Source organism: Herpailurus yagouaroundi, unplaced genomic scaffold, assembly GCF_014898765.1.
Source record: "Herpailurus yagouaroundi ecotype Mexico unplaced genomic scaffold, PumYag 196, whole genome shotgun sequence".
Classification (NCBI taxonomy): domain Eukaryota; kingdom Metazoa; phylum Chordata; class Mammalia; order Carnivora; family Felidae; genus Herpailurus; species Herpailurus yagouaroundi.
In genome coordinates this window covers 13,832,187-13,904,275 of record NW_024412427.1, presented here as the reverse complement: position 1 = coordinate 13,904,275, position 72,089 = coordinate 13,832,187, and the positions used below count along the sequence as shown (strand labels likewise).

At 42.8% G+C, this 72,089-nt stretch overlaps 2 protein-coding genes across 2 annotated transcripts; both read right to left on the bottom strand.

Annotated features, from left to right (window-relative positions):
* Positions 1-41,345: 41,345 nt before the first annotated feature.
* Positions 41,346-51,408, bottom strand: LOC121012349 (beta-defensin 119). The gene is made up of 2 exons (XM_040447419.1): positions 51,143-51,408; positions 41,346-41,601 (listed from the first exon to the last, which is right to left on the bottom strand). Exons 1-2 carry the CDS (start codon positions 51,195-51,197, stop codon positions 41,408-41,410), a joined length of 249 nt encoding a protein of 82 aa, XP_040303353.1. The 5' UTR covers positions 51,198-51,408; the 3' UTR covers positions 41,346-41,407.
* Positions 51,409-59,603: 8,195 nt separating this feature from the next.
* On the bottom strand, positions 59,604-61,801 carry DEFB121 (defensin beta 121). Its single transcript, XM_040446775.1, has 2 exons — positions 61,309-61,801; positions 59,604-60,387 (listed from the first exon to the last, which is right to left on the bottom strand). Exons 1-2 carry the CDS (start codon positions 61,364-61,366, stop codon positions 60,230-60,232), a joined length of 216 nt encoding a protein of 71 aa, XP_040302709.1. The 5' UTR covers positions 61,367-61,801; the 3' UTR covers positions 59,604-60,229.
* Between the last annotated feature and the right edge of the window lie 10,288 nt (positions 61,802-72,089).

Sequence of the window (72,089 nt, the reverse complement as noted above, 5' to 3'; positions counted from 1 at the left end):
ACTGTCACTCCACATAAATGAAACAGTATCTGAAGTTTACAAGAAACACAGCATAAATGTTCTATGCTTAAGTATCAATTATTTAATTGAAGACCTAGGTTTACAGTTCATCTCCTTAAATATTATTATAATTAATAAAAACTGATCTACAAAGAATAAGGAATTTAGGTATTTAACTATTTTATAAAATAATAAATAAACTGAAAGCCTTGGATTAAAAAACAATTTAATGTTTGTGTTTTTATTTCCTGAGGCAAATTCAGAAACAGTATATTTAACCCAGAATTATTTAACCCAAACTTCAAAAGCAAAAATAAAAATGTTTCCCTTGTTTGGGAGAACTAATGAGAACAGAGAACTGTAAAAATCTGTCTCTCAACCAAGTAATGTGAAAAACCTCACAGAAGGTTTCATAATGTCTTTTTATGGTTACTCATTATTAACCTAAAGTCGATTTGCATATCTTTTGTTCTTGATATTAGACTGAGTAGGAACACTCAGATCATTGAACTAACATTAGATTTTCTCTTTTCTCACCCAAAAGCATTATTTATTGGAAGTATTTATATTAGAATACAGGAACACTATTTAAATAATGGTTAAGAACTCTGTGATTTTGCAAGGTCTTTATACATTTTTATTTATATGTATTTTTTAAATTTCATTCCTGAAAGAGCATAATATTCTTTTTGGACCAAAAGAGTTTACAATTTAGTACTTTAATTTTTTTCATTTGCAAAGAACCTTTTCAAGTAAAAAAAAACCCTCATGAGATTAAGTCCTCTGAAGACAGGACAGACTTCTTTAACTTCTCTAACGTATTTGCACGTTACAAGGTTTAATTGATGGTTGAGCCCCTCAAGTGCTTGCCTCTTTCTCCCGGGCTGAAGATTTTTTCTTGAAATTCTGGCAGATTTAAGGCATTAGGAATTTGGGGGTGATTTTTAATTCCCCCCCGGGGCATTAATAAAACCTTTACACCCTTTCCAATAACCTCTGTACATAGCCTCCGCCTCACCTGTTCCATGTAGTGATACCTTTTCAAGGAAACTTTTTTTTCTCAGTCATATCATTCTACAACATTCAAAGATGCGTGGCCTCTGCAACCATACGGTATTTGGTGGCATCACAGAGCGTCGTAAAGACAGACAGAGACTCTGGTATCACAGAACCCTCTTGGATCTTCCACTCCCGGCCTCTCAGTGCACATGATCTCACCCTTAAGAAAAAGTCTCGCACACTACAGAAGAAACTACAAATTCTTGGTCAAGCTGGACTTTTGTGGAGCAACCCTTATTTTTCAAGGAAAAGAAGAAAACTAAGTCTCTCTTCAGAAAACTCACTTACCGAGTGGCTTTGAGCCTCCTGTGAGTCAAAGCTTGCCCACCAGGGGGCAGCAGTTCCCTGATACTGACGACAAGGAATGTTCCAAATTCAGGTTTTTGTTTCTGGGATCACCGGTACTCCAGTCCTTGTTCACAAGCAGTAGAGAAGCATTGTCACAAAATAAGTAAGCCTATTTGCCTGGAAGCAGATAAAATTCTACACTAATCAACACTCAAAATCCATTGCAGGAGGACGGAAACAAGGTTTCCTCCTCTGAGATCATTGCTGATGGCTTCTTAAATAAATCCCATGAATATACCTATATATACCTATATCCCATGAATATACCTATATTCCATGAACATACATGGGGCAAAAGCCATAAGTCCACAATTGGCAACAAATACAACGTCTGTTTTTTTTTAATTTCCCAATGCCTATGCGTTCTTGGGGAAATGGTTGTTTAGAAGTGTTTTTAAGACTCAAGCAGAAATTAATCTTTACCTTTCCTTTGGCAGCTCATCGTCTCAGCTTCGAATTCTCTGCTGGGGTTAGCCAATCTATCACCTGGCATTGTTATTAATTCAAATGATTAAAGTCTCTCAAAATTTTGTTGAAATAAGAAACAGCAAATCATTTTATTTCCTCTATTCATGTGGAAAATAAGGAAATGCCAGTAATCTCTTTCCTCTCTAACAAAGAAAAATCCCGTAGCATCTATGTCATTAATAAAACAGAGTTGTCATTTTAGGGATTATGAAGGAAGCTTTCAAAAATTAATGAGGTCAAAACAGAAGGACACAGGAATCCGCGGGAAGGGTACCCACTGGCCAAAGTTGTGACAATTTGAACATCAGAGAAGGATATAGAGGTTTCATGTACTAATCAACTTGAAATAAGTCCACTAGAACCTGTTTCCACTGATTAAAACTTACAACTCTGGACAAAATGCAAGAAGCAGCTACCTGAGGAAAGAGTTAAAAATAGGCCGATTAGAGATGGGAATTAAAATCTAAGGGATGGGGGCGCCTGGGTGGCGCAGTCGGTTAAGCGTCCGACTTCGGCTCAGGTCACGATCTCGCGGTCCGTGAGTTCGAGCCCCGCGTCAGGCTCTGGGCTGATGGCTCAGAGCCTGGAGCCTGTTTCCGATTCTGTGTCTCCCTCTCTCTCTGCCCCTCCCCCGTTCATGCTCTGTCTCTCTCTGTCCCAAAAAATAAATAAACGTTGAAAAAAAAATAAATAAAATAAAATAAAATCTAAGGGATGACACACAAGGGTGATTTGCTCAAGGATTTTTTCTTCTTTTATCTCTCAGCTTTGACTTAAAGGGAGACTCAGTGCAGAATTGGACAGCAGGTACCAGAAGCAAAATCTTTGGGGGAAGCTAACTTCCTGATCAGAGAAGCAGGAAAAAAATGGGTCCCCTGTGAACCAAAGAATGTGTGTATATGTATAAAAGAGATCTCCATTATATTTGCCCCTCACTATTTTGCCCCCAAGGTGATCTAAGTGGCATATAACTGCGTGCCGGGAGCCGATCCATCCAGCCTTCCTGATGGCACAGCCCAGGTGGTTGGCAGAAGGGCAACGCACAGCGACCCTCTGAATAGGAAGCTACTGATATCCCTCCTGTGACTCATCATGGCCATCCCCAAGGTCCAACTGGCATTGATGACTCAAAATAAACCCATGGGGGCAAACTCGGGGATATCTTCTGGGGATGACCCCCAGTACAAAAAAGAAACCTTATATCCAGACGGTGCCACCCCCGCCTGCCTGTTCCCTACCTAAAGGAAGGATAGCCCCGTATATTTCCCAGCGAAGGAGGCGGACAAATGGGTTCGAAGTCCCCACTCCGGCAACAAAGGAATGTATCCATGGATACAAGTTACTCCAACCCCTAGGCCCACTTGGCCCCCAGGAGGCATTCCAGATGATAATTGGACCTGGTGGGTTAAGGTACAGAATGGTTCATTAGCTCCTAGGTATACATTGTCTCTCTGGGAGCGCATAAGGCGTGCGTTCCCAGGGCCCGCTTGGCTCCCTCCCGGCACCCCAGACCAAAGCGAATACTTTTGTTCCTTGTACCGCAAATGGTTCAAAGGAACAATTAAGAAGTCGTGTCCCTGTAAACGTTCCACTTGAGGTGTTGAGAGCTAGATGACCTTTCATGAAAATAGCAAAGCAAATGCCTTATAAGCTATAAGTAAACGTAGGTACATAATGGAAGTAGTATGAAGAAATTAATCAATAAGCAAAAGGCAGGAGGGAAGGTGACAAAGAAATAACCATGAGGTTCCTTAATGGGTGATTACACAAAGGAACATTTTTAGAATTAGGTAAACCGAGAAACATAGATGACGCACGCTACAAGGAAATTGCTAACAAATATAATGTCGCGTTTGCCACAATAAAGCGGCCAGGGTAACACGCTGCTGTCGTCTGTATCCATTTGTTATTGTCGCCAACGCTGTTCATCCTTCGGGAACCCCTGGACCTGCTGGGGCTGGACTCCAGCAACTGTGCGGTAGTATAGATAGCTAAAACTCCAACAAAAACCTATCTTTCTAGCCAGAAGACTCAAGAAGGACCTCGGGATCCAGATAACATAAAAGGAAGTAGCATAGAGGAGAGTTGGACAAGAGGGTAACCAACTACTATGTATGAATTGGCATAAGTGCTAGGCTTTACCCGCAAGCTGCACGTGCGTGTTAGAGGCCCAACGCAGAATGACACGTGCTTTCGTGTTGACTTACGGTATTAAAAAAAAAACCCAAAAACCCAGTTCCCAGATTAACCCATGAAAGGTGCATGGGCCAGACCTGCATCCTGCAGATGCAAAACAGGACAGCAAAGTCTTTGAAATTGGATCCGAAGCCACTACCCACAGAAAGTAAGGCAGAACGAGCAACCTGAATCTGAAGTTGATTGCTTGTCAAAAACAAAAGAAGATCAACATGCTCCGGGGACTTTTAATAGAACTCAGAATCTCACAGCATAATATTCAGATGCCTAAAATATGATCCAAAATTACCTGTGTCCAAAGAGCTGGGGAAATGTGACCTATTCTCAAGGGAAAGGACAATCAACAGATGGCAATCCTAAATTACCTAGATATTAAAATTCTCAGGTAAATACTTCAAAGCAGATATTATAACCATGCCTCATGAATTAAAGGTAAACAGTTTTGAAATAAATGGAAAGACAAAAGTTCTCGCAGAGAAATGAAACCTGTTTAAAGAAATGGAAAGTTTGGAAATGAAAAACGATGGTGTTGCCAATATTTTGTATTTTAGTGACTGTACTAGGTGTATAGAGGTATCTCGTTATGGTTTTAATTTGCATTTCCCTAATGACTGATGACGCTCAACATCTTTTCACATGCTTATTTGCCACCCTTATAACTTTGGTAAAGTGTCTGAATCTTGTTTATTTTTTATGATTTTTTAATTTTTAGCGTTTATTTATTTTTGGGACAGAGAGAGACAGAGCATGAACGGGGGAGGGGCAGAGAGAGAGGGAGACACAAAACCCGAAGCAGGCTCCAGGCTCTGAGCCATCAGCCCAGAGCCCGACATGGGGCTCGAACTCACGGACCGCGAGATTGTGACCTGAGCCGAAGTCGGAGGCTTAACCAACTGAGCCACACAGGCGCCCCTGATTTTTTAATTTTTAAAGTTTATTTATTTATTTTGAGAGAGAGAGAGCAAGCAGGGGAGGCATAGAGAGAGAGGGAGAGAGAGAATCCCAAGCAGACTCCATGTTGTCAGCCTGATGTGGGGCTCGAACCCATGAACTGTGATATCATGACCTGAGCCGACACCAAGAGTCAGACGCTTAAGAGACTGAGCCACCCAGGCACCCCTGAATCTTGTTTATTTTTTAAATTGAATTTTTCATTGTTGAACTTATGTATTCTGGATACAGGTCCTTTGTCAGATATGTGATTTGCAAATATTTCTTCATCTGTGCTTGTTTTTTTTTATTCTCATAGACTGAGAGATATTGTTTTAGGGTGGTGAAACTATTCTGTATGACACTGTAACAGTGGATGTGACCCATTATCCAAACCTATAAAATTTTTCAGGACATAGTATGTAAATAAGAGTATGCAAACTTTAAAAAATCATTTGGGAAATGCTGTCTTTCTCTGGTTGACTTATTTCACTTAGCATAATACTACAACAAAATATTACTCAGCCATCAAAAAGAAAGAAATCTTGCCATTTGCCACGATGTGGATGGAGCTAGAATGTGTTGTGCTAAGTGAAATAAGTCAATCAGATAAAGAAATCTACCATATGATTTCACTCATATGTGGAATTTAAGAAACAAAACAGATGAACATATGGGAAGCGAGGGGGGAAAAGAAAAGAGAGGGAAACAAACCACAAGAGACTCTTTTTTTTTTTTTTTAATGTTTACTTATTTTTGAGACAGAGACAGAGCATGAACAGGGGAGGGGCAGAGACAGAGGGAGACACAGAATCTGAAGCAGGCTCCAGGCTCTGAGCTCTCAGCACAGAGCCCGATGCGGGGCTCGAACTCATGAACTGTGAGATCGTGACCTGAGGCAAAGTCGGAGGCTCAACCAACTGAGCCACCCAGGTGCCCCTTTATAGATCTTATATACTAACCCTTTATCCAATATGTCATTTGCAAATATCTTTTCCTATTCTGCCAGTTGCCTTTTAGTTTTGTTGATTGTTTCCTTTGCAGTGCAGAAGCTTTTTATCTTGATGAGGTCCCAATAGTTCATTTTTGATTAATTCCCTTGCCTTTGGAGACGTGTTGAGCAAGAAATTTCTGCAGCTGAGCTCAAAGAGGTTGTTGCCTGCTTTCTCCTCTAGGGTTTTGATGGTTTCCTGTCTCACATTTAGGTCTTTCTTCCATTTTGAGTTTATTTTTGTAGAAAGACTCATTTTGACCATCACTCATGGTCTGAGTATCTTTGTGGGAGCCCAAGAATCTAGGAGAGAAATCCCAGAACCCTAGTGGAGCAAAACTATTAGAATGGATACGGTGAAAAGGGTGAGAAGAATGGTTTCAAATTACCTGCATCACCCCTGTCCCAAGACTGCACAGCTCAGTGCCCAAAAGAGATCACTTCAGCCTGCGGTTTCTCCCATGAGGAAAGTGAGAGCATAGTGAGTGCCTGGCTTCTCCCATTGTGCAGGACACTACCCGAGAGGCCCACTTCTTTCTTGCCCCACCCCAAACTCTGAGCATGACTGATTAGTCTGGTGGCAACTAGGAGCAAAAAAATGGGGGCTCTGGGGGCTCACAGCAACTGGGGTGTGAATCCAGCAAAGAGCCATGGATTCTACTAACAACCTAATGGGCTCTACCAAGAGGTCTGCCCATGAAGCTCATGTGACACATTACTTGCACTCCACATACCCCTTCCCTGCTGTAGCCAGCATCACATGTATTCCCCCATAGATGGCATGCACAAGCACACTCAGGTGGCTGACCCAACTCTGCTGGATTGGGTGAAGGCACATAACCCGGAATACTTTAAGGAACTGTACTAGGGGGAATAAATGGGAGGTACCTAGCACTTGGCTTGGCTTTGAGAGATTAAGAGAAGGCACATAGTCCTAAAACTTTTAAGACCTCTAAAAGTTGCAAGATAAAAAGAATTCCTCACTCAAACCTTGCAGGCTAGGAGAGACTGGGATGATATATTCGAAATGTTAGAAGAAAAAACTCTGCCAACCAAGAATGCTCTACCTAGCAAAATAGTCCTTCAGAAATGAAAAAGAGATCAAGACTTTCCCAAACAAACAAAAGCTAAGGCAGTTCATCACCATTAGACCTTTCTTACAAGAAATGCTGAATTTTTCAAACTAGAATGAAAGCTAATTAGTAACATGAAAACATGAAAATATGCAACACACTGATAAAGATAATATTCTTAATTCTTAATCAAATTAAGAATACTCTAATACTGAATATGGTGGTGTGTTGATCACTTAACTCTCATATAAAGTATTAAATTAGCTATAGCTACAGTAATTTGTTAAGGAAGACAAAATATAAAAAAGTATAAATTGTAACATCGAAAACAAAAAATGAGGATGTAGTAAAAGGGTATGGTTTTTGTATCTATCAAAGTTAAGTTGTTTTCAGCTTAAAATAGACTGTTATTTCTATAAGATGTTTTATGTAAGCCTAATGGTAACCATGAAGCAAAAACCTACAGTAGATGCATGAAAGACATAGGGAAGGGAGTCAAAGTATATCACTAAAGAAAATTATCAATCCACAAAGACAGCAAAAGATGAAAAAAGGAACAAGAGAACTACAAAATAGCTAGAAAGTAATAAGATAGCGCTGTTAAGTCCTTATCTATCAATAATTACTTTAAATGTAAATGGGTTAAATTCTCCAAACCAAAGCCATAGAGTGGCTGATTTAACGAAGGTGGTGAAAGATCTCAATCTGAAAATTATAAGACACTGATGAAAGAAATTGAAGAAGACACAAGTAAATCAAAAGATATCCCATGTTATTGGATTAAAATAATTAATATTGTTAAGATGTCCATACTACCTAAAGCCATGTATGGAATCAATGCAATTCCTATCAAAATTTCAATGGCAGTTTTTTCAAAGGTACAAAAGCAATTCTAAAATCCATATGGCACCACAAAAGGCCCCAAACCACCAAACCAATCCCCAGAAAGAAGAATAAGCCTAGAGGCATCACATTTCCTGAATTCAAACTAATAATTAAAATAGTATGATACAGACACATAGACCAATGGAACAGAATTAAGAGCCCAGAAACAAACCCACATATATACAGTCAACTAATAGTTGACAGAGAGCCAGGAATAGTCAGTGGTGAAAACACAGACTCTTCAATAAATTGTGCTGGGAAATTGGACATTCACATCCAAAAGAATGGAACTAGACCCCTGTCTTACACCATTCACAAAAAATAACCTGAAATGGATTAAGACTTAAATGTAAAATCTGAAAACATAAAACTCCTAGAAGAACACAGGGAAAAGCTCTTTGACATTGGTGTTGGCAATGATTTTTTTTGGAATTGACACCAAAGGTACAGGCAATAAAAATAAAAATAAATAAGTGAAACTACATCAAACTAAACAGTTTCTGAACAGCACAGAGGACTTTCTCTTTGCAAAAGCATGAATGTTTCACAGTAAGTATATCATGGTGATAAAGACCAAAAACTCTGATGTCAGATAGACTTGGGTCTGAATCTGGCTCTGACACTTATTACATCAAGGGTAATGGTGGTCATTCACCTGTTTTTGGTGCCTCAAATCTGAACTGACTTATATTTGAGTAATTCCATATCATATGAGGTGAGAGAGAGCACATCTCCCTCCTCAAAGCTGGGAGGGCCACAGTTTTGCACCCCAGCCCCTCTAGCATGAGGACATGTGACCAGTCTCCATGCTTTCTCTGCTTGAGATCCTAATTCCACACAGAAAATCCATTCACACATTACAGCTCTTGTGTCCTCCCAGCAGTTACAGGGTTATGGCCCTATGATTAGCAGGTTCACTGAGGGAGCCACTTCTTCCAAGAGACACGCTGTGCAGACAAAAGCAATTTACTCCTACTCATTTTCTTGGAAGTTCAACTAATAGAAGAATCAGATAAAATTTTTATTGTCTCACATAAGGAAGACTATCAAGGAAATAAAAATGGAGCACAAAAAAGTACCTTCTAGATCTCAAAGCAATATGCTCAGTTTACGACTGTATTAAAGGAAGAGCCTGGAAGGCCCCAGGTGGTACACAAGGGGCCACAGCACCCACATATATTTTTACCATCACGAATTGATTGGGAGGTATAGCAGAAGGCCTGAAGAATTAGCTTGACATAGTGAAGAAAGAAATAAAATAATTAAAGATTGAATAATTGTATTAAAGGAGGTAAACAAAGGATGGTCACAAGACGAACTGAACTGGTGATCTACGTGACAAAATGGAAGAGATATCACACAATGCAAAACAAAATACAACAAAATTAAAATGGTTAGCAGGAGGAACGCTTCTTGTACTTCATGATTTCATGGGAAGGCTTTTGCTACACACTCCAGTAGGGAAAAGTATTTAAAATTTTTTTTTTCAACGTTTATTTATTTTTGAGACAGAGAGAGACAGAGCATGAACAGGGGAGGGGCAGAGACAGAGGGAGACACAGAATCTGAAACAGGCTCCAGGCTCTGAGCGGTCAGCACAGAGCCCGACGCGGGGCTCGAACTCACGGACTATGAGATCATGACCTGAGCCGAAGTCGGACGCTTAACCGACCGAGCCACCCAGGCGCCCCTGCGGACAAGTATTTTAAAGAACACTTCCATGTTACCTACCCAAATAATGAGCTCAAGAATTAAGAGGGAAACATATAGAAGTTATAATTAGAGACATAATAGAAGGAAATTTCTGAAAACTGAAGAAAAATGTTGAGTATTTAGTACTGACCGTATTCACCAAGTTCCACACATTATCCATGAGAGAAAGCACACATCTAGACATAAACTGGTAAAACAAAACAGAAAGAAATACATCTTTTCAGGATAGGAAGGTCATACATGTCAGAAACTTCCATGGAAAAGACAAAAGGAAAAAGAATCAAACCATCTCATCTTCATTTCTGGAATTCTTCTCATCTGCAATTCTGGAAGTTGGAAGTGCAGCACAATTTTTTTTTTTTTTTTAAATAGGCTCCATGCCCCGCATGGAGCCCAATGTGGGGCTTGAAGTCACGGCCCTGAGGTCAAGAAATGAGGTGAGATCAAGAGTCAGACGCTTAGCTGACTGAGCCACCCGTGTGCCCCAGTATAATAATTTTTATAGACTATTAAAATAACTGCAAATGCTAAATCAGATGCACAGCCAGAATATGAAAGTCAAAGTGGAATTCAAGGACCAGACAAAAGTAAATTATTGTGTAAAAGTGAATTTCACAATCTTTACTTATCACCATGACTGTTGAGGAATGTATGCAATTATTTTTTTTCATGTTTATTTATTTTTGAGAGAGAGAGAGAGAGAGAGAGAGACAGAGCACGAGCAGGGGAGGGGCAGCAAGAGAGGGAGACACAGAAACCAGGTAGGCTCCAAGCTCTGAGCTGTCAGCACAGAGCCCGAGGTGGGGCTTGAACCCACGAAGTGTGAGATCATGACCTGAGCTGAAATTGGACGCTTAACTGACTGAGCCACACAGGTGCCCCATGTATGGAATTATTGAATCACTATATTATACACCTGAAACTAACATAACGCTGTACCTGAACTAACTAACTAAATAAATAAGGGTCACCTGTGTGGCTCAGTTGAGTGTCCTACTCTTGATTTTAGCAGAGGTCATGATCCCAGGGTCATAGGATTGAGCCCCATTTTGGGCTCTAAGCTAAGCATGGAGCCCGGTTGAGATTCTCTCTCTGTGTCCCTCTGCTTCCTCCCCTACTTGTGCTCTCTCTCTCTTTCTAAAATATAAATAAATAAATAAATAAATAAATAAATAAATAAATAAATAAATAAATAAATAAATAAACAAACAAATAAATAAATAAAGTAAATTTCACAATCTACAGAGAAGTTGTGACAGTCATAATAAAGACAGATGCCCCATAAAATAAAGCAACAAAATTCATTTGTAGTATAAAATCTAATATAAGAAGAATTTTATTAAGTGCTTCGTTACACTGGAGGGATTTTAATACAGTTATCTGAGTATTTCATAGTTCATGTAAATAGAAATTAAGTAAGAATATTTGAATTTGATTAAGAGTAGAAAAGCTTAATTTAATAGGGGACATTGTCCCAGATCATCCCAAAGACCCTGGTTCATTGGCAGAAAGAAACCATTACAACATTCCCCAAATTAAAGAACAGCAGGCCCCAGTTTTTGACCATAGTCCATTAAAACTAGAAATAAACCATGGCCTCCTCCCAAACGACCAGATGAAATACCCCCACACAAACATTCAGATGGAGAACATCAGATGCTTCCTCTGAAGATTTATTAATACTTCTATGTCCAAGCAGGTATGTGGACATACGGTTATACGACTCATTCCTGCAAGAGCTGATACAAGGCAAAAATAAAACCTAAGAGAGACAAGACTGAGCTGTATCTGTGTGTCAGCTGGGTCTGGAGTCGGCTCTGTGTGTTGAGGTCTTCACAGAAGTCACTGGGCTGTTTCCCAGGTGCCCATCTCGGAAGTATCCTCGCTGTGCTTCCTCTGCCCTGGAAACAAGGCATGTCTGATGATCTCAGAAACGGTTTTAAGAGTCCTCTCCCCAGGGGCGCCTGGGTGGCTTGGTCGGTTAAGCGTCCGACTTCGGCTCAGGTCATGATCTCACCGTCCGTGAATTCGAGCCCCGCGTCGGGCTCTGTGCTGACAGCTCGGAGCCTGGAGCCTGTTTCGGATTCTGTGTCTCCCTCTCTCTCTCTGCCCCTCCTCTGCTCATGCTCTGTCTCTCTCTGTCTCAAAAATAAATAAACGTTAAAAAGAGTCCTCTCCCCAACTCTCCTGCCTGCTAGTGACTCGTCCTCTCTTGACCTCACTTCTCCATCTATAAAATAAGGAAGTCTGACCTGCTTGGTTCCAAAGATCCTGATTATAAGAGTCTCCAGGATGTTACGCATCGTATACAAACGTGTTTATTCGCTCCATTAAACTATTCCTTTCTGAGCCCCTCTTAATTTAAGCCCCTCTCCCTGGAAACATAGTACAAGGAGAGAGAGTTTTCGGTTGGTACCAGTGCAGTGTTATGGAAACAAGGTAGAGGGGAGACACTGTGAGCAGAGCCTTGGCAACGCTCCCATGAGTGGGGTGGGGTGGGGGGCAAGGAAGACTCTAGTGTGTGGGTTTTCCTTTTATATATTGCCGTCATTTGTTTACCTGCTTTTCTGTTCTTCTGCCTCCCCTCAGAACAAGGTTCTGGGCAGTGAATAATCAATTAATTGATCATCGCTCCTTCGTACTTCTTTCTGTTTCATCGCCTATGACCCACCTCCTGAACCCCGCCCCATGGAGGCAAATAAAAACCTGAGTCCAGAGCCCCACTGCAGAATTTTCTGGACTCCTGGATCTGCCACATTCTTCCTAAAGACCATGAAATTCTCGCTCCTGGCCCTTATTGTATTTTTGATCCTGTTCCAGATGCTGCCAGGTAACCAGAACCAAGGAAAAAGGAAGAGAGCTAGGGTGGGGAACTTCCCATGGGAGGTTTGTCATCTTTCTGTCCATCCATTCAGACAAGGTTTTCAGGGGTGTCTGAAATCTGCTTGACCTTATTAGAATGTGCTCCCAGGACAGACCTGATACCCCATACTGGGAATGTGTATCTGGTCAGAATCCCTAGAGCCATGGGCAGGATGTCTTCCAAAAAGTCCTTCTCACACTCGGGTATAATTTCAACATCCCAAATTGCCCTTGGTAGTTTGTATCAATGTCCCAAGGACCCAACTGAGCAGCTGCCTGACTTCAGCTGTCTCTCCAATCCCTACCAGATCATGAGTCCTGAAGCCTTTCTTAGACACTAAGTTCTAATACCTCTCCATAAGAAATCCTTTCATAGTCTGGAATGAATGTATCTGCAGAGCAGTCACGTGGAAAAGAGCATAGTCCTTTCCACTGCTTTCCAACTATAGAAGTCTGATTTTGTTAATGATTTATGATGAGATTTTATAAACAAGTGGCCAGAGCTCTAAAACTACTGTTTATGAAGGCCCGAATAATTTTTAGACAAGGTAAAATTTCCTTCATCTGTCTGATGTTTAAAACCTTTTTTCTATACACGTATAAATGCATATAAGTATGTGTGTTCTTATAGCTCTTTTTTTAACCAAAAAGTAACTATGTGTTTCTCTAAAATGTTTTTATTCAATATATGGTAGACATCTTCCTGGTTGCCACATAAAAATTAGCCTCATTGCTTCTAGAAGTTACATACTGTTCCATCGTGTAGATAGATCATAATTTGTGCATCTAATCCCTATTCAGGGTAAAATGTGATCTTTCCAGATCTTTTTTTAAATCTTGTTTTATTTTTTATTTTTTAAAATTTACATCCAAATTAGTTAGCATATAGTGCCACATTGATTTCAGGAGTAGATTCCTTAGGGCCCCATACCCATTTAGCCCATCCCCCCTCCCATAACCGCTCCCATAACCCTCAGTTTGTTCTCCAGATTTATGAGTCTCTTCTGTTTTGTCCCCCTCCCTGTTTTTATATTATTTTTGTTTCCCTTCCCTTATGTTCATCTGTTTTGTCTCTTGAAGTCCTCATATGAGTGAAGTCATATGATTTTTGCCTTTCTCTGACTGACTAATTTCACTTAGCATAATACCCTCCAGTTCCATCCACGTCGTTGTAAATGGCAAGATTTCATTCTTTTTGATTGCCAAGTAATACTCCATTGTGTGTGTGTGTGTGTGTGTGTGTGTGTGTGTGTGTGTGTGTGTGTATATACACCACATCTTCTTTATCCATTCATCTATCAATGGACATTTGGGCTCTTTCCATACTTTGGCTATTGTGGATAGTGCTGCTATAAACGTGGGGGTGCATGTGTCCCTTCGAAACAGCACACCTGTATCCCGTGGATAAATGCCTAGTAGTGCAATTTCTGGGTTGTAGGGTAGTTCTATTTTTAGTTTTTTGAGGAACCTCCATACTGTTTTCCAGAGTGGCTGCACCAGTTTGCATTCCCAACCAGATCTTTGATAAGACAAACAAAATTGCAGCTGACTTTTTGTGCATATGCTTTTACTTACTGGACAAAAAATTTCTAAATAAGTTCCTAGAGGTAGACTTGCTAGGCAGAGTAAGTTTATGATTTTGTTTTTCATGAGCACTTACTCTTTGGATCAGATATGGCCAAAAGAATCACTCTTCTTTCAGGATAAAAAAGCTTTAGAAGACCCAAGTGAACATTCTTTACATAAACCCAGAAAAATCAGGGTTGTAGCAACTTCTCAACTGTAACACTGGTATGAAAGGAAAATAAATACTTTAGATAGTGAAGGAAAAGAACCATGAACCTAGAAATCTTATATCCATTTACACTGCTATTTAAATATAGAAGTATAACAAAAAATATGCCCAAGCATAGAGGGCCTATGAATGTTTGCCACACAAAGACACATTTTGAAAACACTCTTGGAGGAAGAACTCAAATAAAAAGAGAAATGATCCAAGAGAATGTTGGAAATGATATGAGAAGTATGAATTGTCAATTAGTTTGTAAGTTTTTAGTTGACTTAAAAAAAAAAACTGGACTGGGAGGGTTATAGACAAAGAAAAATATATCCCATAATTCCTGTAAATTTTAGATAATAACATGATTAGGGAGGGGATGGCCAAAGCTCACTGAAGAGGAAGACCAGGAATATGAGAACATTGCTGAGGTGCTTGCCTTGTTAAAAGTAAGTTATAATTATAGATAAGTTTCAATAATCAATAAAGATAGGTTATCATAGACATGGGCTTTATGTTATTGCTAATAGCATAAGAATAAAAATAAAATGAGTATATTTTAACCCATCTGGAAAAAAAACCCCTTATTTACCTAATAAAAAGTAGTAAATAAGAAAAAAAACTACAAGTAGAAAACATAAAATAACATAGCAGATATAAGTCCAAATGTAATTTTAATTACAATAAATGTAAATGAATTAAACTCACTAGATAAAGGCTTAGGCTTTCAAATGAGAAAGAAAGCTCAAGCAACATGTAATCTAAAAGGTGCAGACATGCTTGATATAAAAAGATACAGATTAAAATAATGAAGTGCCATACCAGGAAAATATAAACTAAAAGAAACCTGAAGTAGCAATCTAATTTGTGGCAAAGGAAAATTTAAGGCAAAACATATATTTGACAAAGAGGCAGGTTATATACTCGTAAAAGAAATAATTGGCACTTAAGAACCTTTGGCACTTACAATTTCAGCTTCCAGATTTGAAAACAACAAATGACAGTACTTCAGAGAGGAATAGTTAAGTGAATGGCATTTGGAGATCTTTAACCGAATTTTAAAGTTAATTGAAAACAATACACTGAATATCTGACCAAGGTATTGAATAAACTTAAGCTATGGGATACATATGTTTACATAAGGACATTTTTATGCCCGATGGAGAGTAAGCATTCTTTTGAGAACACAAAAACTTTACAAAATTTACAAAAATATCCCACATATAAGACCACAAAGAAAGCTACATTAAACCAAATAATATCATAAAGATCACATTCTCCAATGTAATCAATGAAATTAGAAATTAATAATAAAATTAAAGCAAATGACTCATTTATTTGGAAACCAAATAACACATTGCTAGAAAAACTTTGACCTATATAAGAAATTATATTTACGAACAACTAAGTCACATGGATATGCCCAGAGTCAAATGAGGGGGCAGATCCCCCCAACCATAAATCATAATGTTATACAGCAAAGGGTGTGGATCCAAAAGAGGGTGAAAATTTGGGGCCTTTTTCACAGTCAGCCTACTACATGATATTAGAAGACAGAGCAGGATTACCTTGGGTGGTGGGGGTGGGATGAGAAGAGGAACACTAATGGATGCAGGAGGACACGAAGGGGCTTTCTAGTGCTGATTTCATAGTAGTTTTATGATGCACATCAGTAATTAGTGCAGTTTCTGGAATATGTTATGCTTGGGTTAAAATTTTGCTTTAAAAACTCAAGCATAATTGTGTTATGTATAGCTTCTAGATTTATGCTTTCTGTAATTTTTATCTAGATTTCCTTCTATGTCTCCTCCTTCTATACTTTTTTTTTCAATATTCGACCTGATTCCTGAATATCTTCTTTCATTTGAAATGATATGTGGTATCACTGAAATGTATAAAGTAGCAAATTTCAGCCATTGTTAGTTAAGCATTGGATCAAGTTCAAAAATGCATTTTTAAAACTGTTTATGACCCTTTGGGGACTTTTAAGATTAATAATACTATATCAAGACATAATGAAATATAGGTGATATTTGCATTTCCCAATTTTTAAATTTTATTTTTCTTAAGTAAAGTATGTGTCATTAGAAAATCTATTTAGATTTACTTAACAATTAACAACCAAATTTTGACAGTTTGGAGATATCTAGTGATAATGCCTCAACAGGTAAAACTTGTCAACTAAGTGTACTCTATCCCATTAAACTTGGAAAATCCTATTACCCATACGTTTTCTGTTACATGACCAATAGGATTTTCACAAACATCTCAAAATTAAAAGGAACTGTATTTTTATCTAACTAGGAATATTCCATCCTCAGGGATCTGTACAATTCTTTGTTGTTGCCCTTCCAGAATTTATTAATGTGTGGACTTCCCTCCAGATATGCTATAGCCTTTGTCTATAGGATGCTGGTTCTCCCAACCACCATCATCAGCATCACCTGGGAACTTGTTAGAAATGCAAATTTTCCCAGTTTTATTGAGATATAATTGACATATGATGTTGTGTAAGTTTAAAGTGTACAATGTGTTGACCTGATACACTTATATATAGCAAAACTGATACCACCACGGAGTTAGCCAACACCTCCATCATGTCACATAATTTCCATTTCTTTTTTGTGGTAAGAACGTTTAAGATCTACTCTCTTAGCAACTTTCAAGTATTTAATACGGTATTGTTAACTATAATCACCATGCTGTATATTAGATCCCTGGAACTTATTTATCTTGTAATTGGAAGTATATACCCTTTGACCAACATCTCATTTCCCCCACCCCCTGGTAAACATCATTCTAATCTCTCTTTCTATGAGTTTGATGCTTTTTTATTCCACCTATAAGTAAGATCATACAGCATTTGTCTTTCTCTGTCTGACTGACTTAGCACAATGCTCTCAAGATCCGTCTATGTTGTAGCAAATGCCAGGATTTCCCTCTTTCTCACGGCTGAATATATTTCTCTCTCTCTCTCTCTCTCTCTCTCTCTCTCTCTCTCTCTCTCTGTGTGTGTGTGTGTGTGTGTGTGTGTGTGTGTGTGTGTGTGTGTGTGATCTTTATCCATTCATCTGTTGATGGGTAGTTCTGTATTTTGGCTATTATTTCTGCATCTTGACTGTTGCGAGTAGCGATGCAATGAACATAGGAGTACAGACATCTCTTTGCAATAGTGGTATCTCCTCTTCAGATATATACCCAGAATTGGAACTGCTGGATCATATGGTAGTTCTGTTTTTAATTTTGGAGGGAAACCCCATACTGTTTTCCACAATGGCAGTACCAATTTATATCCCCACCAACAGTGCACAAGGATTCCCTTTTCTTCACATCTTCTGTAACACTTGTTATCTTTTTTTTTTTTTTTTTTTACAGCATCCATTCTAACAGGTGTGAAGTGATATTTCATTTTGGTTTTAATTTGCATTTTCCTGATAATTAGTGAATTTGAGCAATTTCTCAGATACCTGTTGACCATTTGGTCAGATCCTTTGCCCATTTTTTAATTGAATTGTTGTTTTGTGTTTGTTTATGTTTGTTCGGTTTTTGTTTGGTTTGGTTTTTGGGTTTTTTTGCTACTGAGTTGTATGATTTCCTTATATATTTTGGATATTAACCCCTTACCATATATATGATCTGCAAATATCTTCTCCCACCCCATAGGTTGCCTTTTCATTTTGTTGGTAGTTTCTTATGCTGTGCAGAAAACTTTTCATTTGATGTAGTCCTGTGTGTTGATTTTTGCTTTTGTTGCTTGGGCTTTTGAAATCATATCCAAAAAATCATTGCCAAGACCAATGTCAAGGAGATGTTTCTCTAGGTCTTATTCTAGGATTTTCAGTTGCAGGTCTTTAGTTTTTAATCCATTTTGAGTTCATTTTTGTGAGTGGAATAAGATAAGGGACCAATTTCATTTTCATGCATGTAGACATCCAGTTTTCCCAGCACCATTTTCTAAAGAAACTATCCTGTCTTCGCTGAATGTTCTTGCCTCCCTTGTCAAACATTAGTTGACCGTATAAGCAGGGATTTCTTTCTGGGCTCTCAATTCTGTTCCATTGGTCTGTGTTTCTGTTTTCATGCCAGTATCATATTCTTTTGAATACTACAGCTTTATAATATAGTTTGAAATCAGGAAACCTGATGCTTCCAACTTTGTTATTTCTCAGAATTGCTTTGGCTATTTGGGGTGTGTGTGTGTATGTGTGTGTGTGGTTCCATATGAAACTTAGAATTGCTTTTTCTGTTTCTGTGAAAAATGCCATTGGAATTTTTCTAGAGATTGCATTAAATCTGTAAATGGTTTTGGGTAGTGTGGACATTTTTAACAGTATTGATTCTTCCAATCTCTGAACACAGGGCATCTTTCCATTTATTTGTGTCTTCTTTAATTTCTTTCATCAAAGTCGTATAGTTTTCTAGAAATGCAAAGTTTCAAGCCCCATCTCAGACATACTAAATCAGAAATTCTAGGGGCGCCTGGGTGGCTCAGTTGGTTGGGCATCTGACCTCAGCTCATGTCATGATCTCACAGTCCATGAGTTCGAGCCCCACGTCGGGCTCTGTGCTGACAGCTCAGAGCCTGGAGCCTGCTTCAGATACTGTGTCTCCCTCTCTCTCTGCCCCTCCCCTGCTTGTGCTCTGTCTCTCTTTGTTTCAAAAATAAATAAAAACATTAAAAAAAAAAGAAATTCTGGGGAAGAGGCCTATAGTCTGTGTCTTAACAAGCCCTCTGGGGGGGTTGTGCTCAAGTGTGAGAATCAGTCATAATCTCCTATAGCTGTATTTCTGAGATGTCCAACTAAAACACTGATAACACGGATTTTGTTTCATTGTTGCCTCTTAGAGCAATTATTTTTGTGTCATTTGTGGATCCAGCTCAAGCAGAAATGTCTGTACCTTTGGTATGGACAGTGCAAATAACCCAGCTGAATCAGAAGCTAATGTTACATAATCACATAACTTCTTACCGAATAACTGCAGTTCCTGCTGGCTAGAAAGCTCCTTTGATATTGATGATAAGATACTTAAGAATATGATACGTACCAAACCTTCCTTTGCCTACATAATCCTTCCTAATGAAAACAGGGTTGTTGTGAAGTCACTGTAATAGCTACAACTATAAGCAAGAATACTTTGAGGTAATTGACATCGTTTACTCTTTTCAGTCTGTGGGGGCCAAAAATCTTGCTGGATCATGGAAGGACACTGCAAGAAAGACTGCAAATCTTACATGGTGAAAAAGCCATGTAAAAATGGTGACTATTGCTGCATTCCAAGCAAGACAGATTCTCAACCACACAGACCAACCCAAGCACCTACTAAGAAGTCCCAAATTTTAAGCACTGACTTGGAAGGAAATGTTTGGGAACATGTACCCATAGCCATCATGAGGCAAGCCAAAATTTAGAGGGAAGCAGAAGAAATTTGCTATTTGTCGGGCCAGGGATGGTTAATTCCAGTCTGTCTTCCATGGCTGCATTAAGACCCACATGACCTCCTCTCTGCTGTCATTCATCTGTGTCCTCACAAGGCTGGATTAAGACCTTGAGGTGCCCACAGTACTCACTGAAATGGTGTCCCACCCCCAACAATATGTAATTCTAAAAAAACCCAATAATAGATCAATATAACAGAAGAAAATTTAGAAAACTTCCAGTGTTTCTCATGAAACTTTTCTCAAATAATTTTTTGGAATATCAAGTATTAAACTACTTCATCCGAGAAAAACATTTTTCTGGGGCACCTGGGTGGCTCAGTCAGTTAAGCAACTGACTCTTGATTTCAGCTCAGGTCATGATCTCATGGTTCGTGGGATCGAGCCCCGTGTTGGACTCTGAGCTGACAGCATAGAACCTGCTTGAGATTCTCTCTCCCCCTCTCTCTGCCCCTCCCCCACTCACTCTCTCTCTCGCTCACTCTCTTTCCAAATAAATAAGTAAACTTTAAAAAAATAACAAGAAAAACATTTTTCCATTTGTTTTGCACCTGCTCTGCTAGTGTCCCATGTCAAAGGTACTATTCTCTTCACCTAGCCAAACAGTTTGAGAAGTGTCTGTGGAATTCCTTGTTTTATACTAGCCTTTTGGTTCAAAATAAGTAACTCCATAATTTTTTGACTAATAGCTACCAGAACACTAAGAATTTCTTTATAAAATAGAAGCTACTTCATGGGGTGCCTGGGTGGCTCAGTTGGTTAAGCGTCCGACTTCAGCTTGGGTCATGATCTCACGGTCTGTGAGTTCGAGCCCCACATCAGGCTCTGTGCTGACAGCTCGGAGCCTGGAGCCTGCTTTGGATTCTGTGTCTCCCTCTCTCTCTGCCCCTCCCCTGCTCATGCTCTGTCTCTCTCTGTCTCAAAAATAAATAAAAACATTAAAAAAAAATAAAAATAGAAGCTATCTCAGGTAAATGCATCCCATTTATTACTACTCACCTTTGGTTGTAAATGTCTGTCAGACATAGACCAACGGAATAGAATTGAGAGCCCAGGATTAAACCCCTACATATATGACCAACTGATATTCAACAAGAGAACCTCAGTGGAGAATATCCAATGGAGAAAGGAAAGTGTCTTCATTAAATGGCGCTGGGGAAACTGGATAGCTATATGCAGAAAAAAATGAAACTGGACCCCGAATTTACACCACTCACAAAAGTGAGCTCAAAATGGATTAAAGACTGAAATCAAAGGCGTGAAACTATACAACTCCTAGAAGGAAACTAAAGGGAAACTCTCTTGACAGTGATCTTGGCAATGGTTTTTTGGATGTGATGCCAAAGTCCAAGCAACAAAAGCATAAATCAACAAACAGGACTACAGCAAACTAAAAATCTTCTGTACAGCAAAGTAAAAAGGAAACCTATGGATAGGAGAGAATATTTGCAAATCATTTATCTGTCAAGGGGTTAACATCCAAAATATATAAGGAATGTATACAATTCTGTAGCAAAAACAAACAAACAATCAGATTAAAAATGGGCAAAGGACCTGAATAAAAACATTTCTCCAAAGAAGATATACAAATGGCCACCATGTACATGAAAAGGTGCTCAACATCACCAATTATCAGGGAAATTCAGTTCAAAATCACAATATGATATCATCTCACACTAAAGTGGCTATCACCAAGAAGATTAAGAGTTAACAAGAGTTGGCGAGGATATGAAGAAAAGGGAACCCTCGTGCAGTTAGTAGGAATGTAAATGGGTGAAGCACTATGGAAAACAATATTGAGGTTCCTCGAAAAATCTGAAATAGAACCACCATATGATCCAGCAATTCCAATTCTGGGTATATATTGAAAGGAAATGAAAACAGGCTATCAAAGAGATACATGCATTTCCCTGTTTATTGCAGCATTTTGGACAATAGCCAGCATATGGAAACAATCTAAGTTTAAGTATCCATCAATGGACAAACGGATAAAGAAGAGGTGAAATATATAGATACAGATACAGGTGATATAGATATAATGGAATATTATTCAGCCATGAGAAAGAAGGAAATCCTACCTTTTACAAAACATGGATGGACCTTGAGGACATTATGCTAAGTGAGATAAGTCAGATAAAAAAAGACAAATATTGTTATGATACCACCTACATGTGGAATCTAACGAAAAACCAAACTCATAAAAACAGAAAGCAAAATAGTGGTTTTCCAGGGCTGGGGGTTGGAGGTTTAGGAGAGATGTTGTTTAAGGGCATAAATTTACAACAAGTAGATAAATATTAAGTCCTGGAGATTTAGTGCATAGTACAGTGAATATAAACAATATTGTATTATAGCCATCAAAATTGATGAGACCAGCTCATAGCTATTCCCACCACACACACACACACACACACACACACACACACACACACACACACACATTATGTAAATGTATCAAATCAACATGTTGTACACATTAAATGTATACAATTTATACGTCAAGTTGCTCAATTAAAAATAAAATAAACTCTAAATAAATAAACAAACAAACAAAAAAACCTTCTGTCTGATCTTCTGCTTTAAAAACCTTTAAAAAACCTTTAAGGGGCGCCTGGGTGGCTCAGTCGGTTGAGCGTCCGACTTTGGCTCGGGTCATGATCTCACGGTCCGTGAGTTCGAGCCCCGCATCGGGCTCTGTGCCGACCGCTCAGAGCCTGGAGCCTGTTTCAGATTCTGTGTCTCCCTCTCTCTCTGACCCTCCCCCATTCATGCTCTGTCTCTCTCCATCTCAAAAATAAATAAATGTTAAAAAAAAAATTTTAAAAATAATAATAAAAAACCTTTAAAAAAACCTTCTGCTTTAGAATGGGGCTGGGCCAGAGGAATGCCCTGAGGAATCTCCTGTCTCCTTTGCTTAAGGACTAGACAACAAAGACAACACTGTTGATTTGCAGGCTCCATGGGCTTATTTTCTTGACCCAAGCTCTGATCATATTTGGCAATCCAAAGGCCTATACAGGAGGTAGCTGAACCCTACATGATAATACTTGCTTTTCTGAGGATGTGTGTGTGAGGAGAGGAGTACCCAGAAAAGAACAAGAAAAAAAAAAAAAAAGAAAGAAAGCTCAAATAAATGCTTCAATGCTCCGGCATAAGCACCATGGAGAGGAGAGAGGTCAATATCAGTCCTATTTCATACCTTTTTGTTACCTCCATTAAAAGGTCCATTCCAAAGGACTAATTAGAAGTCCTTAAGGAGGGGTGTTTGGGTGGCTCAGTCGGTTAAGCATCCAACTTTGGTTCAGGTCATGATCTCACGGTTTGTGGGTTCGAGCCCCACATCAGGCTCTGTGCTGACAGCTCAGAGCCAGGACCCTGCTTCAGATTCTATGTCTCCTTCTCTCTCTGCCCCACCCCTGCTCACGCTCTGTCTCTTTCTCACTCTCTCTCTCAAAAATAAATAAGCACTAAAAATTTTTTTAAAAAATAGAAGTCCTCAAGGACTCCATATTGGTTTTGATCTTTGTACAACTCCATCTTCTTGGAGACTCAGCAGCGTGAGAAGCCTTGGGCCCCCCTTCATGGTTCAATTGTGTGATAACCTCACATTCTTATGGGAACTTGGAAGAAAATCTTATCCTGAGTAGGAAGGGCTTATAACAGCAAGTACAGCTAAACCCAGACTATTGGCCACAGTCTTGCAGAAGGTTCCCATCCCAGTATCCGTTATCCAATCAATTTTTGTTACTAAATACTTATGGGCTCCCTGCTGATACCATTCTCTCTAAACTTCACATGTTACCATATCAGGAGCTCTATTTCCCTTCTTGGGAATTTAACAACTAAATTTGAATTCTAAGAATAAATCACTACTCAAACATAGCAGCACTAAAACAAAACAAAACAAAATAAAACAAAATCCCTGTGACATAGATACTAGTTCTGTCACATTTTGACAGATGAGAAAACTGAGGTCAAAAAGGGCCAATGTCACAAATTTATTCAACAAATATTTTCTAAACATCTATTTTATTGAAAGACCCATGGTTGACATTGAAGCTACAAACCTGAACATGACAGGCTTGATACCTGATCTGACGAAGCTTATGGTCTAGCAAAGAAAGTAGAAAATAAACAAGTGGAAATATAAATAATTTGTGATTACTGGTACAAATGAAACAAGGAAGGTACTCTGACTGAATGACAACTTCAACAGAAGGACCTCTCCTATTCAATTCAGAGTAGTCAGAGAAATCCCTTCTGAGAATGTGACATTCAAGCTAAAGCCTGAAGCAAATAGCCATGAAAAAAAAAAGAAAAAGAAAAACCTCTACATGGCTAAAATGAACAAATCAGGAAACTATAGATGCTGGAGAGGATGTGGAGAAATGGGAACCCTCTTGCACTGTTGGTGGGAATGCAAACTGGTGCAGCTGCTCTGGAAAACAGTGTGGAGGTTCCTCAAAAAATTAAAAATAGATCTACCCTATGACCCAGCAATAGCACTGCTAGGAATTTACCCAAGGGATACAGGAGTGCTGATGCAGAGGGGCACTTGTACCCCAATGTTTATAGCAGTGCTTTCAACAATAGCCAAATTATGGAAAGAGCCTAAGTGTCCATCAACTGATGAATGGATAAAGATGTGGTTTATATATACAATGAAATACTACTTGGCAATGAGAAAGAATGAAATCCTGCCATTTGCAGCAACATGGATGCAACTGGAAGGTATTATGCTAAGTGAAGTAAGTCAGTCAGAGAAAGACAGATACCATATGGTTTCACTCACATGTGGATCCTGAGAAACTTAACAGAAGACCATGGGGGAAGGGAAGGGGGAATAAAAATAATTACAAACGGAGAGGGAGGGAGGCAAACCATGAGAGACTCTTAAATACAGAGAACAAACTGAGGGTTGATGGGGGGTGGGGGAGAGGGGAAGGTGGGTGATGGGCATTGAGGAGGGCACCTGTTGGGATGAGCACTGGGTGTTGTATGGAAGCCAATTTGGCAATAAATTATGTTAAAAGATAAAAATATGAAAATATTTCTTCAAAACAAAAGACGAACGAACAAAAACCTCTAGGAACAGCATTCTAAGAAGAGGAAACAGAATATGCGTTAAGTGATATGTAGTCACGAAAGGATAGATTATGCCATCATAGCAAATGAGTCCTAAAATCTCAGTGACCTCACAGCAGTGGTTTATATTTGCTTATGAAAAGTCCAGGGATGGTCTCCTTCTCTGTCTTGTCATTTAGTTACAGCATCTGAAACATGCAGCATCTAAGATTATCACATTATGGGAAGAGATGGCTGGATAATGATGGGAAGTGTCCTGAAAAGCCAAGGCAGGAAGACTCACATCATTTCTCCACTTACTCCCATTGGCTGGAGCCCAGTCACAGGACAGCAACCCAGCTGAAGTGGTTATATCCTCTTAATCTCTTCTTCCTCAAATGTAACACACCTTCAATTCCTTCCCGAGACATACAATTCAAAATCCAACCCCGCGCAAAGCCCGGAGTCCTGAGTGATGCATGGCCCTCACCTCTGGTCCAGATGGGGATCTCCTCAATCTGACAACCCATGAACTGAAAAGACAAGTTATCTGCTCATCCACGTCATAGAAAATGCTGGGCCAGGAGTAAAGTAACTACAGTAAATACTCTCATTTAAAAGAGCCCAGCAGCCATTATTCCATAGCGGTGCTGAAATGCTATTAGGGCCAAATTATGAAGCTCTCACCCTGTGCCTCGGGGAGAGTCCTTGCTGAGGCCCTGATTCTGCTTTCTGAGATGAGCTCCCTTGCCCTTTATTCTCCGTGACCCCTAAATCCACCCCCCCTTGGAGCTTCCTCCTTATGCGTAATTCTTCTTGGCCATATCTGAATTGTGGGAATTTGCTTTTGAAGCCTGCCTCCCTTATGGAAGACTGGAGAACCAAAATTGCATTATCTCACAGTCAACGACTGTTGGGCTAGGGTTCATGGTTTGTTTGGCAATGTGGTACTTTTGAAGACTTAATAGGCTCCTAATCTATTTGCTTCCAGTCGGTTCCATCTGCAACTCACAAACCCAATGTTCCTTCCTGCACTTCTCAAATTATTTTTATGCCTCTTTGTACTGTTCTCTCTCCCTCTTCCTCCCTCCCCCTTCCTCTCTCTCTCTCTCTCTCTTTCTCTACCCCTTTCTCTTTCTCATGAGTAGTAGCTACCTTGAGGCTCTCAGACTGAAATTGGAAGTCCACATCATTTTTTTAAAGTTTATTTATTTATTTTGAGAGAGAGAGACAGAGAGCATGAATGGGGTGTGAGGCAGAGAGAGAGGGAGAGAGGATCTCAAGCAGGCTCCACACTGTCAGCTCAGAGACCAATGCGGGCCTTGAACTCACGAACCGGGAGATCATGACCCAAACCAAAATCCAGAGTCAGACACTTAACCCATGAGCCACCCAGGTGCCCCTGAAGTCCACAACATTACTCTAATCTCTTCTCTCACTTCAACACACCCAAAATATGTTGCTGGAATTTAGTGGCTCAATGCCTTTTAAAGCTCATCTCTTGTTATTTGAGACCTAGTATCAGTCTTGTTTCTAACCCTGTAAGGCCATCAGTTTCTGGACTCTCTGTGTTCGTAGTATCTTTATTTGTGATAGCAAAAACTAGAAACAATCCCAATGTCTCAGTGGTTAAATGGTGGTATTTTCGTGCTGTGGAACACTACTTAGCAATAAAAGGCGTATGTTGTGGGGTGCCCTGGGTTGCTCAGTTGGTTAAGAAACCAAATCTTGATTTCAGCTCAGGTCATGATATCAATCAATCATGAGATTGAGCCCTAGGTTGGGCTCTGTGCAGACAGAGCAGAGCCTACTGGGATTTTTCTCCCTCTCCACGCTTCCCCCCTTGCATGTGGACACACTCTCTCACTCTCTCTCTCAAAAAATTTTTTTTTCTTTTAAAAAGGAGTAAACTGGGGCGCCTGGGTGGCGCAGTCGGTTGAGCGTCCGACTTCAGCCAGGTCACGATCTCGCGGTCCGTGAGTTCGAGCCCCGCGTCACGCTCTGGGCTGATGGCTCAGAGCCTGGAGCCTGCTTCCGATTCTGTGTCTCCCTCTCTCTCTGCCCCTCCCCCGTTCATGCTGTCTCTCTCTGTCCCAAAAATAAATAAATGTTGGGAAAAAAAATAAATAATTAAAAAGGAGTAAACTGTATAACCTTATGGAATCACTATATTGTATATCCAAAACTACTATAACATTGTGCGTCAACTAGACTCAAAAAAAATGGATAAAAAGAACACACACACACACACACACACACACACACACACACACACAAAGGAGTAAACTGTTGAAACATGCTGCAATAGAGATGAATCAAAATAATTACACTGAAGTATAGAAGCCAGATTTTTTTGAAGGAGTACATACTGTGCCGTTACATTTATAGAAAATTCTGGAACAAACTAAAGTATGATCACAAAAACCAGATCAGAGGCTGCCCAGGGATGGAGGAAGAGGGCAGGGAAAGGCAAGGAGGAGGGATTCCAAAGAGGCATGAAGAATCTTTGGGGAGTAGTAGATATGTTCCTTATCTTGATGGTGGTGAAGGTTTCATGAGTAAATATGTGTCAAAATTATCAAATTGTATGCTTTAAATATGTACAACCCATTGTTTGTTAATTATACCTCAAGTCCAATAGACAAGTAAACAATTACTAAATAATAGCCTCCAGGTATATTTATTGATGGATAAGATCTCAACTTATCCCCCCAAAAGAATGGCTGAATGTGGGCCCAGGACCCAGGACTATGATACCATGGGCTGCATCCATGCATCTTCTCCCCTGTAATAGACTCTTCCCTTTTTTAGGAATTACCCTTCTACACTGCCACCACTGTCACCTCAGACATTAGGGCAGACTATGAACTGGGGTGGGGTACATTCAGATGTTCCTTCTTTTCTATAACATGACAAAAAATGGTTTTCTCAAAGCCTTTCATTTGGAAAGAGTCGGGACACGGAGACCCGCCATTTATAAAATTTAAAACAAGTTTTTCTGCTTGGATAGAATCAGAAAAACTATCCTTTTTAAAAAAATTTTTTTCAGTTTATTCTGAGAGAGAATGAGAGAGCATGAGCAGGGGAGGGGCAGAGAGAGAGAGAGAGAGAGAGAGAATCTGAAGCAGGCTCTGCGGTCTCAGCACAGAGCCCAGTGCGGGGCTCAAACCCACTAACCGTGAGATCACGACCTGAACCGAAATCAAGAGTCGGACACTTAACCAACTGAGCCACCCACGCGCTCCAGAAAAGCTATTCTTTATCCTATGTAGAAATTTCTCCTATTCTATCACTTAGCCTTGGCTTGACAAAGTCAGTTACAAAATACCCTCGACCTCTCTGAGCAGCCATTTCCTAGTAACGGTGTTCTTACTGTCAGAACATATTAAACGAAAGTTAATTTGGCAAGAGTCCATCACCATCCTGGGCACTCCACATGGGGTCATCCAAAAAGAGAAAAGTTTCTTCATCCACATGATAGCCCTGTAAATTTCTGCAGACTGTTCTCACAGGTATGGTCCACGATCCCAGAAGAATCATTAACCTAAAGCTTCACAGGGACCTTTAGAGCCAAGTAAACAAGAGAAAGCAAGAGTTGATGGATGCAGTGTAAAAATGCGACCATAAGGAGGCAGGACGAAGCCGACTGCAGAGGTTACATCAGGGTTCTGCACCCCAAAGGCAGATATGAATGCCATGGCCTTCACAGATGACTCCCAGACCTCCAATGGCCTCCAGAGTGTCCTTGTCAAAAGTAACATCCCAACTTGCTGTTGGAACTGCCTTGGGTAGGGAGGCTTTCTGATGACATTGGGTGACATCTTCCTTTGAGTCCTATTACAAATTGTCTCCCCTAAACTCTGCAGCAAGCCAGCTCTGTTTTCTTGGGCAAGTCGCTTCCCCTGGTGGGCACATATGTAAGTGAGAAATGCGGACTATAGATTGTGTTTGTTACCTCTTATTTCCACCCACCTTCCCGGAGAATATGCTTTGTGCCTTGGGAGGTTCAAAAATGAGAGACACAGTCCCTTATTCTCAGGAATCTCGCAGCCTGGCGCAGGAAGACATACAAGGAAACAGTTTGAATGCAGGCTTATGCCAGCGTGGGCAGGACTGTGAACAGAGAAGGCAGGACCCCGAGGAAAGGCCTAGGGAAGCCAGGGAAGTTGCCCTGGTGCACAAGCCCTCCCCCTCCATATCCTCAGTCACTTCCCAAAAGCTTGTGACCTATAAGCCTCTCCACACTCTCCCAGTGCCTGTAACAGATGCCCTATCAGTGCACTAGTCAATAGACTGATGTTCCGTGTGGATTAGCTTTTACACGTTTGTCTGTATCTGGCCAGTTCAGTGCCTCATCCCTCTGCCCCCATCCCACAGAGGTCAATAAAACTCTAGCTCAGATTTGAACTGCACCAAGGGGTCTGGACTCCTGAGTTCACTGCCTCCTAACTTCCCAAGGACCATGAGACCTGGCTTTTGGTCCTTGGACCAAGGAACTGGCTTTTGCTATCCTTGTGTTCCTACCACAAGTGATCCCAGGTAATCAGAACCCAAGGAAGTTGCAAAAATGGAGGTAAGACGGGCTCCAGCCCACAGAATGTCCAACGTGTTATAGTACCCCCCCCAACCTGGGCAGCTCCATGGCCCCCACATTGGGCCCATGTCCCTGGTAGGGTAGAACCTAAGGGTGGGACAAGATGTCCTCAACAGACAGGGGCAACCCAACATCCAGAATTGTCTTTGGTTCTGTATTCCATGTTGTCATCTAAGGACCAGATGAGAGCTTGATGGACATCAGTTCTCTTTTCAGTTGGTGCCAGCTTAAAAATGACTCCAAAACCCTCTTTCCTGTGTTTTCTTAGCCCTAAAAGTCCAGGGATCGCGTTGAATGTGTCCCTTTCTTTTTTCTCATATCCTGGAATTTGGCAAACAGCTCAGAAGATATCTGCAGAGCTGCTGTGTGAAAAATAGAATTGATTTTCCTTCTCCCTTCGATAGTGAAAGTTTAGGCTTTTAGTAATCGCTGCTTCTTAAAGTCCCCTGAAGTCATGACCAGAACTTTGCGATTGCTACTGGAGAGGACTTGAAGTTTCTTCTTCAAAGCATCCCGCTTTCTCCTTCGTTATATCTCTCTCAAGGTACATTTCAATGTATGAGCAGAGTCATATAAAAAGGAATCTAAATACTTCTGCTTTATGAGAAAAAAGCAGTGTGTGCAATGTAGTGATTCCACAATTCTATACATTTCTCAGTGTTCATCATGCTCAGTAGACTCTGAATCCCTTTCATGTGTTTCACCCATCCCCCACCAACCTCCCCATTGGTGACCATCAGTTTGCGCTCTGTAGTTAAGAGTCTGTTTTTTATTTGTCTCTTATTATCTTTGTTCATTTGGTTTTTTTCTCTTATATTCCACATATAAATGAAAACATATGGTATTTGTCTTTCTCTGACTGACTTATTATTAGCATTCTTATACTTGAATAAAAAAATTAATTAAAAATGTTTTAAAAAAAGAAAAAAGTAAACATACTGGATACATGGGTATGCAGCAGCCTTTTGTTCACTTAGTAGTATTTTGGGATTACCTTTCTATATCATCACCGAAAGATCTACCTCATTCTTTGTAAAGTTGTGAAATCTCACTATAAGATAAGCTGTAATTTAGGTACAGCCATTTGGGAATGTCCCACTTTTCTAACAGCTCATCAGTGATCATCCTTGTATAAGTATCTGTACGTATTTGGGCAAGGATTTATATAGGATAGATTCCTGGAAGTCAAATGGCCAGGTTAAAGGTCAGTGTAAAGTATTTTATTCCATGAATTCCTCCCTCATATGCCTCTTAGGACACGGCCTGTTAAAGTTTCTGGCGATCAGGGTTTGAGTAATTCTCCAGTTGGAGTTCCAGGCACAATCGGGACAATTCCATGTGGTCCACATGGAACCAACTGGGTCAGCTTTGAGTTCTGGTGGGAAGGGGGGGGTGAGACTAGGAAAGAGACAGATGTGAAAAACTGATAAAAGCAATGCATGAATCATGGGAACTCAGAGCATGAGGGGAGTGAAGGAAATATTGCATGTTCTGGAGTTTCAAGGCTGAGGGTTCTGGTAAGGAGGTACAAATTTGGAGCCAGCCCCTTACACGGAATAGTTGAGATGATGAAGGAAGCATAAAGTCTTTGTGTTTTTTCTTGGCCAACCCTTATGTTTAAGGAACGTGAGTAAAACCCAGTGACATTTATAAGAACAAGGAGGGGTGCCTGGGTGGTTCAGTCAGTTAAGCGTCTGACTCTTGGTTTCAGCTCAAGTCATGATCTCACGGTTTCATGAGTTCGAGCCCTGCATCAGGCTCTGTGCTGACAGGATAGAGCCTGCTTGAGATTCTCAGTCACCCTCTCTCTCTCTCTGCCCCTCCCCCACTCGAGCTGTCTCTATCTTTCTCAACAATAAACTTAAGATATTTTATAAGAACAAGGAAATCTCCATACCTCCCAGCAGCAGCTCACCAGGGCCACCATATTACCGTCATCCTGCCAACACCCAATACCAATTTTTACCAGTCTCACGGGTTAGTAATAGTGCACTGTTGTTTTAATTAGCATTTCTCTTATCCTATGATTAAAATATAAGAACGGCTTCCTTTCAGTTAGCTGCAAGACCCTCGTGATCTCAACCTCCAATTATATTTCTCCAATTACTCTTCACCTAACTTATCCTGTAGACAGGGTCACCACCTTATGGTTTTTCCAAAACTTCAGGATAGATGCTGCCCCTGGGCCTTTGTACCTGCTGCTTCCTCTGCCTGGTATACTTTTCTCACAGTTAGTCTCAGAGCTCCCTCTTTCACGTTCTTCTCAGTGAGATCTTTTGCTATCTCTTCCAATCACACACTCCTATCCACTCTTCCCTGCTTTCTTACTCTTCATAATGCTTATGATCTGTATTCAACTGTATCTAAAATAAAGAATATATCACATTCTTCTCTTATTCGCTGTCTTACTTACTGTCTCCTGAAAAACTGACATCTCCTTGAGAGCAGGACATTTAGTTTATTCTGTTAGTGGATGTATCCTGCTGTATCTTGAACAGTGCCTGTATGTAATCAACACTTAACAAACATTTGTTGACTAAATGAACAAGTGACTCTTTCCATGTCTGTTAATTGCCTGTTCATAGCATTTGCCCATTATTTCTTCTGGGCAGGTGACGCTTTCTTGTTGATGTGAAGTTCTTTGTCTTTGATATTATTCCCTAGTCACTGGCTTTAGTCACTGGGTATATTATCCCCCAATCTATCACATACCTATGCATGACCTTTGCCCATGATACGTCATTCATTGAACAAAAATACTTAATTCTGATCTAATAAAATCCAACCTGTTTGGGGTTTTTTGTGTGTGTGTTTTTGTGTTTTTTGTTGTTGTTTTTGTCTTATGGGCTCTGCTTGGTGATTTTGTTAAAAAAACTTTTCCCTCTTAAAAGCAAAACTGAACTACTGGGACCTTATGAGGGATAAAAAGCTTCTGCACAGCAAAGGAAACAACCAACAAAACTAAAAGGCAACCAACGGAATGGGAAAAGATATTTGCAAATGACATATCGGACAAAGGGCTAGTATCCAAAATCTATAAAGAGCTCACCAAACTCCACACCCGAAAAACAAATAACCCAGTGAAGAAATGGGCAGAAAACATGAATAGACACTTCTCTAAAGAAGACATCCGGATGGCCAACAGGCACATGAAAAGATGCTCAACATCGCTCCTCATCAGGGAAATACAAATCAAAACCACACTCAGATATCACCTCACACCAGTCAGAGTGGCCAAAATGAACAAATCAGGAGACTATAGATGCTGGAGAGGATGTGGAGAAACGGGAACCCTCTTGCACTGTTGGTGGGAATGCAAACTGGTGCAGCTGCTCTGGAAAACAGAGGTTCCTCAAAAAATTAAAAATAGACCTACCCTATGACCCAGCAATAGCACTGCTAGGAATTTACCCAAGGGATACAGGAGTACTGATGCATAGGGGCACTTGTACCCCAATGTTTATAGCAGCACTCTCAACAATAGCCAAATTATGGAAAGAGCCTAAATGTCCACCAACTGATGAATGGATAAAGAAATTGTGGTTCATTGGGGCGCCTGGGTGGCGCAGTCGGTTAAGCGTCCGACTTCAACCAGGTCACGATCTCACGGTCCGTGAGTTCGAGCCCCGCGTCGGGCTCTGGGCTGATGGCTCAGAGCCTGGAGCCTGTTTCCGATTCTGTGTCTCCCTCTCTCTCTGCCCCTCGCCCTTTCATGCTCTGTCTCTCTCTGTCCCCAAAATAAATAAACGTTGAAAAAAAAATTAAAAAAAGAAATTGTGGTTCATATACACAATGGAGTACTACGTGGCAATGAGAAAGAATGAAATCTGGCCCTTTGTAGCAACGTGGATGGAACTGGAGAGTGTTATGCTAAGTGAAATAAGCCATACAGAGAAAGACAGATACCATATGGTTTCACTCTTATGTGGATCCTGAGAAACTTAACAGAAACCCATGGGGGAGGGGAAGGAAAAAAAAAAGAGGTTAGAGTGGGAGAGAGCCAAAGCCTAAGAGACTCTTAAAAACTGAGAACAAACTGAGGGTTGATGGGGGGTGGGAGGGAGGAGAGGGTGGGTGATGGGTATTGAGGAGGGCACCTTTTGGGATGAGCACTGGGTGTTGTATGGAAACCAATTTGACAATAAACTTCATATATTGAAAAAAATAAAAAATTAAAAAAATAAATAAAATAAAAAGTTTTCCCTCATTCTTCTGTCTCAAAGGGAATCTTTGACATTATTTTCTAACAACTTTTTTACTATGTCTTTCACATTCACAAGATGAAATGTATAAATCCATTTTTATTTTTCTCACGGAATGAGCCAGTTTTCCCAGCACTGTATGCTGGGAAATGGAAAAATCAATTTCTCCATTGAGTCATAGTGTCATTGTTACTGCATATTAAGTTCCCCATTTAAGCATGGATCTATTTCAGCTGCCTATTCTGTTCTAGTGATGTATTTATTCTTGTGATATTACTATATTTTTTATAATACCATAGCTTTATATTCTGTGAGTGTCTAGAAGGGCAAGCTTTTGTCTTGCTTTTTATTTTTTTAAGAAATCTTACCTCTTGGTGGCCTTTATTCTTCACTATAAACTTTAAACTAGTATAATCAAGTCTTCCAAAAATACCACTGAGATTTTAATTAGAAGTGCATTAAATTTATGGATTAATTTAGAGGAAAGTGAATCTTTACAATAATTAAGTCATTCCATTTAAAATCACATCTGCTATTTGAGTTTTAAAATATATCCCATTGAGGTTTTGGATATTCTTCATTTAAAACAAGATACTTCAGGGGCACCTGGGTGGCACAGTTGGCTAAGTATCCAACTCTTGATCTCAGCTCAGGTCATGATCTCACAGTGTGAGTTCGAGCCCTTCACTGGGCTCTGTGCTGATAGCTCAGAGCCTGCTTGGGATTCTGTCTCTCCTTCTCTCTGCCCCTCCCCTGCATTTGCTCTCTCTCTCTCTCTCTCTCTCTCTCTCTCTCTCTCAAAATAAACAAACTAAACAAACAAGAAAAAAAAACCCAAGATACCTCATAGCCATGCTGTATATTTTATTATACATTCTAGTTAGTTATTGTTAGTGTAGACAAGTACTATTGATTCTTGTAAATTGATATACCCATTAATTACAAAGTTTGTTGATTCTTTTTTTTTATGTGATAATCATGCCTGTTGGAATAAATGACAATTTTATCCCTTTCCTTCCAATACTTATGCTTTTGTTGTGATTTGGCTTTTGCTTGTTGCTATTGTTGTTGTTGTTTTTCCTGTAAGCCCTGACCACGTCTACCACTATTATTTTAAACAATAGCAATAAGGGGCGCCTGGGTGGCTCAGTCGGTTAAGCGTCCGACTTCGGCTCAGGTCATGATCTCACGGTCCGTGAGTTCAGGCCCCGCATCGGGCTCTGTGCTGACAGCTCAGAGCCTGGAGCCTGTTTTGGATTCTGTGTCTCCCTCTCTCTCTGACCCTCCCCCATTCATGCTCTGTCTCTCTCTGTCTCAAAAATAAATAAACGTTAAAAAAAATTTAAAAAAAATAAACAATAGCAATAATAGTATGTCTGTTTTCCTGACCTCAACAAGAATGAATTTCTCCATTAGATAATGTTAGCTCTAGATTTTGATACATAACCTTCACCAAATCAAAGAAATCCTCTCTATTCCTGCTTTGCTGAGAGTTTTCATTATAAGTAAGCATTGAACTCTATCAAAGCATTTTTCTGCATCAAATGAGAGTAATTCTATTACTTATCTATTTAATTCTATAAAGGTAGGAAGTTTCATTGATAGATTGATAGATTTTCTAGGTTGGATGATACTTTGCAGTTGGAATTAAACCCTACTTGCTTATGATGTATTTTAATAGACAATTGAATTCAGTTGGCTAATACTGTAATTAGGATATTTTTGAGTTTATATTTATAAACAAAATTGACCTATAATTCTTTTTCCCTCCTATTTTCTGGAACATTAAAAAAAATTTTTTTAATGTTTATTTATTTTTGACAGAGCGAGAGAGAGACAGAGCACAAGTAGAGGAGGGGCAGAGAGAAAGGGAGACACAGAATCCGAAGCAGGCTCCAGGCTCCGAGCTGTCGGCACAGAGCCCGACGCGGGGCTCGAACTCACAGACTGCAAGATCATGACCCGAGCTGGAGTCAGACGCTCAACCGACTGAGCCACTCAGGTGCCCCTGGAACATTTTATATAAGATAATACTTCGATTGATCTTCCACGAAATTAGAAGAACTCACCTTTAAAATCAGGAGGGCTGTGTGATTCACAAGAGCCAAAAGGTGGAAGCAACTCAAATGTCCACTGACAGATGAATGGACAAACAAAATGTGGTGTGCACATGAAATGGAATATTACTGAGCCTTAAAAAAGAAGCAGAGGCACCCAGATGGCCCGGTCAGTTGAGGGTTCTGACTCCTGATTTTGGCTCAGGTCATGATCTCACAATTTGTGAGATCAAGCCCTGCGTCAGGCTCCATGCTGACACCGTGGAGTGTGCTTGGGATTCTCTCTCCCTCCCTCTTTGCCTCTCTCTCTGCCTCTCCCTGTCTTGTGCTCTCTCTCTCTCTCCCAAAATATAGAAATAAACTTAAAAAAATAAAAAATAAAAAAGTGAAATTCTGACACATGCTACAATATGGGTGAACATTAAAGTCATAATGCTGAGCTAGCCAGCGACAAGGACAAATACTGTGAGTCCACTTGTATGAGGTTACCAGAGTAGTCAGATGGAGACAAAGAGAAAGTAGCCTGGTGGCTGTGAGGGGGATGGGGAGGTCACTTTGAATGGGTACAGAGTTTCTTTTCTTTTTTTTTTTTTTTTAACATTTATTTTTTTTTGAGACAGAGAGAGACAGAGCATGAACGGGGGAGGGTCAGAGAGAGAGGGAGCCACAGAATCCGAAGCAGCCTCCAGGCTCTGAGCTGTCAGTACAGTACAGAGCCCGATGCGGGGCTTGAACCCATGAACTGTGAGATCATGACCTGAGCTGAAGTTGGATGCTTAACCGACTGAGCCGCCCAGGTGCCCCCAGAGTCTACATTTTAACAAGATCTCTACATAATTTCTATGCACATTACAAAGTCGAAGAAGCACTTCCCTAATACCTGAGCGAACAAAGCATCTCACATAGGAATACCTACACTATTCTAAGTATGCGGTAATGTTCTGTTCCTTAATGAGAATACAGGCACATGAGTATTCACTTTATTGTTACCGGTATATTTTATATATTCATTTGAATATATATTTTAAGTGATTAACCACATGGGCCACAACCAATGCAAGAAACTCAATCAACAGTGATAACCAGACGAACTTTCTTCACGTGGATAGCGTCAAACAGGCCCACGGATACATAATATATAGTTCCTTGTGACTAGCAAGTTTCTGTTCGTTTATGGCAAGGTATTCACCTCACTTTCAGAAAAGTTAAAAAATGGCAGGAAAGAGGTTGGGAAAAGAGACTTTTAGAAACATGGTATTTACCAGGCCTGAGCTGGAAGTCTTAAAGCCAGAATCTAATTATGACCCATGATGTTGTTATGGGATTGCCAATATACAGTCATGTTTGTAAAACTGAGCACATCAGTAAGCTAAAATCAATAGTCTCTCCTTTCATTATTTAGCCTATAGTGGTGGGGAAAAATGCTGGCACAAATGGGACACTGCGGGAAACCTGCAAAGTTGACAAAGTGATAATAAAAACAGTCTGCTACGTTCCAGGCCAGAAAGTCCCTATCACTTCTACCGCAACCATATAGAATTTTCAATCAGATATCACTGATATAATTGTAGCAGGTTCCACTACACCCTGCTTTGAAAGAAGCACCAAGAATAAAGAAGGTGAAAAGTCTGACTTGGAACTGAAAATTCAGATCTTTTTCTGAGAGGTTCATCAAAGCTCATGACTTCCTCTTGGCTGTCACTCACCCTGTCCTCAGAGGAATGGACTAAGTCATATGGATAAAGCACTGAAAATACCACAGTGATCACCCCACCTCCACCCTCCATCAATGTGTAATTCTAGATAAAAACAGCTGTGTAAAGAAGTCTGAAATTTTTCAGTACTTCCAATAATAAAGTCCTCAGTGCTTTTCTCAAAATTTCAAATTCTTAGGTTTTAACCCGTTTCTAGTGACCCTTATTTGCTGGCGACCTATGCACAGCTTTAACCGCTTAGTTAAGTGTCCCAAAGCTCATCTTTCCACAGTCCTGTCCTCTCAACAAGTGATTTGGTATACCGGAGGCAGCCCTTGTGTTCATCCTGTCTCTTGGTGGCAGCAAAAATTGTCACAATCAAGATTCCAAATCCTTGGATTTATAAGAGTAGCTCCTAAGATACTAAAGCCTTGCTTTACAACGGCGGACGTCTCAGGTGAAAGCATCCATTTTACCACTCACTAACTTTGACCCTAAAGCCCTGTATCATCACTCACTGTAGGAAATTGGCTGGCCCACGTATAAACTATAAGGACCCTTTTTTGCCCCAATTGCTTCAAGGTTGGAATAGGAGCTGTTGAAAGGCTGGCTTCATAAACCCATTTCCTCGACCAAGCCTCGATCACACATGGACATCCAAGGGTAGGGATGGCCTCCTAACTGCGGGTAAAAAGATGGGTCATTTTGTCCACTTGGTTACTGAGAGCTTTATTTATCTCCCTCTGATGGCATAAAAATAGCCATGCACCCCATCTCATTTCAGAGAGGCCAACCCACACAACCACCTCCCACCTCATTTTCCCCCAGACTTCTAATCTTGCTCTTTCTAAGACCCTGACCAGCCCACCAGTCAACCCGTTACCACTGGCCACGAATTACTTTAGATCCATACCTTAGACCATCCCTCCTTCTACAGGAAGGATTTCTCTTGCTCACTGTGGAATTTCGGGCACTTCTAAATCGGGCTGTTTTGCAGCACTTCTGGCTGGTGATAGCACATCATGTAAGCCACTCACAAACTTGGCTGACCTTTTTCCTCCTTGTTAGCTAAACACTGGAATTCTCTGTGGCACCGTTAGTGTGCGATGTAGGAGAGGCAGTAAAACACAGCCACCTGCTGAGCCACCTGCTCCTACAGTTTATTTATGCCTTCCAGATCTACTGAGTCTCCACTTAGAATATTCCGTTTCCACCCAGCATTAAAATGCCCCTCCACAGGGTCAGGTAATACCCCCATGACGATGGAAAATTCAAATGGCACGAATTTATTTTTTTTCAAATTATCCTTAAAATTATTATTACTAGTAATTCTGATATTTGGAGTCCGTGAAGTCCTGAATCTCTGGTCTGTGGTTTCTCCTGGCCTTAATTCATGGTGCCTTATTTCCTGGTGCTTTTGTGATTTGGGGCTCTGATTTATGCATTTTCCTTGGCGCTTAATCTGAGTAAATTCGTTGAGTCATGACTTAAAGGTCTACTCCTTCATTTGTTTCTGTCACACATCTTTGTCACTACTACTTTGGGGCAACTTTAACTGAATCATCAGTTAAAGCTGATTTTTTTTTTCAGACCATCCATATGCCATGAATTCTGGTTAAGAAACTATGTGATATGTGAGAGCCAGCTTGAGGTTGTAAATTCCCACTAGAGATTTTTTTTTTCTGTGTACTGAGTATCAACGTTCAAGACCAGACAATTTTCCTCAAAAAAGGCTTGCTAAAGGAGAAGGAAAGTTGTATCTTTTTGTTTTGGGCTTTTTTTGTTTTTTGTTGTTTAAAAGAACGGCTATTCTTTTTTGTTTTGTCTATTTATTTTTGAGAGAGCACGAGTGGGGGTGGGCACAGAGAGAGAAAGGGACAGAGGATCCAAAGCGGTCTCCAAGCTGAGAGCAGCAAGCTCGATGTACAGCTCAAACATGAAATGTGAGATCATGACCTGAGCCAAAGTCGGACGCTCAACCAACTGAGCCACCCAGGCACCCCGTTGTATCTGTTTTATCCTTACACAGCATGTGTAACACTTTCAGGACTGAGACTTATGTAGGAGTCTTCTCCTGGACTCCCATTTTTTCAGACCCTGGGCGCTGTCTCCTCTCCCTGGCCTACGCCTGACCCTGGCCAAAGCCATGGAAATCAAGTTCAAGTTCACCTGATGCAGCAAATGCTTTCAAGACAGAAGCCAGTTTCAGTTACTGCCTTCAGAAAAGCAGAAAAGGTCAAGGATGCATAAAAAGTTCTTTTGTATACTTTAAATAAAGTATTTTAGATATTCTCAATGGGAGGGCTCATCCAGGTTCTTAGACCATTACTCTGACAGAAACAGAGGTCCAGAACCACCAATTTTGTCCAGATCATAAGGTTTGTTGTTATGAGAGGCTGGGCAGAAACATAGAAGGAAGAAGAGAAGAGAAGAGAATTGTCAAAAGAGGAGATTAACACTCAGTGTCTGAAGCCAAAATGCTGAAATTATTGTTTTCTTAAATAAAAGAGAGCTGTGCTGGCCATGCATGGCTCTCTTAAGCAGAACAAAGTGCTGAACTTCTATAGCATTTGCGGGGAGTGTCCTGGGGGAGTCGTGTTGGTTACAGATGTGGAGATGGGTTGATGACCACCTAGAAGTGTAGACCTTGAAGCGAACCCAGCGCTGGCTGTCTGACTTTCAAAGCATAACGCTGTCACTGATGATTTGGCTTTCCAAGGTGTCTTCACGGATGCAAGTTGTCCCTGATAGACGAGAAAGGTTAAAAACCTTTCAAGGTATTTACTTGTTAACACGGCTGGAGAACTGTCAGCCTTCTCCTAGGAATGTGGACAGTATTGATTCTCACAAAAGGAGAGAGAACCAGAGGGATGCAAGGTGACAAATGCCAGCGGAGGAACCCCGAGAGGCAATGGGGGAGGAGCAGCCCAGAGGTTAGGAGGGAAACAAAGAAAGAGTGAAGTCACAGCAGCCAACCCAGTTTCCAGGGAGAGGATGAATTGTGGTTGGAAACGCTACCGCTACCGAGAGGCAGAGTGAGATACAAGTTGAGCAACATCCAGGGACCTTTCAGAAAGGAAGTGCGCCAGTGAGCTTGGCCCGAGCCAGTTCAATGGTACCATAAACCCAAAAGCAAACTGTAACAAGTTGAGACAGAGACTAGAGAAAGATCCCTGGTAAATGTAGCTACTCTCCTTTTGACAACATTTGGAAGTAAAGGTGGAGAAAGAAAGGAGATATGAGTGGAGGTAAGACAGAAAAAGTAAAATTAGAATTTTACCTCAAAAAGCTCGTGTTGGTTGTCATTGGGGGCACACGCCTCCTAGACTTTCAGGGATTAAAAGTGCTGAAGTGGGGCGCCTGGGTGGCTCAGCCGGTTGACTGTCTGACTCTTAATTTTGGCTCAGGTCATGATCTCACGGTTCGGGGGATTGAGCCCCGTGGTGGCGTTGGCGGCCTCTTTGCTGGGTGTGGAGCCTGCTTAAGATTCTCTCTCTGCCTCTCTGCCCCTCCCCCACTTGCTCGCGCTCTCTAAAAAATAAAAAGTCCCTGACACTCATCAAAAAGAACAACAGCATGTGATATTCAAATTCCTTCCTCAATAATCACCAAACAGACCTCCAGCCTCACGACTTGAAGCCTTGGCAGAAACAACTTATTCACACTACAGCAGCTGGTTAGGAAATTCTTCCATAAATGAAGGCATGCTTGTCTACAAGACGCCCACCCACTGCCCTGTGCATCCATCCCACTAACTCTGATCCCCCTCTGAGCCCTCCATGGCACAGTTGAAGTCCTGGCTCTGCCCAAACGCTTCAACTCTCCCTCAGTGGTCTCAGGACCTTCTCTCCCCATCGTCCGTGGTTTTTCTAGATTCTTCTTGTCACTCCAGTTTTCTCTCCCACAGAGCTGGGTCCACAATGGGACAGATACCTCATCATGCAAAACCCAATCTCTCGCCGTGATTTCCAATGGACAAAAGACAGACAAGGGTAGCAGGTGCATGAATTTTAATAAGGGGTCTTGATAGCAGCTTGAAGATGTTGATCACCAGCACTCAAGGTATTTTTGGCCAGCGATTCTGTTGACTCCAGTCATTTTTCGTCTCTCTGCCAGAAATGCTTATCCTCATGTAGGACTGGAGGCAGCATGACTGATAATTTAAGCAGTAGAGGTAGGGTTGTTCAGACTTTCTGCAAGAGGGTCTACAGATTCCCATGTTTCCCATGCATCGAAGAGTGTGATGTCTGCCTGGCCAAAAAAAAAAAAAAAAAAAAAATACAGATAGTTAATTTCCATTTAATAGTGGCAATACTAACATAGATCTGAGGAGTCAAGGAGCACAGTCAAAACCTAAAGGGCTGAAATAATTATGTGCGGGGTGCCTGGGTGGCTCAGTCGGTTGCGTGTCCAACTTCGGCTCAGGTCATGATCTCACCGTTTGTGGGTTCGAGCTCCTCATCGGGCTCTTTGCTAACGGCTCAGAGACCAAAGCCTGCTTCGGATTCTGTGTCTCATTCTCTCTCTGCTCCTCCCCCACCTGTGCTCTGTCTCTCTCTGTCTCTCAGAAATAAATAAATGTAAAAAAAAATTTTTTTTAAATACTTATGTGCCACCACTGCCCACCTATTAGAATGACCAAAATCTGGAACACTGACACCAAATGCTGGGAAGAATGTAGAGCAACAGAAACTCTCCTATGCTGCTGATGGGAATGCGAAACGATACGGCCACTTTGGAAGACAGTTTGTCAGTTTCTTATGAAACGAAACATACACTTACCACACAATCCAGTGGTTGTGCTTCTTAGTATTTACCAGAACTTGAAAACTTATGTCTACACAGAAATCTGCACATGAACTGCTTCACACAGGCAGTTTGAAAATCAAGCCCAGAGAAACAAAAGCTTCAGGAGGATAATGGAATTCCAGTGCATCTATAGGGTAGCGGAGCTGATGTCTTCCTGCAGAGAGAGAGAGCTGATATCTTCCTGTAGAGAGAGAGCTGATGTCTCCCTGTAGAGAGAGAGAGAGCTGATGTCTTCCGGTAGAGAGAGATATCTTCCTGTAGAGAGAGAGCTGATGTCTCCCTGTATAGATAGCTGATGTCTTCCTGTAGAGAGAGAGCTGATGTCTCCCTGTTGAGAAAGAGCTGATGTCTTCTGGTAGAGAGAGAGCTGATGTCTTCCCGTATAGAGCCACTGTGATGCTTACAGTTGGTGGAACAGCCGATGCTATATATCAGCTAGCTGTGGCTCCATTTCCCAAGAAGCAGCATTGACTTCCGTGTATCATCTCAGCAGGCAGCTGGTTCAATTTCATTCAGATCTCTATGGACCAGTAATCAATAAATAACTAGGTTCTTCTTTGAGGATCAATATTTATTGACTTATACTAACTACCACCAATAAACCAGTCTTCATGAAAAAAAAATCTGCACATGATGTTTTTAGTTTTATTTATAACTACCCCAAATTAGAAACAACCAAGATTCCCTTCAGTAGGTGAATGGACGAATAAACTGTGGTCCGTCCAGACAAGAGATTATTATTCAGTGATAAAAAGAAATGAGCTATTAAGTCAGGAACAGACACAGAGGACTCTTAAATGCACATCAGTGAGTGAAAGAAGCCAATCTGAGAAGGCTCCATAGTGTATGATTTTCAACTGTATGACATTTTGGAAAAGGCAAAATAACGGGGGTAATAAAAAGATCAGTGGTTACCAGAGGTTGGGGTAGGAGACAGATGAAGAGGCAAAGCACAGAGGATTTGGAGGATTTACAGTGAAGTTACTCCATATGATCCTGGAATGATCTATTCATGTCATTATACATTTGTCCAAACCCACAGTACAGTACCAAGGGTGAACCCTAAGGTAAAATATGGACTTTGGGTGGGGCGCCTGGGTGGCTCAGTCAATTGAGCATCTGACTTCGGCTCAGGTCATGATCTCCAAGTTCATGGGTTTGAGCCCCATGACAGGCTCTGTGCTGACAGCTCGGAGCCTGGAGCCTGCTTCGGATTCTGCGTCTCCCTCTCTCTCTGTCCCTCCCCTGCTCATGCTCTGTCTGTCTCTGTCTCAAAAATAAATGACCATTAAAAAAAAATTTTTTTTTAATATGGACTTTGGGTGATAATGATGTGCCAATAGAGTTTATCAATTGTAACGAATGTACCACTCTGTGAGGGACGTTGATAATAGGGAAGGCTGTGCATGAGTGAGGGTAGAGGATATGTGGGAAATCTCTGTACCTTCTTCTCAAATTTCCTATGAACCTAAAACCGGTCTAAAAGCATAAAGTCTTTTTTTTTTTTAAAGAATCCCTTAAGGGGTGCCTGGGTAGCTCAGTCTGTTAAGCATCCGACTTCAGCTCAGGTCATCATCTCATGGCTCGTGAGCTCAAGCCCCGCGTCGGGCTCTGTGCTGACAGCTCAGAGCCCGGAGCCCACTTCGGATTCTGGGTCTTCCTCTCTCTCTGCCCCTCCCCTGCTTGCACTCTATCTCTTTCTCTCTCAAAAATAAATAAACGTAGGGGCGCCTGGGTGGCGCAGTCGGTTAAGCGTCCGACTTCAGCCAGGTCACGATCTCGCGGTCCGTGAGTTCGAGCCCCGCGTCAGGCTCTGGGCTGATGGCTCAGAGCCTGGAGCCTGTTTCCGATTCTGTGTCTCCCTCTCTCTCTGCCCCTCCCCCGTTCATGCTCTGTCTCTCTCTGTCCCAAAAATAAATAAACGTTGAAAAAAAAATTAAAAAAAAATAAATAAATGTAAAAAAATTTTTTTAAAGAATCCCTTAAAGGCAAATAAAGCTGTTATGGACATTCATCTACAAGTTTTTGAAACTAAATTTTCATGTCTTTAGATTAAATGCCCAGGGGTGCATTTGCTGGGTAACACAGTTAGTGTATATTTTGTTTTTTAAAAGGAAACTGGAAAACTGTTTTCCAGAGTTGCCCTACCACTTAACCTTCTCAGTGGCAATGTGTAAAAGGTCCATGTTCTCTGCATCCTTGCCAGTGTTTGGTAATGTCACTGCTTTTAACTTCGGCAGTTCTAATAATTATGTAGTGGAATACCATATCATCTTTTTTTTTTTAACTTGTTTTATTTTTTATTTTTTTAAATTTACATCCAAATTAGTTAGACAATTATTTCAGAAGTAGATTTCTGGTGCCCCTTACCCATTTAGCCCATCCCCCCACCCCACAACCCCTCCCATAACCCTCAGTTTGTTCTCCAGATTTATGAGTCTCTTCTGTTTTGTCCCCCTCCCGGTTTTTATATTATTTTTGTTTCCCTTCCCTCATGTTCATCTGTGTTGTCTCTTAAAGTCCTCAGATGAGTGAAGTCACATGATTTTTGTCTTTCTCTGGCTGACTGATTTCACTTAGCATAATACCCTCCAGTTCCATCCTATGTAGTTGCAAATGGCAAGATTTCATTCTTTTTGATGGCCGAGTAATACTCCATTGTATATATATATATCACATCTTCTTTATCCATTCATTCATCGATGGACATCTGGGCTCTTTCCATACTTTGGCTGTTGTTGATAGTGCTGCTATAAACATGGGGGTGCATGTGTCCCTTCGAAACAGGACACCTGTATCCCGTGGATAAATGCCTAGTAGTGCAATTGCTGGGTGGTAGAGTAGTTCTATTTTTAGTTTTTTGAGGAACCTCCATACTGTTTTCCAGAGTGGCTGCACCAGCTTGCATTCCCATATCGTATCATCTTAATATGCATATCCCTGATGGCTAACGATGTTGAACATCTTTCCGTGTGCCTATTTGACATCTGTATGCCCTCTTTGATGAATTGTCTGTCTCCTAATTCGATGGCTTGGTTTTTACTGTTGAGTTTTGAGAGTTGTTTCTGTATTCTAGGTACAGGTCCTTTGTCAGATACGTGGCTTGAAAATATTTCTGCAATTTGCCTTTCAGTATATCCTATTCACAGGCCCTCTTGCAGAGTGAACGTTTTGAATTTTGATGAAGTCCAACTTGCTAATTTTTTTTTCCTTTGTGGATTGTGCTTTTCATATCTCAGAACTTTTCACCTAGCCCTAGGCCTGAAAGATTATTCCTATGTTTTCTGCCAGAAGTTTTATACTTTTACGTCTTTTGTTTATTTTTAATTGCTTTTTAACTTTTTTAAATGTTTATTCATTTTTGGGAGACAGAGACAGAGCGCGAGTTGGGGAGGAGCAGAGAGAGAAGGAGACACAGAATCTGAAGCAAGGTCCAGGCTCTGAGCTGTCAGCACAGAGCCTGATGTGGGGCTCGAACCCACAAACCGTGAGATTATGACCTGAGCCGAAGTCAGACACTTAACCAACTGAGCCACCCAGGCGCCTCTACATCTTATGTTTAAATCTATGAGCCATTTTGAGTTAAATTTCGTATAAGATGTGAGGTTTAGATTGAGGTTCTTTCCCCGCTCCCCCCATCTCTTTCTCTCTTTTCTTTCTTTTCTTACAGATGTCTCACTAATCCAGCACCATTTGTTGAAAAAGCTATCTTTCTCCCATTGAATTGCTTTTGCACATTTGTGAAAAATCAGTTGGCTGTACGCATGTGGACCTATTCCCGGTTTGCTATTCTGTTCCATTGGTCCATATGTCTGTCTCTCCACCAAAATCACACAGTCTTGATTACCTTAGCCATGGAAGTCTTGATATCTGGTAGCATGCTTCCTCTGACTTTATTCTTTTTGTTCAAACTTGTTTTAGCTGTTCTCATTCCTTTGTGGGTCTTTCTCCATTGACAAGATGTAGACAAAATAATCTTGTCTCTATCTACCAAAAATGCTGCTGGGATTTTGATAGAAATTGTGTCAAGAGTGCCTACCAGTTTGAGGAGAATTGGCATATTTGCTTGTTGAATCTTACACTCTATAAACATGGTATGTCTCTTCATTTATTTAGATCTTCTTTCTTTTATCGACATTCTGTAGTTCTCAGCATACACTTGCTACACATGTTTTATTAGGTATACACCTAAGCATTTTATACTTTTTGGAGTGATTGTGAATGGTACTGTATTTTTAATTTCAGTGTTCACATATTCAATGATAGTATATAGAAATGCAATTAATGTTTTATGTTTATCTTGTATCCTAGGACCTTACTGAACTGAATGATTAGTTCTAGATTTTTTTTTTTTTTTGTAGATCCCTTGGGATTTTCTACAGAAGCCATTATGATATCTGCAAATACAGACAGTTTTTATTTTTTTCCTTTCTAACTTGTATGCCTTTATTTATTTTTCTTGCCTTAATGCATTGGCTACAGCTACTCAGATTTTAAAAGAAATGACCTTTTTTAAAGATTAAGAGAAATTGATCCATACAACTTGGATAGATCTCAAGAGCATAATGCTTTCTTAAAAAGAAAAAAGCCAATCTCAAAAGATGACATATGATCCCATTTATAGAACACTTTCTAAATGATAAAAATTAGGGAGATAAGCAGATTAGTGGTTGCCAAAGGTTAAGGTTAGTGACAGACGGTGGAGGCAGGGAAGAGTTCGTGCCACTCTGAAAGAGTAGCAGGAGAAGGATCTCTATGCTGATAGCATGGGTCTGTATCTTGATAACAGTGGTAGTTACACAACGCTGTGCTTGCAAGAAAATGCCATAGAAGTATGCGCACACATTGCAACAATACCAGTCTCCTGGTTTGTGTATTGTATTATGGTACATAAAATATAATCTTTGGTAGGAAACTGTATGAAAGGTCCGTAGGACCTCTCTTTGTACTATCTCTGCAACCTCCTATGAACCAATAAGTATTTCAAAACAAAAAGTTCAAATAAGTTCAAATAAAAAGTTGATGAGGGTGGGGAGAAAAGGGAACCCTTGTGCACTTGTTGGTGGGAATATAATTGGTGCAGCCACAATGGAAAACAAGATTTTCCTCAAAACGTTACAAATAGAACTATCCTATGATCCAGCAATCCCACTTCTGGGTATATATCCAAAGGAAATGCAAACGGGATCTCAAAAAGGTATCTGCATTCCCATGTTTACTGCAGCAAAGAGAATCTGGAGGCAGAGAAGCCAGTGAGGAAGTATTTTGGATGGTCTCACCCAGGGCCCAGGCAGCTCTGGTGGGCAGCCTAAGAGTCTCCCCAGATCACACAGGCGTCGAGCATGTGGACACACAGATTACGCAGCCCCTGCCTCTGCAGCGAGCTTGGAGATGGGCTGTGCACCAGAGCACGATCCAGATTCCAGACACAACCCTAATGTGTGTGGGTCCTGAGGCAGGAATGCAAATGGAAGCTCATCTATCATATGTCTGCATATTTAACAGTTATGAATAAAGCTAACAAGTGAGATAAATAAAATCTATCCTGTGGCCCTTTGTGAAATAGCCCTTCATGGGGCGTCTGGGTGGCTCAGTCGGTCAAAGTGTCTGACTTTGGCTCAGGTCATGATCTCGCGGTTTGTGGGCTTGAGCCCTGCGTCAGGCTCTGTGCTGACAGCTCAGAGCCTGGAGCCTGCTTCGGATTCTGTGTCTCCCTCTCTCTCTCTGCCCCTCCCCCCCCCAAGATAAACATTTTAAAAATTAAAAAAAAAAGGGGCGCCTGGGTGGCGCAGTCGGTTAAGCGTCCGACTTCAGCTCAGGTCACGATCTTGCAGTCCGTAAGTTCGAGCCCCGTGTCGGGCTCTGGGCTGATGGCTCAGAGCCTGGAGCCTGCTTCCGATTCTGTGTCTCCCTCTCTCTCTGCCCCTCCCCTGTTCACACTCTGTCTCTCTCTGTCTCAAAAATAAATAAACGTTAAAAAAAATTTTTTTTTAATTAAAAAAAAAAAAAAAAGATCTTTTAAATAGCCCTTCATAATGACCTGAAAGGGCAGATTTGAATTTGTGATTCTTGGATTCTTCAGAGTTCTGTGCAGGAAAATGGCGGCCTGAGGGGCGCTGGCTCAGTCCACAGCCCAGCTCTCTCCTCTCTCCCATCCCCAACTCTGCCCCACACTGTGAGGACTCTTTCATGCAAGACATGGACAGTGCAGCCTGAACATCCCCGCTGGCCCACTGCCCCTGCAAACAGGAGTGTTTGCAGTCCTGCCTAAGTTGCACACACAGTGGGCCCTACCTTCCAGGGGTGGAGCTGGGGAAAGCCCATGTGGTCCTTGGAAACAGCACGGGGGGTTCTTTGGGAGGGAATTCCACGCCCCAGGTGCTCAAAGCATGGTCTTGGAAGGAGAGGAGGACAAGTTCTCTAAATGGATATATCCCACTTGCCCCCATCAACTCTCAACCCCATAGGGAGGGACTAAATCAGAAGACACCCAGAGTAGGACCAGGATCAGAGGAAGAGGTGTCTCTCTTCCCAGAGTCTAAGAGCAGAAACATTGAACTGAGAGCAAATTATCTCCAAGGGTCAGGATGAACTTATTCTGTCTTCATGTCATGAACCACGCTTTACAGAACATTCCTGGTCTCTGACCTCACTACAGGGAACACAGTTCAGGGGTGAACAACTGTATTGGATACATGGGGCCCAGAGAATAGGATTTGAGACCACAAGGCCGGGAAGACACCCAAGTCCTCTAGGTACCCGATCAGAATTCTTGAATGTTCCCCATGGGTTGGTCTTCTCCCAGCCTAAATTAAATGAGGCAGGTTCCTGTCTCCCTCAGAGTCTAACACAGCTGGAAGGCACACAGCACATATTCCTTAAATGCTTAAAGAAATCAATGAGCAATAATAGTAATAGCTAACATTAATTAGGGCTTACGATATACTGGGCACTGTGAGCTACATTATTTCACTTCCTTCTTCCCACAATCCTGAGCTTTGAGATTGTCTATGGTTCCAACTTCGCAGGTGGGGAAGCTGAAGCCTGGAAGGGGATATGAACAGAGTCTGACAGCGGTAAGTGGCAAGGCTGAGGGGACTGAATAACTGAATCCATGACAGAACAGACCAACTGGATAGTGAACAAACTCATTTATAAATGGGTAAAATCATGTGCTTTATCTGTTTTTAGCACTTGGAAACCCTCTGATCCTTGGCGCTGTGGGATCTCCAGGATCAAAAGGCATCTCAGCCAATTTCCCTAGAAACCCAAGGATTTGGGCTCTAATCAGCCCATGTCAACCCCCAGCCTTTCACCCCCAGGATGGACCAACTCTCCCGCCCAAGGGTTCTCCCTCTCTCAGGACCTGCTGTGCCTTTAAGTCTCTTGGCTTCCCAGATGTACTTCTCAGTCCACTCCCGACCCAGTAGCCTTTCCTGCAGCTGGTAGATGAGGAACCATCACCCCACTGCTGCGTCCAAGCCCCGGTGATGTCCCTCTGCTACCTCTTAACCCCCATCCTGCCATCCCTCCACCCTCAATCCATTTGGAGCATCATTCCTCATGATTGACGCCCACAAGAAACAGATTTGTGACTTTTAATGGAATGTGGGAGCTAAGGAACCTGAAACAAAGCCATTTCTATCCACGATATCCATTTATATTCCCTCTTTTGCCAGGTTTGGCTTTATGTTCTACTTGCTTGGACATCGGAGGAACGGTCCAGGGCTGTATTCTTTCAACTGTCATTGGTTGGACTGTTAAGTAACGACTAAGGACACAGCACCATTTACGATTTGAGCAACGAATGAGACTGTCTTCATCACTTTTGCACCCCAACCGGCAATGTCCATTCATCCAACACTCTGCTGTTGGGCCCAGGAACAACCATTAAGCAGATGTTAGTATCCCTCAAGTGGCAAGACAAGAGGAGGAACAGGACAGGGGAGAAGGGGAGACCGTTGAGGAAGTAACACTGGACACAGTCCCAGGAAAGGAGAGAAGCGATCTTGAGAGGGGAGGGAACCAAGACAATTGTTTCAACCTTGGGTGATCCAAGGCTTTCAGACATCCCACCCTCTGTCTTCCTATCCCCCAACCTGCTACTCCTAACTTTGGGATCACTTGCTGCCAATGAAGATCCTTCCTTAATGGAGCTTGGGAATGATGAGAAAGGAAATAAACAACTATAAGATTAGGAGATGGAGGGGATTCATCCACACTTCAACAGACTCAGCTCTTTATCAACAGCCTGGCCCTAACTTCAGCTCAACTAGCCCTGGGTCCAGCCACAATTCAGTCTCCAGTCCTCCTTGACCATATTCACCCAATTCAAATTCAAAACCCCGTCCAATTTTAAGTAGGATGCTGAGCCCTACCCAACTCAATGCCCCTCGAGCCTGAACTCCAAGCCAAACCCAAATTTAATCAAGTCACCAACCTCAGTTCTGAGCAGCAGTCATCAGACACCCTGCACTATTCATTACCAACTCCCAGCTTCCGCCCAAGCCCCAGTCTACCCCCAGCACCACCTCCACTCAACCCCAAATCCCATCTCCTCCCCAGCCCTCTCCAAACCATCAGGGAAGCCCAATACCTCACCTCCAGCTCATCCTAATCTTCCCCCTACCACTCCAACCCCAAGTCTTTCTCCCCATCACAACTCATCATCAGCTTCTAATCTAATGTCCTAAAGCCCCCAACAAGTCCCCAGTCTGCACCCAACCCATCACCCCTAAGCTGTCTCCCAGGTCCCACCAGAATACTACCCTGCCCTTAAGTGTCAGATGCTCCAAATAGCTACCATCCCACCACCTTGGCAAAAAAAAGAATCAGGGAAAAATGTGGATGTGAGCTGATCATGGGGAAACCTCCCAAAGCCGCATCAAATGAGGAAAAGCTTTGTGCTGCCCGCAGTGAAGAGGAGAGGAAAGTGAAAAGTTCATGACCACGATCCCAGACACTTGAGAGGGACCCAAGTTACCTGAGACCACCGGTTCCATGGCCAGAAAGATGAGAAGAAACAGAAGTAACTTCATGGCTGGCAGGTCACAGGAGAAGGAGGTGGCTGTGCTGCAGGGGATAGAAATAGTGTTCTGTGCAGCAGGGATGAGCCTCGCTTTTATTGGCAGGGTTGTGGGCAATGAATTATAGCAGGAGAGGATTTATATGAGATCAGCCAGGCCAAAGGACAGTGTGTAGCAGATTTCGTGGCAAAGCACAAGATGAGAATGTGGGAAACTGGCCAGCACCCGTGCCAATAGTGGGAGGAGACGGGCAAATTAGAGCCTCTTAAGCCTTTCAAGACCAAAAGAACTAATTAATGAATGTATAAATATACATCAAGAAATTCCTAATTAAAAAAAGTACTTATTCTCAGCTTTCTAACAAAAGGATACATAGGCGTATCTTTCCGAGCCTTGACCTCGCCAATCTGGTTCCCAGTTCAGGGCTTTAGCTTTGTTATTTGTTCTCCCTTGAGACCTTCCATGGCTGGCTCCTGTTTATCATTCAGTCTCATTTGGAAGGTCACCTCCTGGACAGGCCTTTCCTAGTCACCCTAGATATCAGCACTCCCACCTACAGTGGCTCTGGATCGTCAGCCCTTGATGCACCACCTGCATGGATGTATCCGTTCTTTTCTTTTTTTTTAATTTTTTTTTTAAATTTTTTTTCAACGTTTTTATTTATTTTTGGGACAGCGAGAGACAGAGCATGAACAGGGGAGGGGCAGAGAGAGAGGGAGACACAGAGAGAGAGGGAGACACAGAATCGGAAACAGGTTCCAGGCTCCGAGCCATCAGCCCAGAGCCTGACGCGGGGCTCGAACTCACGGACCGCGAGATCGTGACCTGGCTGAAGTCAGACGCTTAACCGACTGCGCCACCCAGGCGCCCCTGTATCCGTTCTTTTCAATTCTGTTTTACATGCTTCATCTTTGTCTCTTCCATTCGAATGTCAGAAATTTGCCTTGTAACCCCACTGCCCGTAACCTCCCCTGGATTAGAGTATTAATTCAACTGTTTTAACAGGTATTCTCCCCGAACAAGGATTCCAAAAGACAGACATTGACTTCTTTCTCATGGAAAAGTCTGGGCAAGGAGTTGAGTGTAGCAGCTTCCTGATTCAGCAGAGAGCAAGGGTCCCCCTGGCTTGATGTTCTGCCATCCTCCACAGGCAGCTTCATTTGATGACCTGAGAGGGCTGCTCCAGTCCCCGCCGTCAAGGCCCCACTGCAGCCATCCGGGGGAGGAGAAAGAAGGAAATGAACTGTGTACTTTTGCCTTTAAGGGACACGACTCAGCATCTGCACACACGGCTTCCACTCCAGTACATTGGCCAGAGCTTACTCACAGGGCCACACCTACCTGCAGGGTAGAATGGAAATATTTTCTTTATTCTGGGCAACCGTGGCTAGCTAACATTCAGGGGTAGTCTTACTAAGAAGAAGGGAAGGACAGATATTGGGGGAGGAGCTAGCAACCTCTGACATACCCAACACATCGCAGGAACTTCATAAATACCTGTGGTCCGAATAAATAACATACCTTGACCTATAAGAAGTGATCTAATGGGGAAGCAACCCAAGTCCTTCCAGGGTGTAGAGAAAGTGCGTGGACTGTATCCCTTCAGCCCAGCATCTCAGGAAGCTGAATAAGGACTGGACCTCGGGCAGAACTTCAGAAACTATGACAGGAGAAGAAGACCGAAGAGAATTCTAGGATCCAAGAATACCAGGATTGGAGAACAGGTTTTGATTTCGCACAGATTTGAAATTGAGGATTGGCCCTGACATTCGGTACCTGTTGGCCTTGAGCAAGGTAAATTTCCTGAGTATCCTATGATCAAATACAAATCGTAACTACACCTGGTTGAATTAAGTGGGATAACTTGCATAAATTGCTTAACCAAGTACCTGACACCTCATAGGTGCTGAATAATCATTAACTATTATTATGTCAGTTTTCATTATCATTATTTTTGCATCCTCATATTTATTATATTTCTTTTCCTCCGAAGTGGAAATCATAAGCCTCTAACTCACATCGGACAAAATTGAGACTTGGTCAGGTGAAGGGAACTGCTCAGGCGCTTCCTGGATGGAAAGAAGGATGGACAACGGAAAGCCAATTTCCGCAGAGGAAGGTAGGAGAAAAGTCAGTAGACAGTCGCGGTTGTGAACGTCTGAGACAGAAGGGGAGACCCGGATGGAAACAGACAGGCACCACATCATCACGTGGGGGCCTTCATTGATTTTTTTAATGTGTATTTATTTTTGAGAGAGAGAAAGAGAGAGAGAGAGAGAGAGAGAGAGAGAGAGAGAGAGAAAGTGGGGGGGAGGGGCAGAGAGAGAAGGAGACACAGAATCCGAAGCAGGCTCCAGGCTCTGAGCTGTCAGCACAGAGCCCGACGCGGGGCTCAGACTCACGTGAGAGCATGACCTGAGCTGATGTCAAGAGTTGGATGCTTAACCGACTGAGCCTCCCAGGCACCCCCATGCGGGGCCTTCGATGTCATGCTCAGGGCTTGGGAATCCAGCCTGCGCACAACAGGGGATAGTTAGATCTTTTAGAGAGGACTGTGGGGGCATGGTCAGATTTTTATTTTTTTTTTTCCTCGAAGAATCACTCCAGCAGCCCATATTGAAGATAATTGCCAGGGTAGAGTCAAGCAAGCAAAGACTAGCAAGGAGGCTGTTTCTCCCTCCGGGGAGAAATTACAAGGCCTCATTGTAGCCGGAAAAGCATAAACACAAAGGGTGTAAAAGGAGAGAACATCCAGCAAGTGCAGAGGAGACCCAGGCGTTCCTCCTGGTCCGGGGCTGGGAACTGGGCAGCCTGCGTGTCCTTGAGAATGTTATTCAGCCGCTACAGGACTCAGCACGGGGGACGAGACGGCCTCGCAGGATGTTGACAAGCCTGTATCCTGAAGTTAATCTCCTGACTGTAGTACCTCGGAAAAAGGAATTAACTCTGAACCTGTGTCCTTGGCTATGCGATGCGGGTAACAACGGTGCTTGCTCTGTAGGTTGTTAACGAGGACCAAATGAGTGAATAGGCACAAAGCATTTGGTGAATACACGTAAGACCCCTGACACTTACCCACCACAATAGAAGTATCTGCTGTCATTATTGTAACAGACCACAAGGTCCACCCTGGAGATTCCAGGCCCCTTCTTATTACAGTTCTTTGCGATATTTCATAAGCCCCTTTATGAAGCCTCCTAGACAGATTGGCAAGAAGCACTGGGACCGTTCAGAGAAACAGCCTTGACTGAGATAAGGAGAAATGGAAAGAGATAGGTTCATTGCTACAGCACATCTATACTTGGGCATCTGAGTTTATCTTTGCACTGCATTTTGTTTATATGTACTTGTGCATATGTGTAAATTTGTGCATAGCTGTGCATGCTCAGATTTTGTGTATTTTGTGTATAATTTGCGTGCCTGAGTTCTTTGTGTGTGTTCTGTGCATGTGAGTACTTGAATGTTCTATGTGTGAGAAGGTTTATAGTCGGATGCTGTTTGTGCACAGATGTGTAATTGGTGGGTGGGTGGGTGTTTGTGTATTTTTGAGTACGTGCGTGCATGTGGATTTGTTCTCAGATCATCAAGTGCCAGGACCTAGAGTTCTGTCAGTTAAGCTCCATTTTCCCCTTGAACCCCTACATTCTCTGACCCCAGAACGTGACTGTTGTATGGTGATCTTCTCTGTTAAGGTGGGAAACCAGGCCGAGGCTAAGGGAAGTGGGAAGCAAGGGGCAGGGGCTGTAAGTGCAGCCAGCAAGCAGAAGCCACTGTGGGAGAAGAGGCCAAGAGACAGGGGAAGAGGCAGGCCTTGGTCAGAGAGCCAACTTGGCCCCTGGGAACTGTGTGGTAGCTTCCAGAACCCGCCCCGAAGAGAACAGACTGTAGCCTGGGCCTTTGTAATGCCTCCCACACGGTACAGGCTGGCCTGACCAGTTCTCTAAGACCTGTACCACCCACCCTCTGAAATCTGCAAAGTTGCATTTCTCAGCTCCTGAGAGGCCACCCAGTCCCCGCAGCCACAGTGGGGCAGGGGGTGGGAAGTGCTAGGGACCAAGTTCCCAGAGGGTCCCACATAGCCTAGGTACTTTTACTTTAGCTCAGCTGGTCCTCCCTCGAACCTGTGAGGTTAATAATACAAGAAGGTAGAAAAAATGAGAGCCAATAAAATCACAGCCTTTTACAGGCTTCTTTGACTTCCATGGATTCACGTCTTCTCCTCACTTTCCCAGTGAGGTAGGAAGAGCATCCAGCTGAGGGCCTCTGGCTTGAGAAAGGCAATATGAGGCCAAGTTTGTATGAAAGTGTGGTGAGGCTCCCATAGAGGAACTGGGTGCTAGAGAAACCCCTACACTGGTATATCCCCCAACTGTGTCCTGCTTCAAGCCGTGTTCCATGAAACAGGTGCTAGTGAGCGTGTTTCTTCTAAAATTCTTTAATACGTTCATAGTCACATACCAGTTCTGAATACTCCACGACACTCAAACCTCAGGAAATGCTTTATTTCTGTATACGTATGTTATTTTATTTTTTTAATGTTATTTTTGAGAGAGAGAGAGAGAGAGAGAGAGAGAGAGAGAGAGAGAGAGAACACGCACAAGCAGGGGAGGGGCAGAGAGAGAGGGAGACACAGAATCCGAAGCAGGCTCCAGGCTCCAGGCTCTGAGCACAGAGCCCGATGCGGAGCTCAAACTCACAAACTGTGAGATCATGACCGGAGCCAAAGCCAGACACTTAACCGATTGAGCCACCCAGGTGCCCCATCTGTGTATGCATTTTAAATTTTTTTTTCAACGTTTATTTATTTTTGGGACAGGGAGAGACAGAGCATGAACGGGGGAGGGTCAGAGAGAGAGGGAGACAGAGAATCGGAAACAGGCTCCAGGCTCTGAGCCATCAGCCCAGAGCCTGACGCGGGGCTCGAACTCACGGACCGCAAGATTGTGACCTGGCTGAAGTCAGACGCTTAACCGACTGCGCCACCCAGGCACCCCTGTGTATACATTTTAAATTCAGCTCCAAGATACCACTTGCGAAGCTGGTGAGATGTCCAATGGCAGTTGTCGTTGGGGTTTCCTGCCTTCCTCCACTTGATCCTACTAGGACCCCATGATTTTGGTAAATGAGGAGGAACTTGATCCTTACTCGATGATGATGATCTTCATTTCTCTTCCTTCTCATGCTCAAGGTATTGCTGATGAATTCTGCTAACCGTTCATTGAACGGCCCTGGGCACTGGAGAACTGTTCCTCACCGGGGCTGTCATACCCAACATGGAGGCAAAGGCTGCTGGTCCCAGGACCACAGCCATGGTGGCTGTCTCCACAGTGATGACCTCCATGCTGGCAATCCTGTCCAAACACTTATCACCTCAGGGTGTTTTATCAAACACCTTGGAGCCGAACCCCCATCTTTTCTCCTGGTTGTGTGGAGATTCAACACCTCCAAATGGCAGGCAACTCCTCTCCTAAACTTGAAGCTAAACTCTTCATCCCATTCCTCCTGAGACCATCCAATCTAGCCGCCCTCCTTGTGCCTGGGCCTCTCTAATAAAGATGGGGGGAGTGGAGAGCAATCTTCAGGGCAGCCCCTGAATCTCTCTCTCTCTCTCTCTCTCTCTCTCTCTCTCACACACACACACACACACACATGCACACACATACTTTCTTCAGTTCCCCAGTAGCAAAAGAAGGCCAAGATTTAGAACACAAAATCCTGGCCCCCCTTCCAATAACTAGGCAGAAAAAAAATGATCTTTTCACTCTCTATGCTGATGCCTGGTCAAGTAAAATGGAGGAAAAAAAAATTATCAGGCAATTGCTACATTGAATTCTTAATATATCACCCTGCCACAATGTCTGTTCCAAAAATATTAAGTACATTTGTATAACTGATCTCATTAATATGTAATGATTTTGCTTTTAAGGCAAAGCATGACGTCCACAACGCCTCCAGACATTCAGAGAAGACACCGCCTGACTCACGCAAGTGTATATTTCAGTTTGCTCGGCCATAATGGAAGCATCCACCAATGACCATCACAGTGATGGGTGATGTAACTGTAGCCACCCCTGCTAAGTGTCTCATCTTATAATCTCAATATGTATCTCTAGTAATATTCCGTGGTTATTGAGTATCAAACATTGATACTATTCCAATGTGAAGCTATGCCCTAAAGAGGAAATGCTCGTGTACCATTCCCGCTATTTTAAGCCAAACAGAGATCTCATTAAGTCAAAACTCTTCAACTAATATTGCTTGAATACTCGATTTGTGCTAGATTCTGCTCTGAGATACAGAAAATAAATCAGCCGCGGTCTTCATGGGGGTGACAGTCTATTATGAACACACACTCTGAGCAAATATAAGTACAGGTGTGGTGGGTGGGTAGTGCAGAGAAGTGCAGGATCCAGGTGGCAAGGCCAGGACTAGGGGGAGGTGAGGGAGGTGCCCAGGAGGCACTCATATGACCCTGAGACTGAGGGCCCCTGACGGGTTGCACCTTAGGCACCTCCCCCTCCTCCCCCTAGTTGTGGCCCTGGCAGGTCTGAAGCCACTGTAGGAGAAGTCCAGGCAAGGCTCCAGATGTCCAGTGCCAGGATGGCTATGCTGCTGGTAGGATCCTGGAAGATTGTTTCTGCTGCCCACTCTCCCTTGGTCCTACCAAGCCCAGTTCAATTGTCGGGACTTCCAATCAGTTCTATGAGCTACATAGCATCCTGACAAGAAATGTCCTTTCTGCTTAAGTCGGTCTCTGATGAACTCAAGCCATTACATCCAATGACAAATTTAAGGTGCGTCATCATCAAATATGTTGAGGAACGTTGCTGTATTCCATAAAGAACCCTTGTGACATTGGGCACCAGGATGTGGGACAATCGGACATGGCAGAGAGATGAAAAGATCAGTGGCAAAACTCAAGGCAGGAGGTCTGGGTTGGGAGAAAGAGGGAGGAGGCCAAGGAGGGACTGAGCCGAGGGGGTAGCCCTGAAAACAGATTGAACACTAATCGACTATTCAATCAATATTAGTTGAACAATTTTGACTTAATGAGATATATGCTTGACTTACAGGGCCCCTCCCCCTCCAAAGACTCAAGGGGTGATGATGGCAGACCTGTCATGAGAAGTGAACAGGAAGGCATCCTGTCTTTTTTTTTTTTTTAATTCAAGTTAGTTAACATACAGTGTAATCTTGGCCTCAGGAGTAGAACCCAGTGATTCATCTCTTACATATGACACCCAGTGCTCATTCCCAAGAGTGGGAGAGCATCCCAAGTCTTCCTGGGAATCGAATGTGTGCTGGATTCTGTCCTGGGTGCTTCCTACCTGTGATTTCATTTCATCTAATGACACCCCTGTGCCTTGGGTGGGATGGATCCTCACTTTAGAGAGGAGAAAATAAAACAGAGAGGCTTAAATGGCCTGCCCAGCGTCATGCAGCAGATATGTGACTCAAGGACTTGAACCCAGATCTTCTGATCCTGAATCCAGTGTTCAAAACTGTTTGACACGTCTGGTGATACTTAGACACTGAGGCTGGAGGTTTTCATGAAAAAAAAGGTGTGCTGGGGATGACTGAGTCAAGCCATAGGCTGAGGCCAATTTTAGTGTATGAAGGGACTGGATGGTAAGTAGGTGATGCTGAACAGAGCTTCCCAAGTCAGAATAAAGAATCAAATCCTTTTTGATTAATCAGATAAGTAGCAAGGGCTGGGAACACTTGAGATCGTGACCCAAATCATGGGGCTGGTAATGGGAAAATCCCCACTGTCTCAGTTCGGGATCAGTCTTAGAAAAAGACTAGCGAACAGTTCAAGATCATGTGGCCCCCACTGGGAGGAAAGGAAAAAGATGAAGTGGGAACCCACGTGGGGCCTGATACCTGCTCTCTGCAGGTGGAAGAAAACTATAAGACACAATCCAGGACTCCCTAACGGGGTAGAACTGGGGGTGTTATCAGGGGAGAGCAGTCACAGCCTTTTGGGCTGAAAGTAGAGAAAACGAAGCAGCGGGCTAAGAATGGGTTCTCATGTTCATCACAGATTCTTGCTTGCCTCCTCGACTTACCCTGAAACACCCCGAGATTCGGCCCCCCAAACCTGCCGTAGCCTGTATCTCGACTCTAAAGCTACACTGTCCAGCACGATAACCACTACCCACATTTAGCTATATAGATTAGATTAGATTGGATTCAATATTCAGTCCCCCTGTTACACTAGCCACATTTTTTTTTCATGTCCTCATCGAGCTTACTGATTGTGGGGGGTGGGGGAGGGAGGATATAAATAACAAATCACGTAATATGTACTTGTGGAATGATTTAAAAATCAAATGCTCTATGTTTGCATTACTGTCCCCCTGCCCCCCCCCCTCCCCCCCCCCCACATTGACTTTATACGTACCCACATACCTTTAGAAAACATAGCATTGGTTGATGTTTTGGTTTCTATTTCAGGGGACGTCTTTCTTTTTTTCACCCCACAATATGTCTTGCAGCGTTAGGTAGATTGACATCCTCTTTTTTAAGTGAGACGTAGTGGTCATCGGTATGCATACTTCATTTCCGGGCTAATGGGCATTTAGAATGTTCTGGGGTTTTCCTTTTGCATTACAAACAAGGATGCAACAGGCATCTCCACCCACTCACTCGCCACATCTCAAATGGCCAATAGCCACACGTGGCTAGTAAGCTACCATATTGGACACCGCGGAGCTGGGATGTTTCCATCATTATAGAAAATTCTCCTGGCAGTGCTGACTCTAGAAAACAGGAGTCAAATGGGTAGAATGAACACTCCTTATGTACATCATCTGGGCTGAACTGGGGGCCAGCAGGCTAGGAGCTAGGTGCCAAACAGACTAACCTACTGGTCTTCCCTGTTCTGTCTCACCTGCACGCACACCTCTCTTTGTTCTTGATTTGTAAGTTCAGTGAGGCGGAGCTACCAGGCACAAATGGGACAGTCGAGAATGATTTCGTAGAGCCGTGGGCTCCGATGAGGTTGGGCTCAAAGTCGGGCGAGATGGGCCAGACTGCAGAAGTTACTCCAGGCTTCCGGTTGGCGGCAAGGATCTAGTTTTGACAGGTACATGCTTGGGGTTGACACAACACTTAGTCTCATCATTGCATAAGAGGTAGAATACTTCACTGTCTTTACACGTTCTTCTGCACCTTCCCAACTTTTTCCAGCAGTGCCTGGCTGGAATTAAAAAGGAGGGAGAGGACGGGGTCAGTCCTGAAATAAAGCAGAGGGCTGGGGAAGGGGGAAGGCACCCCGGCAGAGAAGACAGTAGTAAGGAAATCAGGAGATGTGCGGGGAGGAGTATTGGCCATTCTCCTTTCTTCTCCCATTTGTGTCGTCAGTCACAACCCCGAAGTCCTCCCCAGGAGGCAGCTTCCTCTCCCTGGCCAGCTCCTTTGGGGGAGGCAGGAGCCTTCCCCCCCCCCCCCACTAGGTTTTGTCTCCCTCATAATACAATGTAACCAGGTACCCAATATCAGTTACTTTTTCCCTTTGCCCTCAGTCCCCTCTCTGACCCTATCAATGAAACGGGACAGGAGTCTGAAATACACCCATCTGGACATCTGCAAGTTTTCTAGGGCATCTGCAAAACTCCCAAGAATGTAGCACTCCCTCCTCCACAACATCCTGGGCCTTTTTGTGCGTCTTAACCAGCCTAGATAATTAGCTGCTCTGGGGGACCCACAGCCTAGAGTGGCCCAGATAAATTAAAATTGCCTGAGAACGGTATCAGAATCCTCAATCAGAAATTCAGGAACCGTTTTCATGGAGGCAACAATAGCTCGAAATCCAAATCCCCCCCGATGTTCTTAGAAAAGTGCCCATTTCCTCCATATTCCACGCCTGCATCTCTCTCCTCCGTGTACCCTCTGCCCAGATCATCATGTTCCACTTCTCCAAAGCACACCAGGGAAGATCAGAGTAGTCAAGTAATAGCACTGGAAAGATCAGCTGGTACAAGGGAACTCAAATTTTCCCCTGGCTACAGAGATCGTCCAGAGGCCTCCAAGGAGGCTGCCATTGTCCTAGTCCAGGCTGTTAGAGCCCCCAGAATTCGCTGAACATGACCCACTCCCGCTTGGGAGAGATCCTATTTACCTTGGGTAACCTGGGGCAGGAGCAGGCTAACAGTCAAAACCAGGAGAATACGCTTCATGAACGCTGAGGGCTCAGGGGGAGATTAGGAGGCTTAGAGGCTTCTGGGCTGGCAAGACTCGCAGAGGTCTGCATTCTGGGCAGTCCAGACCGGTATTTATTGCCCCGAGAAGCATGGCAGAGCCATGATCAGTGAACCAGAAAGGGAACAGTCCCTTAGGATTAGACAAGCAGACAAGTCATCAACCACACTGGTTGAATGGCCGCCGGATACCCCACCCTTGTCTAAACCTCCAGGGGAGGCTGGGACAGGGGGAAGAGACGTTAACAAAGAGAAGACACAGCCTTACCTTCGAGGACGTTTGCAATGTAACTGGGGAGCCAAGAAGGGGAAAAAATGCTTTCGCTAGTCATTCAGTTCTGGTAAAAGAAAAGAAAGGGCAGTGAGACCGAAAAGGAGTGATACTTCTGTGTCCCTTGGGTTCTCTCCAGCAATAAGAACATCTTAGGATGTCTCATACGTTGGGGATTCATTTTGATGGTAAAGGAAGGGCATGGGGCGCCTGGGTGGCTCAGTCAGTTAAGCGTCCGACTTTGGCTCAGGTCATGACCTCTCGATTCGTGAGTTCAAGCCCTGAGTCGGCCTCTGCGCTGACAGCTCGGAGCCTGGAGCCTGCTTCAGATTCTCTCTCTCTCTCTCTCTCTCTCTCTCTCTCTCTCTCTCTTTCTCCTGGCCATCACTACTGGAAACTAAAATGTCAGACTTTGTGGAGTGGGATGAGGAGGAAGGCCACAGCCCCGACTTTTAACAGCGTGTGTTTGAGAACAAGTGGCATCCTCCTAGGTGGCAAAGGAAAGGCCACTTTCTCCCATTGCGGTGTTTCCTATAATCTATGGTAGACTGCATTACCGACCCCAATTTTACACCCCTATCTGAATCCATTTCGAAGGTCTCATCCCGGGAGGAATGCACTTCCCTGTCCCTTCACTTTTGTCTGGGCTGTGAGACTTGCTTTTTATTAGCCAGTGGCACATGGCCAGGAGTGACAGCGTGCCAGTTTTGAGCCCACACTTTAAGAGGCGATGACCGTTTTTACTGCCCTTTAGCACCTCAGCCATCACCGTGAGAAACACGCGCCCCAGTGGTCCAAAGACAATGAGACATCACGGAGCAAAGCCACCCCGGCTTGCCCACGGAGCTGCAGTGAGAAATTAAGCTGTGCCTGCTACTCCAACCCCAAGCAGAGCAACCCAGCCAAAGTCCAGCTTCCCCACTGACTCGTGAGCCATGATCAAGAATGCCGTGTTAAGACCCTGAGTTTGGGAGTGGGAGGAGACATAGTAATGGCTTAGACATACATAAAGCCAGCAGACAGATCAGAAAACAGCCAAATCAAATGCTTTTTAGCACAGTAATGGAAAGATCTATCATTTCAAAATGGGCAGACACAAGGGCACATTAACAGGAGGCATGTCTCCTTTCTGATACAGAATAAGACCGTTGTCTCCAAGAAAAACGAATGCTCTAGACAAGGGGCCATCAGACCTTTTTTGTAAAGGCCCAGATAGTAAATATTTCCGGGTTCTCAGGCCATGCAGTCTCTGTTGCAACTACTCAACTCTGCCTTTGTAGCACAACAAGCGACCACAGTGTGTAAACAAATGGGTGTGGCTGTGTTCCAAGCAAGCTTTATTTACAGGCACTGAAATGTGAATTTCATATAATTTTCCCACGTCACTAAATATTATCTTTTTTATTTTTTTTTTTCAACTGTTCAAAAACGTAAAACCCAATCTTAGCTCACGGGTCATACAAAATCAGGCAGCAGGCTGGATCCAGACTGGCAAATGTTAGAAAGCTAAATAACGCCAAATAATGACAGGGAAATGAGAATAGAGGAATATTCACGTACTGCTGGTGGGGTGTGGATCAGAGGCTGAATGACTATGAATCTCAAAGGTTCAGGGCCCCTCACTAGCTTGGACCCTTGTGAGTGCTGAGAATTCTAGAATGTTCTAGCTAAGGAGGGGAAACAAGGTTGCAATTAGGAAACATCAATAAATAGGCATTTCAGGCTGATTATCTTAAAAGATCCCAGTAATCTATTGTAATTTTGTAGCTCATTCTAAATACAGAGTCAGGGGCGCCTGGGTGTTGCAGTCAATTAAGTGTCCGACTCCGGCTCAGGTCACGATCTTGCAGTCTGTGCGTTCAAGTCCTGCGTGGGGCTCTGTGCTGACAACTCAGAGCCTGGAGCCTGCTTTGGATTCTGTGTCTCCCTCTCTCTCTGCCCCTCCCCTACTTGCGCTCTCTCTCTTTCTCAAAAGTAAATAAACATTTAAAAAACTTTAAACCCATATTCACTTTGGGACCTGGTTTTGAATTTGTAATTTTGTGTTCTCTGTAAACAGAATCCCAAAATTCTCAAAAGCTGACTCCTACTCTTGAGATGGAAACAGTCATTCTGGGGAGGAATCTAATGACACTTAGTCCAATTAAGTGTAAGCATTTGTTGTGACCCAGAAATTCCAATCCCGGGTACATGTTCCAAAGAAATCCTCCTTTTCCAAAAGGAATATGCGTGGGGATATCATATGCTGGAGAGTTTGGTGTGCACAAATAAATATGGATGAGTGTTGAAAACCAGTGCTCACTATAACTGTATCACCACTTTGGAAAACAGTTTGATGGGGTTTTTGTTTTGTTTTGTTTTGTTTTTAGTTTGATGGTTTCTTAAAAATTTAGACACACACTTACCATACAATCCGGTGATTTCATGCCTACATATTTATCCAAGATAAAGAAAGGGCTATGTCTACACCAAATAGTGCGCAACACATTTTCATAGCGGTTTTATTTATTCACGAGTAGAAACAACCTAAAAATCCATCAAGTAGCAAAGAAATAAATGGCGGTATGTCCATATAATAGAACACTACTCAGAAGTAAAGAATTAATGGATACTACACACAGTACACAGGACTCTAAAAAGTGAGTGAAAGAAGCCAGATAAAAAGAGACTATACTGAATAAATCTATTTGTATGAAACTCTAGAAAAGATTAATCTACAGTGACCAAAAAAAAAAAAAAAAAACCCACCACCACCACCACCAACAGCAAAAAAGTATCAGTAGTTGCCTAGGGCTGTTGGGAGGGGGTGGGCATTGACTGAGATGGGACAATAGGGAACTTTCCGGATGATGAAAATGTTCTATACACAGATGTCAAAACTCATCAAAATGTATACACTTAAAATGGGCCCATTTTATACATAAATTATGCTTAAAATTGCAGTAAAGTTGACTTCTCTAAAAACTAGTGCTAATTTTAAAAAGCAACAGAACGAAATATATGACCTAAAACCACTATGTAAAATAAAAATACATACACTTTTTTTAATCTTTTTTTTTAAATTTTTAATCTTTATTTATTTTTGAGAGACAGAGTGTGAGCAGGGGAGGGACAGAGAGAGAGGTAGACGCAGAATCCGAAGCAGGCTCCAGGCTCCAAGCGGTCAGCACAGAACCCAATGCAAGGCTTGTACTCACAAACCATGAGATCATGACCTGAGCTGAAGTCGGACACTTAATCAACTGAGCCACCCAGGTGCCCCCAAAATACATACGCTTTAAAAAGGTACATATTCACACATGGAAAGAGTTGCTTGTGCAGGACACGGATAGGAATTGATTGTAGGGATAGAAATCAATACATCAGTAAAAGCATCAGCCATAACACCAACGCTGAGAGGAGCCTGGGTGGCTCAGTCGGTTAAGTGTCCAACTCTTGATTTCGGCTCAGGTCATGATCCCAGGATTGTGGGATGGACCCCCATGTGGGGCTCTACACTGAGCATGGGGCCTGCTTAAGATTCTCTCTCTCCCTGCCCCACCCCTCTCCCCCACTTGTTCTCTCTCACTGTCTTTAGAATTAAAAAAAAAAAAATCAACAATGCCAAATTTGCTGTGAATAATTAACTGGATCCTTGAAACAGAGCTAAAAGAAATAAAAAAAAGGGGGCTATTTGATAAGAGGCTTTCTTCTAAGGATCACTAGTGAGGAAATCAGCCCTCTGGACTGGAACTCATTTCCTTTCCTTCCAGAAAAGGTAGCTAAGGCCCAGGGCAAAACAAAAGGCACAACTCCCTCCATTCTTGAGGAGAGAGGTTGTTTCTAGAGTCTTGAAAGACTGGAGAGAAAGTAGAGAGCAACTCGTGGGAGCCCCATTCTTGCAGAAACCTGAGTTTAGAAGGAACTTCATTTGTACATCAAAAGAACTTTTAAAAGACACAGAGTTTCTCCTACACTAAACTGTTTCGAGATCTACCTCTCCTGCAGTAAAGAACTTTATCATAATATACAAAATGGAGTATTACTTGGCCATCAAAAAGAATGAAATTGGGGCACCTGGGGGGCTCAGCTGGTTAAGCGTCTGACTTCGGCTCAGGTCATGATCTCATGGTTCGTGGGTTTGAGCCCCTCATCAGGCTCTGTGCTGACAGCTCAGAGCCTGGAGCCTGCTTTGGATGCTGTGTCCCCCCCTCTCTCTCTCCCCCACTCATGCTCTATCTCTCTGTCTCTCTCTCTCTCTCAAAAATAAACAAACATTAAAAAAAAATTTTTTTTTAAAGAATGAAATCTTGCCATTTGCAACAACATGGATGGAACTAGAGTGTATTATGCTAAGCAAAATTAGTCAGAGAAAGACGAATATCATATGTCTTCTTCACTCATATGAGGAATTTAAGATACAAAACATGAACATAAGGGAAGGGAAGCAAGAGTAATATGAAAAACAGGGAGGGGGACAGAACATAAGAGACTCTTAAATATAGAGAACAAACTGAGGGTGGGGGGGGATGGGCTAAATGGGCAAGGGGCATTAAGACACTTGTTGGGATGAGCCCTGGGTGTTATATACATAGGGGATGAATCACTAGATTCAATTCCTGAAATCATTCTTGCCCTGTATGCTAACTAACTTGGATGTAAATTAAGAACTTCACCATAACCCTGCATGTTTGTTCTCGTGGATGCCGATTCGCAGAATAAGTGGCCTAAAAAGGAATGACCGGAACCCATTATACGAATTATTTAGCAGAATCAGCACTGGTTTTCAGCAGTAGAGGAGACCCTCATAAAAGGCTGCGTCCCCTCTACATTTTTGCTTCATTGCAGTCTCTGGGGGTGGGGACATTGGAGGGAGGTGAGGAAAGAGGATGAAGCTACTGGCCACAGGAGGCTTGGAGACCTTCTGGCTTTCTTTCTATTACATTCCAGCTCTCTGGCTCCTGGTGCCATGTGTAATTAGCAATGGCAGTGGATATGCTGGTGTTTCTTCTTCAAGTTACTTGAAAGGATGTAGGGCCAGTGTGGGGGAATTAAAAAAAAAAAAAGCTTTGGAACCAAACAAATCCAGGTTTAAATCCTCACTTTACCATTTATCATCCACGTGACTTTTAAGTTTTTATTTAAATTCCAGTTAACATACAGTGTCATATCAGGTTCAGGTATATGATATAGTGATTCAACACGTCCATGCAACACACGGTGCTCATCATGTAAGTGTACTCTTAATCCCCATCACCTATTTTACCCATCCCCTCCCCATCTCCCCTCTGGTAACCATCAATTTGTTCTCTAGAGTTAAGAGTCTGTCTCTTGGTTTGTCTCTCTCTCTCTCTCGCTTTTTTCTCCTTTGCTCATTTGTTTTGTCTCTTAAATTCCACCTATGCATGAAATCTCATGGTATTTATCATTCTCGGACTGATTTATTTCACTTAGCGTTGTACTCTTCCAGCTCCGTCCATGTGGTTGGAAATGGCAAGATTTTGTTCTTTTTGATGGCTGAGTAATAGTCTGTTGTTTATAGACACCACCAGCCATGTGGCTTTGAACAAGCCTATTCATGGCTTTGAACCTCAGTTCGTCATTTCTCATATGGAGACACCACCGCGGACCTCAGAGGTTAGCTGGGAAGATTAAATAAGGTACTACTTGTGAAGCACATAGAGCAATGTCTGGCACACAGGAAAGCCCTGGTGACTGGTAGCTGTTGTTATTTACCGTGAATTCTCACCTACCTTGACTTCTTGGAGCATTTGACTCATGACCTCTTTCCTCCCTGAAGCTCTCCTGGCTCCCCTCTGTCATTAACCTAGTCAGTATTCAGCAAGGATTGTCAGTGATTCAGAGACCTCTCTGCCCACTGTGGTTTTTCAAATCAAAGTCGTAAGTTTCAAAACTTTGGGTCTCAGTCTAAGATGCAAAGTGTTTACCCAGAATCCAGGCTCAAGGCCAGATCTCGCTTCTGCGTCTGGAGTGCTACAATGTATCTCTGTTCGAGCTATGATGAAAGACGTATCAGAGCACGTTGCCAAGTTTATCCCTGTTTCTAGCTCTCTTGGGCCCCTCGGGATGACTTCTTAGTGTTGCCCAAACCTTTCCAGAAGTTGCTCTTTCTCTCAAGGCGTCATATCATTTTGTCTTCCCAGGCACCAACCACTGCTGTCTCCGTGTCAGGTCGTGTTTTCATCCCTCCTAGAATGTCTTTCTCTAACTGCCCCCCTCCCCGTCCCCCTACGCAGGCCATTTTAAGGTTCCTATGGACCAAAGTCTAAGGTCCTCTGGACATAGTGGCAGAGGAACTAAGAGGGTTCTGGTCCCTAAAATGCTTACAGCTTCTTCAGGAAAATGGAAAGCAAGCATTTTTAAACGAACTGCCAAAGACGCTTAAGAAATGTTTGCTAAATAAATCAAACCTTGATGAAGCAGCTGCTATGAACAGCCCAACTCTGTTGGGCACCAGAAATACAAAACAGTATAGGATAGTGGCCCCTAATAACCAACTGTATTAGGATAAACTAGATTACGATGTAGTAACAACAACAACAACAACATCAAAAGACTCTTGGGGGCTTGTGAGAACAAAGGTTTACTTTTCGCTCACGCTGCACGTTCTTTGCGGGTTGGTCGGAGACACTGCTCTGTCTTCTCACTTGGGAACCCAAACCGATTGGTAGCCACTCAACCGCTGCTGATCACCATGGCAGAGGAAAAAGAGAGCCCTAGTGGGTCTTAGAACTGCCTTTTACGTGCCCTGACCTTGGAAATAATGTGTATGACCTAACTCACTGGCTACAACAGCGACACGGCCCCGGCCAACCACAAGAGGGCCAAGAAATGCACTCCTACCGCATGCCTAGAATGCCGAGAGCCGAGCCGGAAGTATTTGAATAGCGTCAACAGCCACACGTATCATCACCGTGGCCAGGCAGGACGGCCTCACGAATAAAAACAATACAAAGTACTCTGTGCTGAATCAAAATAGAAAAACATATTCGGGTGGAACAGCACAAAAAAAGGGACAATTAACAAAGGCCAGGGAGGTCAGCAAAGTTTCACGGAGGGCCTTGTCAGAGCCTTGAAGGGAGGCAGGTTCCAGAGAAATGGCAGAGGGGAGGGAGTGAGGGGGTATTCCAGGTAAGGGAGCAGTGTGGACAGAGCGATGGTGGCTGCCAAAGCTCGTGAGCCATTTGGAAATAAGGAAAATACTGTATGGCTATAGCTGAGAGTTCATGCACCATATAATGTTGCAGGATTGGCTAGCCATGAGACCTTTAAATTCTTGAATGCAAATATAAGAAACTTAGACTTGGCTCTGGGGGTCAAAATCAGAAAATCGAGGGAGACTAAGAAGGTAGGGATCTGGTCCTTCCCTTCTCTCTTCCCATTTTAACATGAGCATCTTTCTGTTGATCTGTTTGATATATTGGCTTCCATTTAAGGGTTTGTTTCTTAAGTTTTCTGCTGGGGCACCTGGATGGCTCAGTCAGTTAAGCGTCCAACTCTTGATTTTAGTTGAGGTCATGATCTCATAGCTCCTGAGATCAAACCCCGCGTCGGGCTCTGCACTCACAGTGCGGAGCCTGCTTGGGATTCTGTCTCTCTCCCTCTCTCTCTCTGCATCTCCCCTGCTCACGTTCTCTATCTATCAAAATAAATAAATCAACTTTTGAAAAATATGTTCTGCTGCTTTAAAAAGAAGCTTGAAAATCCCTGGTGTCAACAATATGGAGCCTTTTTCTTTTTTAGTTTTTGAGCATAGATTCTTAGAATTCAGAACTAAGAGGCTGTCTCATGTCTTATGTTATCGGAAGCAAAAGCTCACTCTAACCAATCCTCCCCCTTTCTTTTAAAACACTTTCAGTGATGGAAAAATTAGTACATGTCAAGATAGCACATTCCATGCTTGGACTCCTGTCATTTTAGGAGGCTATTTCGTTGTTGTTGTTGTTGTTGTTGTTGTTGTTGTTGTTTAGGAGGCTATTTCTATTGAACCAGAATTTGCCCTCCTGTAACCTTTACCCAGCATCCTGATTTCTGCCCTCCAAAAGCTACCGCGAATGAGTCCAAAACAAAACAAAAAAACACTCAGGACCGTGTCTTTGAATTTTGACAACGTACAAGCCAGCCTTGAGAGAACCAGAGCTTCCACGACAGCAGATACAAGAAAATAACAATCCTGCTGGGGATGCCGAGAAAGTGAGATCAGCCCCTGTTTGTGAAGACTTAACTTCAGAGGGAGAGAGAGCCAGGTACACAGGCCAAAAGCACTTACAATAATAGCTACCACTTATGGTGTCCTTCCTCGTGCCAGAAACTATTCTGAGTGGTTTAGACAGATTAGTTTACCTCATCTTCCCTGCAACCCTGCAAGATAGGGATGACTATGCTCCTCCTTTTCCTGATGAGGAACGGAAGCAGAGGCAAGACTGGGGTCTCTGCAGCGAAGGCTGCTGTGCACAGGGGTCTCTGGGGTTCACGGCCGGGCTGGGCAGGGGAGGCTCTCTGCCGGGACTGGCTCAGCAGCACTGAGCAGCATGTTTGGCACATGTTTGTAGGCCAGGATGATACTATTTTGATGACCAAAGATCGCTTTGCAATATAGTTTGAAATCATGAAGTGTGACGCTTCCAGCTTTGTTCTTTCTCAGGATTGCTCTGGATATTCAGGATCTTTTGTGGTTCCGTGCAAATTTTAGGACTTTTTTTTTTTTTCTGTTCCTATAAAAAAAAAAAATGTCGTTGGAATCTTGATAGGGATTGCACAGAATCCAAGGTGGCTTTGGATAGTATAGACACAGTTACGATACTAAGTCTTCTGATCCATGAACGCAAGAATACCTTTCCACTTCTTTGTATTTTCTTCGATTTCTTGTATCAAAGTCTTGTAATTTTCATATACAGATCTTTCACCTTCTTGGTTAAATTTCTTCTGAAGTATCTTATTGCTTTTGATGCTATTGTAAATGGGATTGGGTTGTGGTTTTTTTTAGTGTTTTTATTTATATTTTTGAGAGAGAGAGAGAGAGAGACGGAGCGTGAGCAGGGGAGGGGCGGAGAGAGAGGGAGACACAGAATCCAAAGCAGGCCCCAGGCTCTGAGCTGTCAGCACAGAGCCCGACACGGGGCTCGAGCCCACGAACCGTGGGATCATGACCTGAGCCAAAGTCAGACGTTTAACCAACTGAGCCCCCCCAGGCGCCCCTAAATGGGATTGTCTTTCTTTCTTTCCTTTTCAGGTAATTCATTGTGAGTGTACAGAAACACAACTGATTTTCGTCTGTTGGTTTTGTGTCCTACAACCTTGCTAAATTTGTTGATTAGTCCTAAGCTTTTTGGTGGAGCCTTTAAGGACGTGTTTATATACACAATCCTGTCATCTGCAGAGGAAACTTCATTTCTTCCTTTCCAGTTTGGATACGTTTCATTTCTTTTTCTTGCCAGATTGCTCTGGTGAAGACTTGTAGGACTATATTAAATGTAAGTAGCAAGAGCAGGCACCTTTGTCTTGTTGCTGACCTTAGAGGAAGAGCCTGCAACCTTCCACAGCTGAGTATGACCCTCTCTGAGGTCAGGAGGTAGGGATGCTGTGGCCGGCTGGACTCTGTAGTCGAGTGGGGCTGCTGTCTGTGGTCCCTGGTCAAGAGGAACCACTACAAGGGCTCTGCTGTCCCTCTGGTTGGATGAGATCTCAGGCTGCGTTTCCTGACAGGGTGATGCCACTGAGTGTTCTCCACACTTGGGCCCAGCTACAGGCTGGGGGTTGGGGTGGGGGGCTCCATAATTAGCCCCACTGGGATCTCAGGCTGTCTCCTGGGGCCACATGGTGCCGCTGGCTGGATTCCGTGTTCAGGCCGGGCTGCAGCAGGCTGCCAGGGTCTCCAGCCAGGCTCCTGGTCAGCAGGACCGAAGGCTATACTCAGCAGTTGGCGAGGGCTGCAAATTTGCTTCCCGGCCGGAGCAGGCCATAGAGTGTGCATCATTGGCCAGGGAGCTGGCAACTGAGCTCCCTAGCCGTTTGGAATCACTGGCTCTGCAGAGGGACAGAAATGCTGGCTGAGATCTCTGCTTGGGTCTGCTGCAAGCAGGAATGCAGTCCGAGAGCGGGTACTGGCTGCTGTAAGCCCTGCTCCCTTCTCCATCTCTATCTGATCCCCAGTACTCAAGCCGTACAGATTCCTCCCAAAGATCCCCATGAAACAAGACCTAGTGAGCCTCTCTGGAAGCAGCCTACAAGGCCCAGCTGGATGCCCAGCTTAGGTTCGCTTTCTCCCCCTGGAGAAACCATAGACCCCGGGTATCCCTCTTGTTGCAACACTGTGCTGGCCTTGGGCGGGGGGTGGGGGGCAGGGTACCATCAGAGTGTATGTTTTTTCTCCTTTTCTGAGGTCCCGGGGTGCTTCAATCTTACCCCCAAGTTCTCAGATTTCCACAGTGC

Excerpts from the sequence above, each read along its gene's own strand:
- DEFB121 (XM_040446775.1), bottom strand. The coding sequence starts at position 61,366 with ATGAAGCGTATTCTCCTGGTTTTGACTGTTAGCCTGCTCCTGCCCCAG. Across the intron at positions 60,388-61,308 it reads CCTGCCCCAGGTTACCCAAG|CCAGGCACTGCTGGAAAAAG; the intron begins GTAAATAGGATC and ends TTTTAATTCCAG.
- LOC121012349 (XM_040447419.1), bottom strand. The coding sequence starts at position 51,197 with ATGAAGTTACTTCTGTTTCTTCTCATCTTTCTGGCCATGGAACCGGTG. Across the intron at positions 41,602-51,142 it reads CATGGAACCGGTGGTCTCAG|GCAGACATCACACTCTTCGA; the intron begins GTAACTTGGGTC and ends TTTTTTGGCCAG.